The sequence below is a fragment of the Coregonus lavaretus genome, assembly GCF_964263955.1.
Source record: "Coregonus lavaretus genome assembly, chromosome: 21".
NCBI classification, from domain to species: domain Eukaryota; kingdom Metazoa; phylum Chordata; class Actinopteri; order Salmoniformes; family Salmonidae; genus Coregonus; species Coregonus lavaretus.
Window position 1 is genome coordinate 10,407,749 of NC_140008.1, and position 67,577 is coordinate 10,475,325.

Below are 67,577 nucleotides of genomic sequence, written 5' to 3' on the forward strand. Positions count from 1 at the left end.
AAGGACTGGGGTTCGATTTGGGACTGAGTGACAGTGATTGACCTACTAAGATGATTGACAGCAGCCATTTTGAGCCGGTTTCTGCCTGGAGACATACAGGATGTATGGCTGAGATCTGAGGCACGGCGGGAGTGATCTGTGGGGAGAAGATGAAAGAGGATGAAGGGGAAAGGTGTTACGGCTGCAGGGAGGAGACCCAGGGTCAAACAGCATGGAGGGGAGCTGGAAGAGGGGGTTTAATAGCACAGGTCTCTACTGTCGGACAGCGTCAACGAAATGCACCAGGGAACATAGCATTGAATTGGACAAATCATTCCATCCCAGCATCGCCTATACCATGTGGAATCCCCCTGCACACAAGTAACAAACTTGGCTTGATTCTGCAATCTTTATCTGGACTTCAGATGATGGAGGTTACAGTGTCTCTCACGTAGACTTAGATAGACATGGCATCATTGTATCTGTCCCATTATGGCGTCTGTGAGAGCACGGGCACTGCCATTAAGGCCATCTCCATTTTGAAGTAGTCCATTTTCTTCTTCTACTACTTCTATGAGTTGGCAAACAAACTGAAAGGGTGCATACTGCCACCTGGAGTGTGTTGTTTAAACAGGTATAAAGCCAAGGTTGGCGATTTACTGCCATTTTCTTTTCTTTTTTCTTTTTTATATTTACTGCCATCTGCAGTTATGGAATGTTTGCTCACAAGTATAATTAATTGGCTGATCCCTCCAGGTGACCTGGATGGAATTATGTGATCCTTCCTAAACCCATAGGAAGCCCCACCCAGTTGACTACTTCAAAAAGGTGAAAGTCCGATCAATGGTGCTGGCCATGCTAAAACAGGATTTGGAGCACTAGAGTCCTCTATCTATCTCTATGGTCTCTCATGCTAAAAAGCAAAGGAGAACCATTTCAGTAATTCCCCATTAGGCCAGAATATGTGGCTATGTCACATGGTGCTGGAGTCCCTAAAGTGTGTATGTGTGTGTGGTGTGTGCGTGCACATGCGTACCCAGGCTTGTGAGTATGCATTCACATGTAACAATCAGTTTGAACACACAAACATTGAGTCATGAAGGGCTCTCACACTTGCATGCTCTCCTGTGTAATTGTATTTTATGGGGAGAAAGAGCTTGAGTGAAAAAATTTTCATTGGGGCACTATTCCACAGAGCCTTTAGCTTTCACAGAAGCCAGAGCTGTTGGGCCATAGATGCCAGAAGGTGGTCTCACAATGCCCCAGCGGCAGCACTACTTTTCACTAGCACTAATGGGGTACTCTACAGGGCCCTTCACTCTCCTCAATAGCATTGGTGACCACTGAAAGCTATGGTCAATGAAACATCTGTGCGAGTAATACTACTTTTTGTTCACTGTCCTTCTAAATTAGATTTGTGCTGAAGTTCAGAGAGAAATCAACTGGCTGTATTGAATACAGCACTTTAGGGGCACTGTGTGGTGAGCAGGTTTGGATTTTATGGCAATGTTCCAATTCTCTGAAACAGCTTCTTACCTGAAAGGTCTGGGACTGGGTTCCAATACTCTGGTTTTTCCCAACACATATCCTTATTAGGCTGCCTTACAACACTTTTTGCTTAGGTGGGAATATATTGAAGTTTTATAGAGACCCCAGCTGATGTATAGAACAATCTTAAAATTATCTACTTGGCTTAGATACAAGCATCATGAAACCTCTTACACAATAAATTCATTTGACTTGGTGAAGATCAGTTCTTTGGACCTAACTTGCTTTCCACTTCCATGTGGTTTCTTCCCTCACAGACTCAATGACATGGTGAAATGATTAATTTTGTGTATGGTTTCCTAGAAAAAAGGGAGGCTCAACTTACCCCTTTGGTTCAACTTACCCAATCTCCCTTACAAACTGTCATTTTGAAGAGCTTTGGAGAGCTGTCAAAACATTGGAAAAGTGAACAGAAACATCTAGACACAGAAGGGTAATGATAAAGGAAAACCTTCAAACACTGTGTAATCAAACGTAAGCAATGCTCTTTGTGATGTCAGTCTGGGCTCGTCTCTGGGGCAGCAGAACGGAGATTGGCTGGTGGGTTGAGACCCACACAGCACAGGAAGAAGAAGTGTCAGGGAATACATTACCTGCATGTTTGGCATGACACCCTCTGCATCTTGGCAGATTGATGTTTCCTGAAAACAGAGACAGGCATGAGGGTTCCACTGATGAGGGGATGTGTGTGATGTATCTGAGGGTGTTACTTTCTGGGGAGTTTTGTTTTATTGCATTTGGAGATTTGAGGTGAAACTGTCACTGCTACAAATTTCAAATACATTTTCTACTTTGTTACTGCAGCTTGTAAGGAAGGGTATGTTGTCTTCTACAGCATTTTCCACCCAATTTGGTGAGAGTCAGAGGGCATAATACATCCATTCTTCATTGGCTGAGTGGCGAGAGGGTGAGCTTTTGATTGGCCTGGGGGTGAGAGGAGATGGAGAAAACTGATCTTTGATTGGTTGAGAGGAGAGGGCCGACAAGGTCAGTTCTCCCTGCCACAAAGGCAGCCAACCCCTTGATCAATATGGTCATTTTCGCTGTTCACTGAACTCTTTATCCCTTTCTCTCTCCCGCACACACACACACACACACACACACACACTAAATGAATTGACAGTAAATGGACCATAGGGTGAGATCCAATGATAATCTGTTGGGTGAACTGTGAAGAGGGGACATAGTTTATTCCCATTCCTATTACTGGGAGTTAGTAACTTCTGTCGTCTCTACCTATACCTGATCTTTATGTTCTTGCTGTATGTGGTTGGAGTAGAGCAGGCAACCCTGTTCCTTGATGATTTTGTCCCAACTAGGCACCACACTGAGCTAATTACTTAATTGATCAGTACAGTGATTACCTAAATTCAACACACCTGGTGTTCCAGGTCGGTTAAAGGTAGACTCAGAGAAATGCCGTTGCCGCGAGCAGCACCGCAGATATTGAGATGAGCGGGATGCAAGACTTCGCTCTCACACGGTCACACACTGTATCTGCACATGTGCACTGGTTCGCTTCACGCGGTTCACAGCGTGGTAGCCACGGGACCAAAACAGCAGTTGAGCCTCACGCTTCAACGCTCTTCGTTATTGCGGAAATTGACCCACTATGCTGTTTACTTTCTGCATCTACGTTATGAGTCTACTTTTAAAACCATGAAGTGACTGCGGCACTCTAGGACCAGGGTTGCCTACCCCTGGAGTAGAGGATATTAGTATTTATTTTCAATTCATTATTCTCAAATATGAGTTCATAGTTTCAGACACAATATCAATGATTTATCTACTCACTAAGATTGCGTTGTTTTTCACTTTCATTAGAGATGAGAAGAAATGCTGGCTTAGCAGTATGCAATTTGCAGGCACTCACATGGGTGCCAACATTGCGCCAATTGAAATTGTAAAACTCAAACCTAGTTCGCCAAATTCAGTGTATTTATGGCTTTAACACCACGGTGTCATATAGCTTCTTCACTAGCATGTCTTCAGCAGGAGCAGACCCTTTAGCGGTACAGCGAAAAGGAGCTGTAAGCCAGCAAATGGCAGCACAAGCTGTTTATGAACACTGTTCCCGGTGGATGATCTCCAAATAAATCTATCCAGTCAATTAGACCCGCAGTGGGACACGAACCATTACAGTTGCGTATGAGTACGTATGCTTAATAGCATCATTTACAGGAAAGGGTCTGTGTGTGTGTGTAACAGCAAGCATTACTGTAATATCTTACAGCATCATTAGTTGTGCAAAAGCACCTGCATGTATCAGTGAAACAGTCCAGTTGCTCACTTCTCAGCCATAGCAACAGGCAGAGATAGGCAACAGATACACAAATGGATCTTTATATATAAGTAATTCAAAAGTAATTAAATACGTATTTAAAATACAAGTAATAGAAATACTACCTTTCTCTGCCAGCAGGATGCTCAATTTGCGTACCCTGAAAATAGTTTAACTGATAAATACATGGAAATGTACTGAATAGTCACCTACCAGGAAACATGGAGTCAGACGTCATAAGAGCGTTCAACAACGAGCTAGAAAATTGTGATAAAATCATTTAGATTTACCGCCCCCTAGATAAAAGTAAATGGCAAACAAAACTGTACACGCTTATGTTCCTCTTAGTGTACATCTTGAGGTGGATTTCTAGATAAACTCTGCATTGCGGTGCGGTGGCTCAGTGGGTTGACTGATAGTATGGCAGGATAGGGATAGCAGGAGGAGGATGGAGATAGATGGAGTGAGAGAGAGAGAGAGAGAGAGAGAGAGAGAGAGAGAGAGAGAGAGAGAGAGAGAGAGAGAGAGAGGTTTCTGACTGAGTTGAAAGACAGAATTCTGCCAGTTTCTCCATGTGACCCCCATCAAGGCTGGCGGAGAAGTGAACTGCTGCCTAAACAGCACTGAACACTACCTGCAGCCTGGCTGGGATCTCTTGCTCTCTCACCAGAAACACTCTGACTCTCGCCATGGTTGTTATATTGACTTAGTGTGGGGGGGGTTGTAGAGAGGTTAATGCACACAAACACACACAGGGTGGAAACAGCTGTTAATTTGTTGCATGATGGTTATTTGTCTTTCTAATGTCCTCGAGGAAACAACTCAGAATGAGTCTGGATGGTCATTAATGTGACTTTACCTGTGAAGTAAATAAATATAGAAAATGGAGAGAGAGAGACAGAGAACGAGACAGACAGAGGGGGTGGGAGAGACAGAGAGGGAGAGAGGGTGAGACAGAGAGAGACAGAGAGAGAGACAGACAGAGGGTGAGGGAGAGACAGAGAGGGTGAGACAGAGAGAGACAGAGAAAGAGACAGACAGAGGGGGAGGGAGAGACAGAGAGGGAGAGAGGGTGAGACAGAGAGCGAGAGTGTGTCTGCGTACGTGTCTTGGTTGTCTGTATGTGAGATTGTCATATCTTTGTAGATGTGACAGCGAGTGGAAAATGACCCTGCTTCATTGCCATGCTGGCCCAGACAGCACTGTAATATATGACCGGCATCATAACAGTGAGCAAAGACAGCGGTTGGGAGAGAAAGGGAGCAGAAATATCTTCTCATCATGCCAGGGGCAGTGGCATAAAAGCGCTGGTGTAGCTTTATTTTTCTCCCCGCTGTCATTTTATGTAACGAGCCCATTAAACCAGGTGGCGTCTCATTTGTCAACTCCCTCGCAAATGTGTGTTCGTCAACAAAATGGGACTTGCGCCAGTGTTTGGTGTCATTGAAGGTCCTTTAAGATAACAAAAGAGCACACGCTGGCTTTGTGTCGCAAATCTGTATTGATAATAGAGTTGTGAGCCTTGGAGACAGGCTGCTAGCTTTCATCGACTTGGTAAAGCCCTCAATCGAGATCATTTCCCTCCCTACGTTTATTGACCTGCCTTTCCAAACAGATTTTACACTAACAAATTGCTTTCATTTGTGTCACAAAATAATTGTATTTGATCCGATACATCCGATTCTCCCCTTCTTGTGTAAGCTTATGCCTAATCAATTTACTTCTAGCCTCTTTCAACCGCTAATCTCTTTCACCCCCTGACAACAAATTCTGACTTATTGAATAGACAATGCATTATCATAGTGTTGGAAATGAATGTCTGGCAAACCGTCCTTACATTGGCCGATTGGTGCAGGCATAGCACAGTCCACACACTTATTCAGAAGTTTAACTACTATTTATTCAGTACTTTACTAAGAATCTTACACTTTCTTTTTACAGATCTGTAACATCTTGAAACCTGCAAGATCAGTAAGGGGGCTTTCTGTTGTACACTTGTTTTGGGTTTTATTGGTGAAAACGTATTATTATCAGGGTCTCAGTTGTAACATCATGATGATTTGTTTTATTTATTAGCCGACGCCAATGGCAACAGCCGACACATAACGAAAAAGACATTACAGATAGAAGACTTAGCAATTTACATATATTTAAAAACATTAACATGTAGTGTGTGTGTGTGTGTGTATCTATCATGTATACATACATGTCAGTACATACACAGAACAAGTAGGTCACATGGGGGAGAGGCGTTGTTGTGCCATGAGGTGTTGCTTTATTTGTTTTTTGAAACAAGGTTTGCTAATCACTTGCGCTATATAAGATGGAAGGGAGTTCCATGCACTCATGGCTCTGTATAATACTGTACGTTTCCTTGAATTTGTTCTGGATCTGGGGACTATGAAAAGACCCCTGGTAGCATGTCTGGTGGGGTACGTGTGTGTGTCAGTGCTGTGTGTAAGTTGACTATGCAAACAATTTGAAATTTCCAACACATTAATGTTTCTAATAAAAACAAGATGTGACGCTGTCAGTCTTTCCTCAACTCGTAGCCAAGAGAGACTGGCATGCATATTATTAATATCAGCCCTCTGATAAAAATGAAGAGAAAGACGTGCAGCTCTGTTCTAGGCCAGCTGCAGCTTAACTAGGTCTTTCTTTGCAGCACTTGACCATATGACTGGACAATAATCAAGATAAGATAAAACTAGAGCCTGCAGGTCTTGCTTTGTGGAGTGTTGTGTCAAAAAAGCAGAGCATCTCTTTATTACAGACAGACCTCTCCCCATCTTTACAACCATTGACTCTACACTATATAGACCAAAGTATGCGGACAACCCTTCAAATTAGTGGATCCGCCATTTCAGCCACACCCGTTGCTGACAGGTGTATAAAATTGAGCACACAGCCATGCAATCTCCAAAGACAAACATTTGCAGTAGAATGTCCTTACTGAAGAGCTCAGTGACTTTTAATGTAGCACCGACATAGGATGCCACCTTTCCAACAATTCAGTTCATCAAATTTCTGCCCTGCTAGAGCTGCCTCCGTCAACTGTAAGTGCTGTTATTGTGAAGTGGAAACTTCTAGGAGCAACAACGTCTCAGCCGCGAAGTGGTAGGCCACACAAGTGGTTGCAACACTCAATACCGAGTTCCAAACTGCCTCTGGAAGCCATGTCAGCACAAGAACGGTTCGTCAGGAGCTTCATGAAATGGGTTTCCATGGCCTGAGCAGCCGCACACAAGCCTAAGATCACTATGCGCAATGCCTAGCATTAGCTGGATTGGTGTAAAGCTCACCGCCATTGGACTCTGGAGCAGTGGAAATACGCTCTCTGGAGTGATGAATCACGCTTCACCATCTGGCAGTCCGACGGATGCCAGGAGAATGCTATCTGCCCCAATTCATAGTGCCAACCGTAAAGTTTGATGGAGGAGGAATAATGGTCTGGGGCAGTTTTTTATGGTTCGGGCTAGGCCCCGTTGTTCCAGTGAAGGGAAATCTTAACGCTACAGCATACAATGACATTCTAGACGATTCTGTGCTTACAACTTTGTGGCAACAGTTTGGGGAAGGCCCTTTCCTGTTTCCGCATGACAATGCCCCCGTGCACAAAGCGAGGTCCATACAGAAATAGTTTGTCGAGATCGGTGTGGAAGAACTTGACTGGCCTGCACAGAGCCCTGACCTCAACCACATCGAACACCTTTTGGATGAATCGCAGACTGCGAGCCAGGTCTAATCGCCCAACATCAGTGCCCGACCTCACTAATGCTCTTGTGGCTGAATGGAAGCAAGTCCCCTCAGCAATGTTCCAACATCTAGTGGAAAGCCTTCCCAGAAGAGTTGAGGCTGTTGTAGCAGCAAAGGGGGACCGACTCCATATTAATGACCATCATTTTGGAATGAGATGTTCGACGACCAGGTGTCCACATACTTTTGTTCATCTAGTGTATATATTTTGACCATGACAGTTTACAATCTAAGGTAACACCAAGTAATTTAGTCTTCTTAACTTGTTCAACAGCCACACCATTCATTGCCAGATTCAGCTGAGGTCTAGAACTTAGGGAATGATTTGTACCAAATACAATGCTCTTAGTTTTAGGACCAGTTTATTACTGGCCACCCATTCCAAAATTGACTGCAACTCTTTGTTAAGGGTTTCAGTGACTTCATTAGCTGTGGTTGCTGATGCGTATATGGTTGAATCATCAGCATACATGGACACACATGCTTTGTTTAATGCCAGTGGCAGGTCATTGGTAAAAATTGAAAAGAGTAGAGGGCCTAGAGAGCTGCCTTGCGGTACACCACACTTTACATGTTTGACATTAGAGAAGCTTCCATTAAAGAAAACACACTGTGTTCTATTAGATAGATAGCTCTGAATCCACAATATGGCAGAGGTTGAAAAGCCATTACACATAAGTTTTCTCAACAACAGGTAATGGTCAATAATATCAAAGGCTGCACTGAAATTTAACAGTACAGCTCCCACAATCTTCTTATATCAATTTATTTCAACCAATCATCAGTCATTTGTGTCAGTCTAGTACATGTTGAGTGCCCTTCTCTAAAAACATACTGAAAGTCTGTTTTTAATTTGTTTACAGAGATATAGCATTGTATTTGGTCAAACACAATTTTTTCCAACAGTTTGCTAAGCGCTGGCAGCAAGCTGATAGGTATGCTGTTAGAACCAGTAAAGGCTGCTTTACCACTCTTGGGTAGCGGAATGACTTTGGCTTCCCTCCAGGCCTGAGGACAAAGACTTTCCTCTAGGCTCAGATTAAAGACACTGTATGACAGATAAGAGTGGCTATAGAGTCAGCTGACATCCTCAGTAGCTTTCCATCTAAGTTGTCAATGCCAGGAGGTTTGTCATTATTGATAGATAACAATTATTTTTCCACCTCTCCCACACTAACTTTTCAAAATTCAAACTTACAATGCTTTGCTTTCATTATTCGTTTGTTATGCATGAGTACGATGGCTCACTGTTCGTTGTTGGCATTTCCTGCCTAAGTTTGTCCACTTTGCCAATGAAGTAATCATTAAAATAATTGGCAACATCAAATGGTTTTGTGATGAATAAGCCATCTGATTCGATGAAAGTTGGAGTTGAATTTGTCTTTCTGCCCATAATTTCATTTAAAGTACTCCAAAGCTTTATACAGCATCATTGATCTTTACTTCATAATACAGTTTCTTCTTCTTTTTGATGAGTTTAATCACATAATTTCTCAATTTGCAGTAAGTCAGCCAGTCAGATGTGCAGCCAGACTTATTAGCCACTCCTTTTGCCCCATTTCTTTCAACCATACAGTTTTTCAATTCCTCATCAATCCATGGAGCCTTAACAGTTCTAACTGTCAGTTTCTTAACAGGTGCATGTTTATCAATAATTGGAAGAAGCAATTTCATAAATCCCTCAAGTGCAGCGCCCTCCAGCTTTAAGAATGCAGCATTGAAGTGATGCTCTAGAGCGTTTGTATAATTTCAGCCAGTGCTTTTGAAAGTAGTGCTCACTAGCCAAAATGGGTCCCCGAAAAGTGTGCACAATTGTGTACTACATGTTCCATTTTGTATGATATGTTATGTCCTTTTTTTGGTTTGTCAACAAAATGGGGCACACGCCAGCATTTGGAGTCATTGAATGTCCTTTAAGATAACAAAAACGCACGCACAAGCTTTGTGTCGAAATCTGTATTGATAATAGAGTTGTGAGCCTTGGAGACAAGCTGCTAGCTTTTATCGACTTGTTAAAGCCCTGAATCGAGGTCATTCCCGCTCCTAAGTTAATAGACTTGCTTTTTACACTAACAAATTGCTTTCACTTGTGGCCCAAAATACTTGTATATTTGTGGTGATTTAAACCGATACATCCTTTCCAATAGTAAGGTCTTACTGATTCCCCCATTTTTGTGTAAGCTTCAGCGAGTAACCTAGCGGTTAAAGAGGTGAGCCAGCAACCGGAGGTTTGCCAGTTCGAATCCCAGGTCAGATGGAAAAATGTTGCTAGTAACTGGAGGGTTTCTGGTATCAAATCATAGATGCCATTGCCTGCCGTTGTGCCCTTGAGCAAGGCACTTAATCCCTCACGACTGCAGCGCCCAGTGTGGCAGCCTCCGGTACCTCTCCAAAACCTGTGTATGTACACTGAGTATACCAAACATTAAGAACACCATCCTAATATTGAGTTGCACCCCCTCTTTTGCCCTCAGAACAGCCTCAATTCGTTGGGGCATGGACTCTACAAGGTGTCCAAAGCGTTCCACAGGGATGCTGGCCAATGTTGACTCCAATGCTTCCCACAGTTGTGTCAAGTTGGCTGGATGTCCTTTGGGTGGTGGACTATCCTTGATACACATGGGAAACTGTTGAACGTGAAAAACCCAGCGGCGTTGCAGTTCTTGACACAAACTGGTGCGCCTGGCACCTACTACCATACCCCGTTCAAAGACACTTTGGTGTTGTCCATTCACCCTCTGAATGGCACACATACACAATCCATGTCTCAAATGTCTCAAGGCTTAAAGATCCTTCTTTAACCTGTCTCCTCCCCTTCATCTAGACTGATTTGAAGTGGATTTAACAAGTGACATCAATAAGGGACCATAGCTTTCACCTGGATTCACCTGGTCAGTCTATGTCATGGAAAGAGCTTAATGTTTTGTATACTCAGTGTTTGTGTGTATTTCGGAGGGCTTGGGTTGAAAGCGGAAGTCAAATTTCGGTTGGACCTTGTGTGCAATTGGCCAATAAAGTGATCTTAATCTTAATTGCACTTGGTACTGATTCTAAATGAGCGAGAATCAGGCTCCCGAGTGGCGCAGCGGTCTAAGGCACTGCATCTCAGTGCTTGAGGTGTCACTACAGACTCCCTGGTTTGATTCCAGGTTGTATCACAACCGGCCGTGATTGGGAGTCCCATAGGGTGGCACACAATTGGCCCACCGTCGTCCGGGTTTGGCCGGTGTAGGCCGTCTTTGTCAAATAAGAATTTGTTCTTAACTGACTTGCCTAGTTAAATAAAGGTTAAAAAACAAAAGTCAATCCCAAATGGATTTGGCACATAGCCAACATTTATCAGATATGGCCCAAATATAGCTTGTGTTTTTCAGAACACTGCTGGTGATTCTGCACATGGAGCACTTCTTTAGCTGAGGCTCAATTCAATTTCCAATCCCTGAGAACATCTGACCACAGAACCCTGCCACCAGCAGGGCCTGGGGTCCTGAATTCTCTGATGGAATTACCCTACATTGACTGACTCCACAGTCTTGCTTTTTCCAGAGGCAGCTCGGTGAAAAAAGCAGCTCATTCTATTACCTAAAGGTCCATGTCACAACCTTTCGACTGCCCTGGTCCCTCCACTTTATTAGGTTAGGCACCATTATTTTAATGCAGTTGTCCATTTTCTCTCAGGTGTATTAAAGTTCCCTAACCTTCGTTTCCTTCTGACCTTCTCAATAAGCTGGAAGTGAATCAAGTCCAGTCGCAATGACACAGGTAAGACAAATCTCTTCCGACCCAACAGCATTTCATACAGATGGACATTGTGAATGATCACCTGCATTTCCAATGTATTTAACTGAAATGGATAATCATAGGTTTGATAATGTGGGATTTATGCCCAATCAAGTTACTTCTAGTCTCTTTCAACCACTGCCTAAATGAGAGCCTATAAGTATTGTATGCAAAACTACCTCACCCCCTGACAACAAATTCAGACTTGAATAGACAATGCATTATTGCGTCATAGTGTTCGAAATGAATGTCTGGCAAACCATCCTTACATTGGCTGATTGCACCAGGCATAGCTGTATTATACAGGGTGCATTTAAAAAAGAGACCTAGGTCTCAATATGTCTTCCCTGTTAAACTAAAGGTTAAAAAAAAAAGTGCACTGTCAATAAGAAATCCACACATTTATTCTGAAGTTGAAATACTATTTATACAATCATGTACTCAGAATATAACAATTTCAACCAAAACAGAGAAATCTCCACATCATTCTTCATACCGATCTGTAACATCTTGAAACCTGCAAGATCACTAATAATAATAATATGCCATTTAGCAGACGCTTTTATCCAAAGCGACTTACAGTCATGCGTGCATACATTTTTGTGTATGGGTGGTCCCGGGGATCGAACCCACTACCTTGGCGTTTCAAGCGCCGTGCTCTACCAGCTGAGCTACAGAGGACCACTAAGGGAGCTAGCTTTCTGTTGTACGCTTGTTTGAGGTTTTATTGGTGTAAATGAACTGATATCAGGGTCTCAGTTGTAATCTCATGATGAGAGAATGCTGTGTGTGTGGTGTTGAGGGGGAATTGGGGTGTTTGTGCTGGAGAATGCAAGTTCATTACACTTGTATTGAGAAAGCTTACTAGACAGAGTTGATCTGTGTCTGTGCCATGCAGTGTCGGGCTTCATTAAGCCTCCTCTGCCATGCTGTGGCTGCGTTCACACTGCACTTCCCACAGCGCTGTATTGGCACCTCACACATCACAGTCCGTACGGGTGACGGCTAGGGCCCCACAGCTCCTAGTGGAGTAATGGCCTCTCAAACACACATACACATACTGCTCTCCCCTCCATAAGGGAAACCACACTCTGCTACAGTCAGCAACTCTCAGCGCTCCTGTACTGTAGAATGGGTAGGCATAAATGAAGGAGGCACCTCCAGCTTTAAGAATGCAGCATTAAGAGTGCCCCTGCTGATATGTTGAGCTTCTAATGGGCCTGGAGGTGAACCAAACTGCCCACATAGGAGTTCAGGTGTTGAAGGGGTGCCTAGTGCTGGTGGAGGGGGAGGGTGTCACAGTGGCTGATGAATCGGCATAATTCTGTTCTGTCGAGCTAAAGCCAAAGGATCTTGGATAGATGGAGGATCATCTGTCTTAATGGCTGCCTGGTGGACAATTCAGAGAGGATGGTCAGAGAGGAATTGTGAATGCAGGCAAGATTCCTCGCAAAACGAGGATGCCTAAGTAGATGTTGTAACTTGAAAAGGAGAGGAGAAGGGATTGGTCAATGTGCCCCCCTGGGTAAAATACTCTTGTACTTCAGCCCCGTTTGTTTGTCTCTTTCCAGGTCCTCATCTAGGAGGCCAGACGGCATGTATCATATTAAAGAGCTCTTCTCTCTTCCCCCAAGTAGGGGACGTATGAGTGCATCTCAATCTGCAGCAATAACCTATTTATGAACATCCAGCAAATATACAGTGAGCGGAAAAGGAGTACCACTCAAACATTACACACAGCTAACTCAGGCCAAATCATTTCACATCCCCTTGACTAATGCATAAGGACATGTATCCTTAAAAATATATACTTACTCAAACAGCATATACCATACTACTCCTTTTTAATTCAGGAAATGAATGATATGAATTGAGAAACTAGCATGTTAAGAATGATTCTTGCACAATTGTTCTACTGTACCTCTCCTCATTGAACATCTATTTCAAGAGGCTGACAATGTACTCTACACGTTGTAACCCCATCCTCAAGGGGCTCATGAAAATCTCTAACTACAGTTAGACAAACTGAATGTTTAAGGAGCATCCTTCATCTCAGCTGCGCGCATAAAACCATTCTGAGACTGGATTTGAGGGAAAACTAGAGTAGAAAATGAACAAAGCTGAGTATTTTGCGGAATACACAGAGGGAGACAGTGGATTGGGGATTAGAGTGATGATGTTGTTTGCTTTTGAAATGACATGAGTCAGGATGTCTCTTAGTCCCTTGACAAATAAGCCCAATCTGACAGAATGCACACTGAGAATTTGCTGAGCTTTTAAGCGGATACCATGTCAGTTCAAACAATGTTATTTCACACACCAAGTCATATTGAGAAATGGCTCTAACCTCACTTCAAGGAAATTTTCTAAAAGAGTATTCTACAATGTACTCAGTCTTTGATTGTTCCGTTTTTACAGCAGCTACATTGTTACATACAGTACCAGTCAAAAGTTTGGACACACCTACTCATTCAAGGGTTTTTCTTTATTTTTACACCCTTTGCCTTGATGACAGCTTTGCACACTCTTGGCATTCTCCCAACCAGCTTCATGAGGTAGTCAACTGGAATGCATTTCAATTAACAGGTGTGCCTTCTTAAAAGTTAATTTGTGGAATTTCTTTCCTTCTTAATGCGTTTGAGCCAATCAGTTGTGTTGTGACAAGGTAGGGGTGGTATACAGAAGATAGCCCTATTTGGTAAAAGACCAAGTCCATATTATGGCAAAAACAGCTCAAATAAGCAAAGAGAAACGACAGTCCATCATTACTTTAAGACATGAAGGTCAGTCAATACAGAAACATTTCAAGAACTTTGAACGTTTCTTCAAATGCAGTCGCAAAAACCATCAAGCGCTTTGATGAAACTGGCTCTCATGAGGACCGGCACAGGAATGGAAGACCTAGAGTTACCTCTACTGCAGAGGATAAGTTCATTAGCGTTATCAGCCTCAGAAATTGCAGCCCAAATAAATGCTTCACAGAGTTCAGGTAACAGACACATCTCAACATCAACTGTTCAGAGGAGACTGTGTGAATCAGGCCATCATGGTCGAATTGCTGCAAAGAAACCACTAATAAAGGACACCAATAATAATAAGAGACTTACTTGGGCCAAGAAACACGAGCAATGGACATTAGACTGTGGAAATCTGTCCTTTGGTTTGGAGTCTAAATTTGAGATTTTTGGTTCCAACCGCTGTGTCTTTGTGAGACGCAGTGTAGGTGACCGGATGATCTCTGCATGTGTAGTTCCCACAGTAAAGCATGGAGGAGGTGTTATGGTGTGGGGGTGCTTTGCTGGTGACACTGTCTGTGATTTATTTAGAATTCAAGGCACACTTAACCAGCATGGCTACCACAGCATTCTGCAGCGATACGCCATCCCATCTGGTTTGGGCTTAGTGGGACTATCATTTGTTTTTCAACAGGATAATGACCCAACACACCTCCAGGCTGTGTAAGGGCTATTTTACCAAGAAGGAGAGTGATGGAGTGCTGCATCAGATGACCTGGCCTCCACAATCACCCGACCTCTAACCAATTGAGATGGTTTGGGATGAGTTGGACCTCAGAGTGAAGGAAAAGCAGCCAACAAGGGCTCAGCATATGTGGGAACTCCTTCAAGACTGTTGGAAAAGCATTCCAGGTGAAGCTGGTTGAGAGAATGCCAAGAGTGTGCAAAGCTGTCATCAAGGCAAAGGGTGGCTACTTTGAAGAATCTAAAATCTAAAATATATTTTGATTTCTTTTGACACTTTTTTTGTTACTACCGTATTTTCCGCACTATAAGGCACACCGGAGTATAAGCCGCAGCAGCTAAATTGAATGATATTGAATGATGTGTACATATATAAGCCGCACTGGACTATAAGCCGCAGGTGTTTTAATGTTTAATTACCATATGTAAGGGTTCGTGCACAGAGGGGATTGTCGGGAAAGAGACAAACTGTCTCGCTCTCGTAATGTCTGTCTGTCTTGCTCTCGTTCTGTCTCTCGTTCTGTCTCTCGTACCACTCTCGGTTCCACTTTTACTTTTGCGCGCTACCTGTCTCACTCTTTTCCGGCCTCCAGCTTTTCCTGCTGGAGCCCGCCGCTTAAAGGTGGGGGGCGCGGACCGGTCATAGAGCCCATAGAGTTAAAGTTGGTGGACTGTAACCTGTAAAATCCATAGATTTAGGAGGTCTTCTAGTGGCCGTTAGCTGTAAAAATCCATAGATTAGCCGCACCGTTATAAAAGCCGCAGGGTCGAAAAACTGGAAAAAAGGCGCGGCTTATAGTCCGAAAATTACAGTACATGTTTCCACATGTGTTATTTCATAGTTTTGATGTCTTCACTATTATTCTACAAGGTAGAAAATAGTAAAAATAAAGAAAAACCTTTGAATGAATAGGTGTGTCCAAACTTTTGACTGGTACTGTATATGTGTACTTAAATACAGTGCCCTCTGTAATTATTGGGACAGTGATGCTTTTTTTCTTAGTTTGGCTCTATATCTGATTTGAAATGATACAATGACTATGAGGTTAAAGTGCAGACTGTCATCTTTAATTAGAGAGTATTTTCATCCATATTGGATGAACCGTTTAAATTACATCACTTTTTGTACAGAGTCCCCCCATTTAAGGATACCAAAAGTATTGGGAGAAATTCACTTATAAGCGCATTAAAGTAATAAAACATTAAGTATGTGGTACTATATTCCTAGCATGCAATGATTACATCAAGCTTATGACTCCACAGATTTATTGGATGCATTTGCTGTTTGTTTTGGTTGTGTTTCAGATTATTTTGTGCCCAATAGAAATTAATGGTAAATAATGTATTGTGCCATTTTGGAGTTGCTTTTATTGTAAATAACAATATGATATGTTTCTAAACACTTCTACATTAATGTGGGTGCTACCATGATTACAGATAATCCTGAATGAATCGTGAATAATGATAAGTGAGAAACGTACATACGCACAAATATCATACCTCCAAGACCTCTTACCATTACAATAACGGGAGGTTAGCATCCACATTCATGTGGAGGTTTCTGTGGCATAGCGGCAGTATCAAGTCCTTAGATTAGAATAAAGAATACTCCACAAGCTGGTCGAGAGTTTCAAGTTCCTCAGTGTCCAGATCACTAAGGATCTATCATGGTCCACACACAAACACAGTAGTGAAGAGGGCACGACAACGCCTCTTCCCCCTCAGGACTTTGAACATATTTGGCAAGGGCCCTCAGATCCTCTAGACTCCAGCCACCCAAGTCATTGAATGAATGTTCTCTCTGCTACTACACGGCAAGCGGTACCGACGCACCAAGTCTGGAACCAACAGGACCCTGAACAGCTTCTAACCCCAAGCTATAAGACTGCCCAAGTAGTTAGTCTGGGTAGCTACAGTGGTTTGCGAAAGTATTCACCACCCTTGGCATTTCCCGATTTTGTTGCCTTACAACCTGGAATTAAATGTGATTTTTTGGGGGGTTTATATCATTTGATTTACACAACGTGCCTACCACTTTGAAGATGCAAAATATTTATTTTTCTGAAACCTACAAGAAATAAGACAAAAAAACAAAACTTGAGCGTGCATAACTATTCACACCCCCAAAGTCCATACCTTGTAGAGCCACCTTTTGCAGCAATTACAGCTGCAAGTCTCTTGGGGTATGTCCCTATAAGCTTGGCACATCTAGCAATTGTTTTTTTTCCCATTCTTCAAGGCAAAACTGCTCTAGCTCCTTCAAGTTGGATGGGTTCCACTGGTGTACAGCAATCTTTAAGTCATACCACAGATTCTCAATTGGACTGAGGTCTGGGCTTTGACTAGGCCATTCCAAGACATTAAAATGTTTCCCCTTAAACCACTCGAGTGCTGCTTTAGCAGTATGCTTAGGGTCATTGTCCTGCTGGAAGGTGAACCTCCATCCCAGTCTCAAATCTCTGGAAGACTGAAGCAGGTTTCCCTCAAGAATGTCCCTGTATTTAGCGCCATCCATCATTCCTTTGATTCTGACCAGTTTCCCAGTCCCTGCCGATGGAAAAACATCCCCACAGCATGATGCTGCCACCACCATGCTTCGCTGTGGGGATGGTGTTCTCAGGGTGATGAGAGGTGTTGGGTTTGCGCCAGACATAGCGTTTTCCTTGATGGCCAAAAAGCTAAATTTTTGTCTCATCTGACCAGAGTACCTTCTTCCATATGTTTGGGGCGTCTCCCACATGCCTTTTGGCGAACACCAAACGTGTTTACTTATTAACTTCTTTAAGCAATGGCTTTTTTTCTGGCCACTCTTCTGTAAAGCCCAGCTCTGTGGAGTGTACGGCTTAAAGTGGTCCTATGGACAGATACTCCAATCTCCGCTGTGGAGCTTTGCAGCTCCTTCAGGGTTATCTTTGGTCTCTTTGTTGCCTCTCTGATTAATGCCCTTCTTGCCTGGTCCGTGAGTTTTGGTAGGCGGCCCTCTCTTGGCAGGTTTTGTTGTGGTGCCATATTCTTTCCATTTTTTAATAATGGATTTAATGGTGCGCCGTGGGATGTTCAAAGTTTCTGATATTTTTTTACAACCCAACCCTGATCTGTACTTCTCCACAACTTTGTCCCTGACCTGTTTGGAGAGCTCCTTGGTCTTCATGGTGCCGCTTGCTTGGTGGTGCTCCTTGCTTAGTGGTGTTGCAGACTCTGGAGCCTTTCAGAACAGGTGTACATATACTGAGATCATGTGACAGCTCATGTGACAGCTCATGTGACACTCAGATTGCACACAGGTGGACTTTATTTAACAAATTATGTGACTTCTGAAGGTAACTGGTTGCACCAGATCTTATTTAGGGGCTTCATAGCAAATTGGGTGAATACATATGCACGCACCACTTTTCCGTTATTTATTTTTAGAATTTTATGAAACAGGTTATTTTTCAATTTCACTTCACCAATTTGGACTATTTTGTGTATTCCCATTACATGAAATCCAAATAAAAATCCATTTAAATTACAGGTTGACATGCAAAAAAATAGGAAAAACGTCAAGGGGGAAGAATACTTTTGCAAGGCACTGTATTTGGTTAACTATTTGCAATGACCATTTCTGCACTAACTTTGTCTCTTCACATACACTGCTGCTACTGTTTATTATCTACCCTGTTGCCTAGTCACTTTATTTCTAGTTATACACTCAGTGGCCAGTTTATTATGTACACCCATCTATACTGAACAAAAATATGAACGCAACATGTAAAGTGTTGTTCCCATGTTTCATGAGCTGAAATTAAAGATCCCAGAAATGTTCCATACGCACAAAAAGCTTACGAAGACAATCCATCCACCTGACATATCAAGTTTTGATGTCTTCACTATTATTCTACAATGTAGAAAATAGTAAAAATAAAGAAAAACCCTTGAATGAGTAGGTGTTCTAAAACTTTTGACTGGTAGTGTATCTACCTCAATTACCTCATGCCCTTGCACATCAACTCGGTACTGGTACCCTGTGTATATAGCCAAGTTATCGTTACTCATTGTGGATTTATTCCTTGTGTTATTATCTTTCTATTATTTCTCTTGTTCTCCTCTCTGCATTAAGGGCCTGTAAGTAAGGATTTCACTGTTAGTCTACACCTGTTGTTTACGAAGCACGTGACAAATACACATTTGATAACATTTGATTTGAGATTGTTTGCAATTCTATCCTTCCAAAATCAAGGCAGACTGGAGGTCTTCATCAAGCGCATCTTTTTATTGTTCAAGACACACATCTCAGATCAATCTTTTACTTTCAGGCAGAGACTGGGGATGCTATGTGACCTCTACTACTAGCTGCAGTGTTAAGTCAAATGGTACGAGGGAGTATACCAGACGTTTTAGGCAAAATCACTGCACAATAACATTAAACCATCACCACAGCATACAGTTGAGACTAGTATTTTGGTCAGATGGGTAAAACTTCTTTTTTTATGCTATGAACAACCATTAATTGCTACTATTTTCCTCGTCCGCAGCAGCAAGACCAGATTGCCAGTGCAGGGGAAACGACACCCAGAACAGTGTGTGCAGAAGGCAATATGATACGCAGGACACCAAGCACTGCGAGTGCAACAAATACACAACACTTTTCTGACAGCAACCTCAGACACCACAGCATATTAACATGGAATGACATCGCAGCAATGTCAGAAATTGCCTGGTAAAAAATTAGACTGCTGCGTCTATTTTAATGCTACCAAGTCACATGTTTCAGTGCATAAACTGTGTTGATACTCTACATTGAGTTTTCAGTGTGACTCTAGCCAGTCTGGTGGTATACTGTAGCTATATAGGACATGTGTTTGTGCCATCAGATTTAGTGATGGTTTGTTTCAATGTTACATTACCACATTAAGGTGACAGGCTAGCTGACATCTGGTACCCATAGAAAGTGCTCTGGTTCATCCAATATCCTATCATCCACACAAATGTATTCAAATTCATGCTTTTAATGTGCAGGGAAATAATTCCAACAAGGCAAGCAGCTAGCAACATCCTTTAATATTGGTTTTCTCCAAATGGATAAATAAACAAACAAAGCTTTGTAACTGTTCATCATTTGGAGCAGAATACATTCAAACACATGCAAAAGGGAGTTGTACAACTGTTGAACAGCACTTTAAGTGCTAGGTTAACATCTCTCTATTGCAAAAGGATAGCAGAAAGGGGGGAAAAGGTTTTCATGATTTCTTCTTCACTATTAGTAAATAGCTGAACCTCTCTGTAAATGTGCCAGCACCAGCACTCCTTGACCTGTGAACTTGTGACCTCCAAAATGGCCCCAGAAAACAAAAAATGTCTGAAAAACCTACAAGTACATCAGATAAATGTAGTGCACAGGGCTAAGGAAGCGACAGCAGTGGGAGCATTTGAAACGCAGTAGGACTGTTCCAGTGACTTCGATAGGGTAGGGCAGCGGAGGGAGGAGGGGATCTATAGTGCACACGGGTGGGCGAGGTCCTCAAACAAAGACTGCTCTTCGATCCCTCGCGCAAACAGCTTGATCAACTGGCAGTGGACTCTGGAAGGGCAGAAGACAAAGAAAACATTGTCAGGGAAAAACAAAGGCATGAATTAAATTCAAATGTTGAAAATAGCACAGTGCAGACAAACTTTCAGAAGTGGGTTATATTTCTACATATAGGGGGGTGCGTACCCGACTTCGATGGCAGCGTGGGGGAGGATCTCGCCGTCACAGTTCCAGCTGCTATAGGCAGGGTGGCAGATCTGGCTGAAGAGCTGCTTGCCGTTCTCCCTCAGGTCTAGCTCTGAGTCGTTCTGGCATGGCGTGAAGCGGAAGCGCCGCACACGGTGCACCTCTACAAAGGTCATGTCAAACTGAAGGGGAGAGGGACAGAAGGTCATGTCAAACTGAAGGGGAGAGGGACAGAAGGTCGTGTCAAACTGAAGGGGAGAGGGACAGAAGGTCATGTCAAACTGAAGGGGAGAGGGACAGAAGGTCATGTCAAACTGAAGGGGAGAGGGACAGAAGGTCATGTCAAACTGAAGGGGAGAGGGACAGAAGGTCATGTCAAACTGAAGGGGAGAGGGACAGAAGGTCGTGTCAAACTGAAGGGGAGAGGGACAGAAGGTCGTGTCAAACTGAAGGGGAGAGGGACAGAAGGTCATGTCAAACTGAAGGGGAGAGGGACAGAAGGTCGTGTCAAACTGAAGGGGAGAGGGACAGAAGGTCGTGTCAAACTGAAGGGGAGAGGGACAGAAGGTCGTGTCAAACTGAAGGGGAGAGGGACAGAAGGTCATGTCAAACTGAAGGGGAGAGGGACAGAAGGTCATGTCAAACTGAAGGGGAGAGGGACAGAAGGTCGTGTCATACTGAAGGGGAGAGGAACAGAAGGTCATGTCAAACTGAAGGGGAGAGGGACAGAAGGTCATGTCAAACTGAAGGGGAGAGGGACAGAAGGTCGTGTCAAACTGAAGGGGAGAGGAACAGAAGGTCATGTCAAACTGAAGGGGAGAGGAACAGAAGGTCGTGTCAAACTGAAGGGGAGAGGAACAGAAGTGAGAAAGTGAAATCCCTGATACAGGGAATTAGCGAGTTAACCATCTCATGCAACCACTCCTATGGACCTGGGTTGGAGTACCCACAGAAATCAAGACACCATTGCAGACGACCAGTGTGGTTACCTGGTCGTCTTTGCTGGTGTGGCGTAGCAGGTGGCGCAGGAAGTTGAATCGGGAGCACTTGCGTACAAGGATGAGGTCGGTGGTGCCGTCAGCGAGGTGGGCGGCGGGGGACAGGCCCTTGGGGCTACGGGGACAGGCACAGCTCATACTGGCCGCGTTGATGGCCAGGAACTTCCCTCTGATCACCCCCCACCCCCCTTCATTTTCTGGGATAGAGCAGAAACAGGTTGGTGCTTTGTGGTAAATACATTGTGTAGGTTTCAGTAGAGACCCATGGCGTGTGGAGTTGAGGTCATTTGGGTGTTCAGGCAGAGATACTGTGCTTACCACTGTCTGAGACATCTGGAGCAGTCTTGCATTTCTCTGGGGAATCCTCTGTATACAGCTGCCCGTCGTGCTGGCATATGAAGCACCTGGAACGCAGGAATGGAGTGAGGATGGGACAATGGAGTTTGCTAGCAAAGTGAACAATCTCTCCTTTGCACCATCTAGACAAACATGTAATACTAAAGTACATAACAGGTTGTGTGTATCATTGGACAGGTTGTAAGAGTACAGTCTGACATACCCAGCTCTACACCTGGTCTGGTCTCCTGGTGTTCCCAGTGTGTCAGTTGCTGGTAGAAAAGACACAACCCCTTCATAGTGGTGATGTGTCAGAAAAGTCTTAAAACCTGCACAAACAACGGCATGGCCTTTATTATTAGCAATGGCAACAGTCTACCGCAACTGTACCCAGTGGTGGTATTTCCTAAAAAAGCTAAAGCTAACTCTTCTGACCTACCGGAAAAGTCATATCTGGCTGGTCCCATCCATCGTTTCCTCACGCTGTCTGCCAGCACGTCGCCGTAGAAACCGTATCCAAGCAGGGAGACTGAGTACCTCAGGAATGTGTTGTTGTGATGGACCGAGCACACGTCCATTGGCTGGGAGTCTCCTGTGAAGACACGCACCCAAAGTCTAGTATGAGTGATCCTCCACAGATACTGTGGGGTACAGTGTCCTACAGAGGCAGAGGTGTGATGGCACACAATACGTGCTTTTACTATGAAACACACACCAATGCCTGAACACACCCGCACACACACACACCCACCTACTCACACACTCACACACACCCGCGCACCTCCAGCAGTTTCCTCTTATCTCTAAACCTTTGAATCAGTAGGTCACGGCTGTCACTTGTTGGTCAGCTGAGTGTACCATAGCGATAACATGGAAGTGAAAAACATGACACACATTTCTACTCACAATAAAGCTCCAGGAATGACCTGGAACAGTGATAAAGAATGCTTATGCTGTATAAAAAGGTCAGTTACACTCCATTTTTTTTTTTAAAGGCAATTTAATTAGAAGTGCTGCCAATATTTCAATGTGGATAAATGCACTGACCCACTATGATGTGTAAGGCTGAGGTCACAGGGTCGTTGATGCCGACAGTTGCATAGCAGATGCAGTCCGTCGAACCTGGATACCACACAAAACAAGACATTGATACGTTCTGTTTCTGACTACAAAAACTCTGAATCACGGCCATGGTGCGTGTGTATACACGTGTGTGTAAGATGGAAAAATGGAATGTGAAATCAACACAGTTATATATTGTCAAGACACCGAGAAAAAAAAAGTATGTATGCTTGCAGATGGCGTGTATAGAATGTGTCCATGCATGTGCTTGTGAATGTGTGTGTTGGGTGTTGACTAACCTGCGGGTATAATGCCGATGCGGAGAGTACAGGGTACTAGCTTCTCCTCCGGGCTGTTCTGGTCCACTCCGTTATCCTTCTGTGCTCGAAAGACCAGGCCATGAACTATCTCGCTGAACATGCCGTCCCCGCCCACACACACCACTCTGCATAGAGGTCAAAGGTCATGTAACACACAGAGGTCAGAACAACAACAAAACTGATCTTTTTGTTTGAGAGGAATATACTTGACCCGGGGTGTTTTTAGTTCAACTATGATTGGTTGAATATGATTTAGTGACGGTTGGGCTGAAAACCAGACTACAAAGAGGTCTTTAAAACAGACCTTTGATTATTGTAGCGACAATGACATTGAGAACATCTCCACCCTCGACTCACCCATCATATTGCTTTAACTCCGCCTCTGTCCTCAAGTGGTCCCTGGCATGATTGGCATGCTCTGTAACTATGACAACAAATGACCAGGAAAGAGTTAGAAGTCTCAACATGCTTCACATTTGACTTTCAAGTGCTTCCTGTAGATGGGATACACTTGAAAAGTCAACTTGAACAGGTTTACAATTGACTAATTTATATTGCTTGATGTTTTCCTAATATGTAGCATAAATCGATATTTTGGACTTTGGGAGTAATCATTCACTCGCTTGGAGCAATATATCGACTAAGCATTTTCCATAAAGAAGTCCCAAAGTAGCCCTAAAGTAGCATTTAATCTTCTCTAATCGTTAGACATTGTAATAATTTGTAGCCAAAGGAATAGTTTGATTTCATGTGCAAACATTTTCACATCCACCTTAGATTCTTCTTTTCTTTTTTACACAATTGCTCAAATACTGTATCAATATCTTTGATATCAACCCAAGCAGCTGTATAGTTAAATACAATTAGTCAAAATTTGGACTTTGAAATTCCACAGTTACAAATGTAAACAGTCTTTCTGTAGTCTGAGAAGTAAACCGGATGGAAGGGGAATCCAGCATTCATCGACATCATCCGTTCCATTAAGGAACTGGGATGATGGATGGCGGCCGTAAATGATGTCATATTCCTGTGCGGCCTGAGAGAGCTTGTGTCCATTTGCCTACAGTGAACAATTTTTACTTGGCCCATAAAGACTCATCTTTTATTAAAGCAAGTTTAATGTCTTTGGCAGGAACTCACCAATCACGTCCGTGGAGATGGAGGCACAGGCGAAGAGAGGCGCGACTTTCTGCTCATAAATACGCTTGCCTTGCTGCTTGCCCCCATAAGGGTTGATGTACACCAGCAAATGCTTGGGTCTGCTGGCTGCAAAAAGTCAAGTGAAAGATGTTATTGTATTTTCCAGATCAATTGTAGGCTGTAGGCTGAGTAAGTGTTGAACAATTAGTGCTTTTTGAGGTCGGTTCGGTTTCGGTTCAATTATTGAAAACATTATCACGGTTTTCGATTTCAATCATTTAAAAAAATATGAAATACATTAATAGTGAGCATTCAATTGCAAAAACATTGAAAATATTCCATTGTCTCTGCCAGGTCTACATTGGGTAGACATCAATAGAAAAATAGGAAATTACTATGAAACAATACAATATTTCAGTTGTGTATATTACAGTGGGGAAAAAAAGTATTTAGTCAGCCACCAATTGTGCAAGTTCTCCCACTTAAAGATGAGAGAGGCCTGTAATTTTCATCATAGGTACATGTCGACTATGACAGACAAATTGAGAAAAAGAAATCCAGAAAATCACATTGTAGGATTTTTAATGAATTTATTTGCAAATTATGGTGGAAAATAAGTATATGGTCACTTACAAACAAGCAAGATTTCTGGCTCTCACAGACCTGTAACAACTTCTTTAAGAGGCTCCTCTGTCCTCCACTCTTTACCTGTATTAATGGCACCTGTTTGAACTTGTTATCAGTATAAAAGACACCTGTCCACAACCTCAAACAGTCACACTCCAAACTCCACTATGGCCAAGACCAAAGAGCTGTCAAAGGACACCAGAAACAAAATTGTAGACCTGCACCAGGCTGGGAAGACTGAATCTGCAATAGGTAAGCAGCTTGGTTTGAAGAAATCAACTGTGGGAGCAATTATTAGGAAATGGAAGACATACAAGACCACTGATAATCTCCCTCGATCTGGGGCTCCACGCAAGATCTCAACGTAGGAGTGGCTTCGTAAGAAGCATTTCAAGGTCCTGGAGTGGCCTAGCCAGTCTCCAGATCTCAACCCCATAGAAAATCTTTGGAGGGAGTTGAAAGTCCGTGTTGCCCAGCGACAGCCCCAAAACATCACTGCTCTAGAGGAGATCTGCATAGAGGAATGGGCCAAAATACCAGCAACAGTGTGTGAAAACCTTGTGAAGACTTACAGAAAACGTTTGACCTGTGTCATTGCCAACAAAGGGTATATAACAAAGTATTGAGAAACATTTGTTATTGACCAAATACTTATTTTCCACCTTAACTTGCAAATAAATTCATAAAATATCCTACAATGTGATTTTCTGGATTTTTTTTCTCAGTTTGTCTGTCATAGTTGACGTGTACCTATGGTGAAAATTACAGGCCTCTCTCATCTTTTTAAGTGGGAGAACTTGCACAATTGGTGGCTGACTAAATCCTTTTTTTCCCCCACTGTACTTAGTTTTTATTTGATGACTTTATTATTTATTTTTCATTCCTTAAAGTCATCATCTCATCTCAAGCAGTAGCAGTCAGCCAAACCTAACGTTATCTCTGTGCTCTCCATACTGTACTGTCTTTGAGTCATCCTATTTAGGTAGCCTATGCTGCAGACCGGTCTGATGAAATCATTTTACTAGTTCTTCAAAGTAGATAAGGCATACTTTCACGAACGGTCTCTGTCCCTCTCAGCGTTGTGTACATTCCTCTCTCATGCGGTCTGTGTGTATCTAACCTAACGTAGCAGACGTAAAAATTTATCCGTCCATAGATCTGTATATAATTATGTTTCTGCCCTAACAATGGGAGTCATTGTCACAAAGGCAGGAAGGCAGGCGACAATTTTAGGTCCAAAATAAGCCCATAGAAACACATTGGGCTTATTTTGGACATATTTTGGTGACCTCTCTGGTCTCCGTCCGAAACTGAAAAAAACTGGCGCAATGGATTATGGGATTGTAGTTAATTACCACATTTCTGAGCTGAACTAGGTTGAATATTTGCTTAATGAAAACGACAACTCCCTTCAGCCCAGCATCCCACATAGTTGACTTGATTTCTGTTGTGAATTATTTGATTTCTCTCTAGAAAAATGGCACGCTGGGCTCACATAAAAATTTAATTAAAAAAATAGATGGAATTCAAGTAATTGAACAGACGGTCAATTAGTTGTTTAATGACCGGAAAAAATATGAAATGACGGTTAATCGCTCAGCACTACTGAGTATCTGCACAGAATGACGGCCATACTCATTTCTGAGTTAGCCTTGCAACCAGACTTCACAAAGCATAGTCAGTGTCAGTAATACTCAGCCATACTCAGTGCTGCGAGCTGCTCTCTGATGGTCTGGACCCACTGCTGACACAGCGCCCCCTCTGGACAGTGGAAGGTGACGTCACTACACCGCCAGCGGTGCTGCCGCACTCTCTCCACATAAGACACTGTGGAAGAGGGACACAAAGGGATGACAGGGTACAGAGGCTTAACAAAACAGATTTACCTTGCAGTATCATCTACCATATTGTAGGGCATTCACTCACTGCTCTAGAATATAGAGAAAAACAGGGCAATTCAAGAGGGTGCTACGAAAGTAAAGTTCAAACGTTGTTTTCTTTGCCCCATGTCATTATAAATCACAAAGAATGAATCATTAGATTGTTCGCTACGATATTATAACCTTAATATACTTGACCACGCCACTTTTGGTAGTATCTCTTCAATATTTGGGGTTGGGAGGTGGTACCATTTGGAGGTGTTTGCATGGGTTGGACCAATCAAAATCAACTTGATACCCTCATAATTTTCACCTACAGATCCTTGGCTTTCATTGGCTATATTGGCGATCAATCTACGTTAAAAAGGGCTGTTTCTATGGTGATTTAAAGAGAGAATCAGAAATAGAGAATGAAAACAGGAACAGATTGTCTTCGGAGGGTGGATATTGAAATTCAGTCAGCATTGTAAATTAATATATACTTAGTCCCTATTTTGTTTTGTATTCTGCGGATTTCATTTAGAAAAAGCATGTTTTCACTAACGAACTTGCTTGTCAGTTGATGTTAGCGCCGTTCTGCCGCGGAGCCGGGCTACTGAGTTCTACTTTTTGATCGTGCCTGTGTAGATTTTTTTTGTCCCTGGCCTACACACAATACCCTATAATGTCAAAGTGGAACTATGGTTTTTTTTATGTTAAAAAATTAATACAAAATGAAAAGCTGAAATGTATTGAGTCAATATGTATTCAACCTCTTTGTTATTGCAAGCCTAAATAAGTTCAGGAGGAAACATTTGCTTAACAAGTCACATAATAAGTTACGTGGACTCACTGTGTGCAATAATAGTGTTTAACATTATTTTTTTAAATGACTACCTCATCTCTGTACCCCACACATACAATTATCTGTAAGGTCCCTAAGTCGAGCAGTGAATTTCAAACAAACAGATACAACCACAAACCACAAAGACCATGAAAGGTTTTCCAATGCTTTGCAAAGAAGGGCAACTATTGATAGATGGGTAAAAAAAAAAAAAGCTGACATTGGATTAGATTTTGAGCATGGTGAAGTTAATTACACTTTGGATGGTATATCAATACACCCAGACACTACAAAGATACAGGCGTCCTTCCTAACTCAGTTGCCGGAGAGGAAGGAAACCACTCAGGGATTTCACCATAAGGCCAATGGTGACTTTAAAACAGTTGGCAGAGTTTAATGGCTGTGATAGGAGAAAACTGAGGATGGGGTCAACAACATTGTAGTTACTCCACAATACTAACCTAATTAACAGAGTGAAAAGAAGGAAGCCTGTACAGAATACAAACATTCCAAAACAAGCATCCTGTTCGCAACAAGGCACTAAAGTAATACTGCAAAAAAAGTAGCAAAGCAATTAACTTCTTGTCCTGAATACAAAGTGTTATGTTTTGGACAAATCCAATACAACCCATTACGGAGTAGCACTCTCCGTATTTTCAAGCATAGCATGTTATGGGTATGCTTGTATCGTCAAGGACTGGGGAGTTTTTCAGGATAAAATAAGAAACGGAGCTAAGCACAGGCAAAATCCTAGAGGAAAACCTGGTTCAGTCTCCTTTCCACCAGACACTGGGAGATGAATTCACCTTTTAGCAGGACAATAACCTAAAACACAATGCCAAATGTATAATGGAGTTGCTTACCAATAAGACAGTTAATGTTCCTGAGTGGCCGAGTTACGGATTTGACATAAAGCTACTTGAAAATCTATGGCAAGACCTGAAAATGGTTCTCTAGCAATGTTCAACAATCAATTTGACAGAGCTTGAAGATTTAAAAAAAAATGAATAAATGGGCAAATGTTGCACAATCCAGGTGTGGAAAGCGCTTAAGAGACTTACCCAGAAAGGCTCATAGCTGTAATTGCTGCCAAAGGTGCTTCTACAAAGTACTGACTGAGGGGTGTGAATACTTATGTAAATGAGATCTATGCATTTCATTTTTATTTATTTTGCAACAATTTCTAAAAACATGTTTTCATTTTGCCATTATGGGGAATTGTGTGTAGATGGGTGAGATTTGTTTTTATTTTAATCTATTTTGAATTCAGGCTGTAAAAACAAAATGTGGAATAAGTCAAGGGTTATGAATACTTTCTGAAGGCTCTGTATATGGTAGAGACATGGGGCTTGGACTATCGTTTTTCTGATGCAATTCTCTATTGAATGGACATACTTGTATAAACCTTGAATTAATTCAACATTTTATGGGTGAACACCCTATATATTGAATCCAATATCTGTAGATTGCTCTAGATTACCAACAACTCCTACCTGTGAATGCATATGGATAGGCCTCAGTCAGTTTCTGGGGCATTTTCTGCCACCTGCCATCATCTTTCGTCCCGCCGTCCACATCGAGCTCCCGGACTGCTAGGATCTCAGACACGGACACGCTGTGGCTGGTACCTGTTAAACACACCAAATCAATCTGTCACAATGTGGTAGGAACCAGAGGTTTATCCTTTATACATTCATTTCTTGGAGAAAGGGAAAGCAAACACACACACACACACACACACACACACACACACACAGAGAGAGAGAACTATGGTGCCAGGATCTCAAGCCCTTTTTGACCTACCCAACCAAACTTGGCTGGCTGTATCAATTACAGCTTGGATAGCTTCATGCTAATAAAGTTAATGTGATGAGATTGGAGCTTTAATGGACTATTAACGGTTTGATTTCAGCATTAGGGTGGAGCTAGTATTGGGCTGAGAGAAGGCAGGGAGGGGGAGAACCATTAGTGTTGTATAGCTGTTGACCACTCCTGCCATAGAAAGCACTACTGATGGATAATGGAAGGGGAGCTCATTTGGAGAAAGATTAAATCTATCACTATAGACCAATACCATATTGTTAGGGCAACTCCTACACTAATGGTGCCTGTTATTACCACCCTTTTCCTGAAGTCATTATCATGATCCGAGTCTGAATTCATTTAGATTTTGTGCCAGTGCAGTTCTATAAAAGCTCTATAGGAAATCAGGGAAGAATGAATTACTTCTGTGCTGATCAATCATTAATGCATATACAATGGCCTGGTGTGGCACCATACAGAGGCCATAAGAGTGACATTATAATAAAATACTGTTTTATTTCTGCCTGCTATCTAACTGCATACCCCAACCCATCAAGCTGACCTCGAATGCAGTTTGTGTGTCGACTGAGAAGTCACTTTTCAGCTACCAAGACCTGTCTACGACCCGTCTATGATCCATTTGTATTTGTATTTATTATGGATCCCCATTAGCTGCTGCCTTGGCAGCAGCTACTCTTCTTGGGGTCCAGCAAAATTAAGGCAGTTATACATTTTAAAAACATTACAATACATTCATAAAAGATTTCACAACATATTAAGTGTGTGCCCTCAGGCCTCTACTATACTACCACATATCTATAACACAAAATCCATGTGTACATGTGTGTATAGTGCGTATGTAATCGTGTGTTTGTTTGCATGTGTCTATGTTTGCGTTGCTTCACAGTCCCCACTGTTCCATGATCTGTTTTTTAAATCTAATTTTACTGCTGGCATGAGTTACTTGATGTGGAATAGAGTTCCATGTAGTCATGACTCTATGTAGTACTGTGCACCTCCCATAGTCTGTTCTGGACTTGGGTATTGTGAAGAGACCTCTAGTGGCATGTCTTGTGGGGTATGCATCGGTGTCCGAGCTGTGTGCCAGTAGTTCAAACAAACAGCTCAGTAGAAATACAAGTAGTGATGAAGTCAATCTCTCCTCCACTTTGTCCCTCTTTGTGGCACCTGACCACACGACTGAACAGTAGTCCAGGTGCGACAAAACTAGGGCCTGTAGGACCTGCCTTGTTGATAGTGCTGTTAAGAATGCAGAGCAGCGCTTTATTATACAGACTTCTACCCATCCTAGCTAATGTTGTATCAATATGTTTTGACCATGACAGTTTACAATCCAGGGTTACTCCAAGCAGTTTAGTCTCCTCAACTTGCTCAATTTCCACATTTTCCATTACAAGATTTAGTTGAGGTTTAGGGTTTAGTGAATGATTTGTCCCAAATACAATGCTTTTGAAATATTTAGGACGAACTTATTCCATGCCACCCATTCTGAAACTAACTGCAGCTCTTTGTTAAGTGTTGCTGTCATTTCAGTCACTGTGGTAGCTGACATGTATAGTGTTGAGTCATCCGCATACATAGACACACTGGCTTTACTCAAAGCCAGTGGCCTGTCGTTAGTAAAGATTGAAAAAAGTAAGGGGCCTAGACAGCTGCCCTGGGGAATTCCTGATTCTACCTGGATTTTGTTGGAGGCGCTTCCATTAAAGAACACCCTCTGTTCTTTTAGACAGGTAACTCTTTATCCACAATATAGCAGGGGGTGTAAAGCCATAACACACACATTTTTCCAGCAGCAGACTATGATTGATAATGTCAAAAGTCTAACAAAACAGCCCCCCCAATCTTTTTATCACCAATTTCTCTCAGCCAATCATCAGTCATTTGTGTAAGTGCTGTGCTTGTTGAATGTCCTTGCCAATATGCGTGCTGAAATTCTGTTGTCAATTTGTTTACTGTAAAATAGCATTGTATCTGGTCAAACACCATTTTTACCAAAAGTGTACTAAGGGTTGGTAACAGGCTGATTGGTTGGCTATTTGAGCCAGTTAACCTCTACGGGATCAGTGTTCTGTATATGGGACGGTTGAGCTAACGTGTGCTAATGTGATTAGCATGACTGTTGTAAGAAACAGCAAACTTTCCAGGACATAGATATGTCTTATATGGGCAGAACACTTAAATTATTGTTAATCTAACGGCACTGTCCAATTTACAGTAGCTATTAGAGTGAAAAAATACCATGCTATTGTTTGAGGAGAGTACACAACAACAACAAAATTATCATGGCAACTGGTTTGATACATTCACCTCTGAAGGTAAATAATGTACTTACATTCAGTAATCTTGCTCTGATTTGTCATCCTGCGGGTCCCAGAGATAAAATGTAACATAGTTTTGTTTGATAAAATCCATTTTTATATTCAAATGTAGGAACTGGGTTCCACAGTTTGAACCCTTGCTGTCTCTGATTTCACACCCACCCCGCCCGGCCATCTAGATGTGTGAAAATTAGTGTATAGGCTAATGATCCATCATGTATGACATTCCTGAGAGTGTGTAAACTTACATTATGTATTACCATATCCTTTTTGTATGTTCTCTATAGTTATGTACTTGAAAATGTATCAATTGACCAATTCGGCACATTTGGGAAGACTTGATACAAAATAGTCCAGTATTGCAATGCTTCACTGGATCAATCTGAAACTTTGCACACACACATTGCGGCCATCTAGTGGCCAAAATCTAAATTGTGCCTAAACTGCAATATTATATTGTGGCCTTTCTCTTGCATTGATGAAAAAAGATACAAATAGAAAACGCATGTTTTTTGTTTGTATTATCTTTTACCAGATCTAATATGTTATATGCTCCTACATTAATTTCACATTTCCACAAACTTCAAAGTGTTTCCTTTCAAATGGTATCAAGAATATGCATATCCTTGAGGTCCTGAGCTACAGGCAGTTAGATTTGGGTATGTCATTTTAAGCAACAATTGAAAAAAAGGGTCAGATCCTTAAGATGTTAAGGGGGCTTTACTATTCTTAGGTAGGTGAATAACTTTTGCTTCCCTCCAGGCCTGAGGGCAAACACTTTTTAGTAGGCTTAAATTGAAGATATGGCAAATAGGAGTGGCAATATCGTCCGCTATTATCCTCAGTAAATTTCCATCCAAGTTGTCAGACCACAGTGGCTTGTCATTGTTGATAGACAGACAAAAACATTCACCTCTTCCACACTTACTTTACGTAATTCAAAATTACAATGCTCGTCTTTCATAATTTGGTCAGATATACTTGGATGTGTAGTGTCAGCGTTTGTTGCTGGCTTGTCATGCCTAAGTTTTCTAATCATGCCAATGAAAAAAATCATTAAAGTAGTTGTCAATATCAGTGGGTTTTGTGATGAATGAGCCATCTGATTCAATTAATGAAGGAGCAGAGTTTGCCTTTTTGCCCAAAATTCCATTTAAGGTGCTCCAAAGCTTTTTACTATAATTCTTTGTCATTCATCTTTGTTTCAGAGTATTCAGTTTAGTCAAATTATATCTCAATTTGCAGTACATTTGCCAATTGGTTGTACAGCCAGACCTATTTGCCATCTCTTTTGCCTCATCCCTCTCAACCATACACATGTTCATGTTAATGACATGTCCCTACTGTGACATTGTCATATAGTCTTTGATAAAAGACCACCATTTCTGGAGGTGCCAACAACCCCATTGGCTAAGGAGGGTAAATAAAGGCCACTACAGAGGAGAGGTATGGTGCAGTGACTTGGAGGAGAGGTATGGTGCAGTGTCTTGGAGGAGAGGTATGGTGCAGTGTCTTGGAGGAGAGGTATGGTGCAGTGTCTTGGAGGAGAGGTATGCTGCAGTGTCTTGGAGGAGAGGTATGCTGCAGTGTATTGGAGGAGAGGTATGCTGCATTGACTTGGAGGAGAGGTATTGTGCAGTGACTTGGCTCAACAAGTTGAGGTAGAGGTCTTCACGGATCCACCTGTACCCGAATACCCGAGAGGGTCCGGATCCAGAATTCTAACTAATGTCACGGTCTGGGTCGGATCTGATGATGATGGGTCTTACTCTTGGGTATGTGTAATTTTAACTGACATGTACAGAAGGACCCATACGAGACTGCTGCAGGGAGAGAGAGAGAGCGTGAGAGCGAGCGCTTGTATAATTTATGCTGCTGCTGTTGCTTTTCAGGAGAGTGGCACGTGTAGTTTGTTGTTGGCCAATCATAAGGCATGAAAGCGCCAACAGGCTACAGTCATAGAGCCTCAGTGTGGCAAAAGTTAAGAGATATCTAAATCAATGGAAGATGGAATTAAAAGTTAAAGGCAAGGAAAGGCTACAGCGACTAAGAGCCAACAGGTAGGCTGTTACTTAAGATCATCAAGGACATCAACCACCCGAGCCACTGCCTGTTCACCCCGCTATCATCCAGAAGGTGAGGTCAGTACAGGTGCATCAAAGCTGGGACCGAGAGAATGAAAAACAGCTTCTATCTCATGGCCATCAGACTGTTAAATAGCAATCACTAGCACATTAGAGGCTGCTGCTGCCTATTGAAATCACTGGCCACTTTAAGAAATTGAACACTATGTAAACATTATTATCGTTTACATATCTTGCACTACTCCTCTCATACAGTTGAAGTCAGAAGTTTACATACACCTTAGCCAAATACGTGGTCCTCTGTAGCTCAATTGGTAGAGCATGGCGCTTGTAACGCCAGGGTAGTGGGTTCGATCCCCGGGACCACCCATACGTAAAAATGTATGCACGCATGACTGTAAGTCGCTTTGGATAAAAGCGTCTGCTAAATGGCATATTATTATTATTATTTACATTTAAAAACTCTGTTTTTCACAATTCCTGACATTTAATCCTAGTAAAAATTCCCTGTCTTAGGTCAGTTAGGATCACCACTTTATTTTAAGAATGTGAAATGTCAGAATAATAGTAGAGAGAATTATTTATTTCAGCTTTTATTTCTTTCATCACATTCCCAGTGGGTCAAAAGTTTACATACACTCAATTAGTATTTGGTAGCATTGCCTTTAAATTGTTTAACTTGGGTCAAACGTTTCAGGTAGCCTTCCACAAGTTTCCCACAATAAGTTGGGTGAATTTAGGCCCATTCCTCCTGACAGAGCTGGTGTAACAGTCAGGTTTGTATGTCTCCTTGCTCGCACACGCTTTTTCAGTTCTGCCCACAAATGTTCTCTAGAGGACAGGGCTTTGTGATGGCCACTCCAATACCTTGAATTTGTTGTCCTTAAGCCATTTTGCCACAACTTTGGAAGTATGCTTGGGGTCATTGTCCATTTGGAAGACCCATTTGCGACCAAGCTTTAACTTCCTGTCTGATGTCTTGAGATGTTGCTTCAATATATCCACATCATTTTCCTTCCTCATGATGCCATCTATTTTGTGAAGTGCACCAGTCCCTCCTGCAGCAAAGCACCCCCACAGCATGATGTGGTCCTCTGTAGCTCAGCTGGTAGAGCACGGCGCTTGTAACGCCAAGGTAGTGGGTTCGATCCCCGGGACCACCCATACACAAAAAAAAATGTATGCACGCATGACTGTAAGTCGCTTTGGATAAAAGCGTCTGCTAAATGGCATATTATGATGCTGCCACCCCCGTGCTTCACGGTTGGGATGATGTTCTTCGGCTTGCAAGGCACCCCCTTTTTCCTCCAAACATAACGATGGTCATTATGGCCAAACAGTTCTTTATTTGTTTCATCAGACCAGAGGACATTTCTCCAAAAAGTATGATCTTTGTCCCCATGTGCAGTTGCAAACCGTAGTCTGGCTTTTTTATGGCGGTTTTGGAGAAGTGGCTTCTTCCTTGCTGAGTGGCCTTTCAGTTTATGTCGATGTAGGACTAGTTTTACTGTGGATATAGATACTTTTGTACCTGTTTCCTCCAGCATCTTCACAAGGTCCTTTGCTGTTGTTCTGGGATTGATTTGCACTTTTCGCACCAAAGTACGTTCATCTCTAGGAGACAGAACACGTCTCCTTCCTGAGCGGTATGACGGCTGCGTGGTCCCATGGTGTTTATACTTGCGTACTATTGTTTGTACAGATGAACGTGGTACCTTCAGGCGTTTGGAAATTGCTCCCAAGGATGAACCAGACTTGTGGAGGTCTGCAATTTATTTTCTAAGGTCTTGGCTGATTTCTTTTGATTTGCCCATGATGTCAAGCAAAGAGGCACTGAGTTTGAAGGTAGGCCTTGAAATACATCCACAGGTACACCTCCAATTGACTCAAATGATGTCAATTAGCCTATCAGAAACTTATAAAGCCATGACATCATTTTCTGGAATTTTCCAAGCTGTTTAAAGGCACAGTCAACTTAGTGTATTTAAACTTCTGACCCACCGGAATTGTGATACAGTGAATTATAAGTGAAATAATCTGTCTGTAAACAATTGTTGGAAATATTACTTGTGTCATACTCAAAGTAGATGTCCTAACCGACTTGCCAAAACTATAGTTTGTTAACAAGAAATTTGTGGAGTGGTTGAAAAACAAGTTTTAATGACTCCAACCTAAGTGTATGTAAACTTCCGACTTCAACTGTATGTGAGAATGCTGTTCATTGACGACAGCTCAGCGTTCAACATGATTGTCCCCTCCAAGCTCGTCACCAAGCTTAGGACCCTGGGACTGAACAACTCCCTCTGCAACTGGATCCTGGACTTCCTGACGGGCCGACCCCAGGTGGTGAGGATGGAAACATCACCTACGCCACTCTGACCCTCAACATGGGGTCCCCACAGGGGTGTGTGCTTCGTCCCATCCTGTACTCCCTGTTCACTCACGACTGCATGGCCACGCATGACTCCAACACCATTGTCAATTTTGCTGACGACACCTCAGTGGTAGGCCTGATCACCGGCGACGATGAGACAGGGAGAAGGTGACCTGGCAGTGTGGTGCCGGGACAACAACCTCTCCCTCAATGTCAGTAAGACCAAGGAGCTGATGGTGGACAACAGGAAATGGGTGGGGGGCGAGCACGCCCCATCCTCTTCAACAGGGCTGCAGTAGAGCGGGTTGAGAGATGGAACACCTTCCTAATATTGAGTTGCACCCCATTTTGCCCTCAGAAAAGCCTCAATTCATTCCACATGGATGCTGGCCCACATTGACTACAATACTTCCCACAGTTGTGTCAAGTTGGCTGGATGTCCTTTGGGTGATGGACCATTGTCGATACACACGGGAAACTGTTGAGCGTGAAAAACCCAGCAGCATTGCAATTCTTGACACACTCAAACCAGCGCATCTGGCACCTACTACCATACCCCATTCAAAAGCACTTAAATATTTTGTCTTGCACATTCACTCTCTGAATGGCATACATACACAATCTATGTCTCAATTGTCAAGGCTTACAAATTATTCTTTAACCTGTCTCCTACCCGTCATCTACACTGATTAAAGTGGATTTAACAATTGACATCAATAAGGGATCATAGCTTTCACCTGGTCAGTCTGTCATGAAAAGAGCAGGTGTTCCTAATGTTTTGTACACACGCACACATATATACATATATATACACACACACACACACACACATATATATACAGTGGGGGAAAAAAAGTTAGTCAACCACCAATTGTGCAAGTTCTCCCACTTAAAAAGATGAGAGAGGCCTGTAATTTTCATCATAGGTACACGTCAACTATGACAGACAAAATGAGAAAAAAATATGGGGCGAATTTGCACAATTGGTGGCTGACTAAATACTTTTTTCCCCCACTGTGTGTGTGTGTGTTGTGTGTGTGTGTGTGTGTGTATATATATATATATATATACACACACACACACACACACACACACACACATACATAAACACACTGCTCATTCTGATATTTCTTAATTTCTTTCTTTTTTGGATTTGTGTGTATCGATTTGTATTGTTAGATATACTGCACTGTTGGAGCTGGAAACACAAGCATTTCGCTGCACGTGCGATAACATCTGCAAACTAAGTGTACACAACCAATAAAAATGTGATATGAAGCAAATTGGCAACAGGAAACATGAGTTTCATTGTTCTGTTTGCTACCGGTTGTTAACAACAGATGGCATTGCTACCTCGGTGGAGGTACGGAGAGGCCAAATGAAAACCATACATCAAATGTGATGACTCAGCAAATTGTAGCTGTTAAACATACACTGCATTAGTGTTCCACGGTATACCGAAACTTCAGTACTTTTTCAATGCTAGAACATGAAAAACACTACAGTAATAAAAAAAAAAGTTTTACTTTCGGTACTAGCCTAGCACTTTGTTTATGATAATATGCAAACCATAACGTAAAATATGCCGATTTCAAAGCTGACTGCCACCACAAACTTTATTCATTCACTTATTCGTTCTCTCTCACATCTCTACCAAAGATTATCAGCGAACTGACTGCCTTGCAAATGACGTCGTTACTGGTTAAAGAGACAGCGCACATTTTTATAAAAGAAGCTACTTCAATGCAAATGTTGTTGATCAGTACCCTAAAATAAGTCCTAAATGGAAGGGAAACAAATTGTTTGTCATCTGTAGCCCCTTAAAAATCAGCCAAAACAAGCTCAATAACTCAATGCATGCACACACCTATTTACCCAATTTATCAATAGAGATTTACCATTCAAATAAATTATTACCGTTATATATGTAGTTGGTAAAAACAAAGTCAAATTGATTGCATGATTGTATAATTGATTCAGTAATGTATACATGGCTGTCTCTGAAAAATTTTGATGTAAAGAAATTCAAAATGTCATGATATTGAACTCAAAAGATGCACAACGATTGCTGTGGTATCATGATGGTATTGAGTATTGTGATACTAAACCTGGTATCGAAGTCAAAATTCTGGTATTGTGAAAACACTGCACTGCAAAGCATCAGCTCATTTTTAAGTCATGAGCATTCAACCTCAATGTCCACCCCCAGATCCAATGATTCCAAGTTAGAAGACATAGCAAAAAATACACTGCTCAAAAAAATAAAGGGAACACTAAAATAACACATCCTAGATCTGAATGAATTAAATAATCTTATTAAATACTTTTTTCTTTACATAGTTGAATGTGCTGACAACAAAATCACACAAAAATGATCAATGGAAATCAAATTTATCAACCCATGGAGGTCTGGATTTGGAGTCACCCTCAACATTAAAGTGGAAAACCAGACTACAGGCTGATCCAACTTTGATGTAATGTCCTTAAAACAAGTCAAAATGAGGCTCAGTGGTGTGTGTGGCCTCCACGTGCCTGTATGACCCCCCTACAACGCCTGGGCATGCTCCTGGTGAGGTGGCGGATGGTCTCCTGAGGGATCTCCTCCCAGACCTGGAGTAAAGCATCCGCCAACTCCTGGACAGTCTGTGGTGCAACGTGGCATGGTGGATGGAGCGAGACATGATGTCCCAGATGTGCTCAATTGGATTCAGGTCTGGGGAACGGGCGGGCCAGTCCATAGCATCAATGCCTTCCTCTTGCAGGAACTGCTGACACACTCCAGCCACATGAGGTCTAGCATTGTCTTGCATTAGAAGGAACACAGGGCCAACCGCACCAGCATATGGTCTCACAAGGGGTCTGAGGATCTCATCTCGGTACCTAATGGCAGTCAGGCTACCTCTGGCGAGCACATGGAGGGCTGTGCGGCCCCCAAAGAAATGCCACCCCACACCATGACTGACCCACCGGTCATGCTGGAGGATGTTGCAGGCAGCAGAACGTTCTCCACGGCATCTCCAGACTCTGTCATGTCTGTCACATGTGCTCAGTGTGAACCTGCTTTCATCTGTGAAGAGCACAGGGCGCCAGTAGCAAATTTGTCAATCTTGGTGTTCTCTGGCAAATGCCAAACATCCTGCACGGTGTTGGGCTGTAAGCACAACCCCCACCTGTGGATGTCGGGCCCTCATACCACCCTCATGGAGTCTGTTTCTGACCGTTTGAGCAGACACATGCACATGTGGCCTGCTGGAGGTCATTTTGCAGGGCTCTGGCAGTGCTCCTCCTGCACCTCCTTGTACAAAGGCGGAGGTAGCAGTCCTGCTGCTGGGTTGTTGCCCTCCTCCACGTCTCCTGATGTACTGGCCTGTCTCCTGGTAGCGCCTCCATGCTCTGGACACTACGCTGACAGACACAGCAAACCTTCTTGCCACAGCTCGCATTGATGTGCCATCCTGGATGAGCTGCACTACCTGAGCCACTTGTGTGGGTTGTAGACTCCGTCTCATGCTACCACTAGAGTGAAAGCACCGCCAGCATTCAAAAGTGACCAAAACATCAGCCAGGAAGCATAGGAACTGAGAAGTGGTCTGTGGTCACCACCTGCAAAACCAGTCCTTTATTGGGGGTGTCTTGCTAATTGCCTATAATTTCCACCTGTTGTATATTCCATTTGCACAACAGCATGTGACATTTATTGTCAATCAGTGTTGCTTCCTAAGTGGACAGTTTGATTTCACAGAAGTGTGATTGACTTAGAGTTACATTGTGTTGTTTAAGTGTTCCCTTTATTTTTTTGAGCAGTGTATATTACACTACACAGAACACACATTTACAATGCATCTCCTCTAGGGCTGGGCGATATGGCCTAAAACTCATGTCTCGATTTTTTCGAACTTATTGGCGATTCACAATATATATCTCGATTTAAAAAAAATGTTCTCTAAATAAGCTTTGTTGTACAATTAAATGGCCAAATATACTGCATTTAAAACAGTCAGCAATAATCGAATGAGCTTGTGAAATTATACTTAGGCTGAATATATGCCTTCCATAACCATAAGACCCACTAATCATTTAATTATTTGATCAAAATAGTTGTACCTGCTTTTTTGCAATAATCACTTATCTGGCTTTCAGGTCTGTATTTAAAAATGCCCTTTTTGTTACAAATTTCAACAGAACCATGCATAATGCATATTCACTAATAATTAACATCGGTCTCATAAACAATCTCTCAAGCACAAGCCCACGTGCTAGTGAGTAGCCAGCTAATATATAGATTTCAAGTTTAGCCAACCTCATAGCAAATGGGTTTCATTTAATCTCTCCAACTTTTCTGTCTTCTAAATCTGATCAGAGATAGAGGAACATTGATTGACAAAGGGAACCCCATCAAATACAGCTGGCAAAATCATTTCAAACTAGTCACTCTAGTGGACGTACAGTGAGCTCCAAAAGTATTGGGACAGTGACAAATTTTTTGTTGTTTTGGCTCTGTACTCCAGCACTTTGGATTTCAAAATTATACAAATGATGCAGACTGTCAGCTTTAATTTGAGGGTATTTTCATCCATATCGGGTAAATCATCTAGACATTACAATACTTTTTGTACATTGTCCCCCTATTTTAGGAGACCAAAGGTATTGGGATGAATTCACTTATATGGCCCCATATTCCTAGAACAAATGATGACATCAAGCTTGTCATGCTACAAACTTGTTGGTTGTATTTGCTGTTTGTTTTGGTTGTGTTTCAGATTATGTTGTGCCCAATAGAAATGAATAGTAAATAATGTATTGTGTTATTTTGGAGACACTTTTGTTGTAAATAAGAATAGAATATGTTTCTAAACACTACATTAATGTTGATGCTAACATGACTATGGATAATCCTGAATGAATCGTGAATATTGATGAGAAAGTTAGAGGCATAAATATCAACCTCCTCAAAAAATGCTAACCTTGTTATTGTAATGTGTCCAACTTTCTCACTCATCTTTATTCACGACTCATTCAGGACTATCTATAACCATGGTAGCATCCACATGAATGTAGAAGTGTTTAGAAACATTATATTCTTATTTACAATAATAGTGACTCTCGATGTAATTATTGTGTGCTAGGAATATGGAAAAAAATACTAAACTTTTGACTACTTTAATACACATAAGTGAATTTGTCCAAATACTTTTGGTCCCATACAATGGGGGGACTATGTACATAAAGTTCACCCGATATGGATGAAAATACCCTCAAATTAAAGCAGACAGTCTGCACTTTAACCTCAGTCATTGTATAATTTCAAATCCAAAGTGCTGGAGTACAGAGCCAAAACAAAAACTAATGTGTCACTGTCCCAACACTTTTGGAGCTCACTGTATGTAGCCCAACTCTTTGACCACATTGTGGTAAGAGTGCTCCTCCTACCTGACTCTCCTTTGCCTCGGTGCAGGAACTTAGGAAAACAGAAACCTGGAATGGGAACAGTGGAGTTATTGTGGTTTGCATCAAGATGAGCAAACACTTTTTTCACACAGCAATATTGACATACTGTATCTCTTCAGCAGAATGAAACCTTTAAAAGGTCCTACATTGGCTTGCTTCACAATTTAGCCAGGGGAGTTCAAAGTTCAACAAGTGTTTCTCTTAGAGCGTTTCTCTTCTCTTAGTCAAAGGTTATGGATATACTGACAAAATACGTGTCTCTACGCCCTAACAATGTGAGTCGTTGTCCACAAAGTGTCACAGCGGGCTGTCTAGCTCCCGCCTATCCTTTCTTTGAATTGGTGGATAAATTAATTATTTAAATACTTTTTTTCAATATTCGATGAGGGTTGTTGACGTCAACCGACTGTATTCAATGGAGAGATGCTATGCTACTAGACTCATACCATGAATATGCATATCCATCTTGAGACAACTCCGATAAGTGTTTTTCCTCAAAGTTGCAGGGATGTTATGTGTCCTACTTATTATGAAACGTCTATTCAATCAAATAAACCTCACGTAGCAAATAAGCCATTCATTTCTTTGTTGCCCAAATTCGACACTCATTGACCTCCATACAAAAACTCCTTGCTTGGTGGGCCAAAAATATATATATATAAAAAATATTCAGCAGAGTTGGGCATCTCTCTTTACCTCTTCCTCTGTCTTAGTTCAACGTACGTTTCTCTCAGATGCAGCAGATTTTGGCACTGAAGACAGTAGTGGAGCCAGCGTTCGATCAAGCAATTTCTACTCCGAGATAAGGTCTTGCGTCATTTGATCCCTTTCAGCTAGAGAATGGAAAATAATAATCTTATAAGAAATGCGTAGAAATTATTTTACCCTTTAAGTCTAAGAAAAAATAAATAATGTTATTTTATCAAAGACTCTATTACCCTTTCATCTGGAGAGATGATTATTTTAACAACGCTGCTTGTGATTGCTCATTTTCAGGACTTTTGTCCTTCAGATATCTCAGAATTTAATGGTATTTTTTCAGCTCCTGAAATGAATAGGCTCGACTCCAAAGCCCATCCATTCTGAAATAAATGAAGAGACCTTTGACAGCCTCAAGATGAAAGATGGCAGATAGCAGGCATCCAAATGAACTAACACGATACAGGGAGGTCACTAATCTGTTTTATCTCTAGGCAGATATACTGTCCACATGGGAAGCCATTACATAAGTATGACAGGATAATTTCATTTTGGTATGACAACTTACAGCTATAACAATGTCACTGTAAGATATATAGATCTTAACATTGGCCTGCTGAATGTACACTATTGGTCATTTGTAGCCGAGGACATTATAATGGTTATTTTAGGTTAGTCATACCATATTTGATCCCAGGCCTAAATGCTACATAACACACTTGATTCTCAGATACTTAGTTGGCCCATGTTGTTATCAACTCCTTGGGTCATGGTTTATTAATATGCAAAACCATTTTTCTGGTGATAAACACGGAGTATACAAAACATTAAGAACACCTGTTCTTTCCATGACAGACTGACCAGGTGAAAGCTATGATCCCTTATTGATGTCACCTGTTAAAACTACTTCAATCAGTGTAGATGAAGGGGAGGAGACAAGTTAAAGAATGATTTTTAAGCCTTGAGACATGGATTGTGTATGTGTGCCATTCGGGGGGGGGATGCAACGCAATATTAGGAAGGTGTTCCTAATGTTTGGTATACTCAGAGTACATCATACAAGTCTGACAATGGACAACTGCATAGTCACAGAATAAGCCGAGCTATGAATAAAAAGGTCTGTAAATACCGATGTTTACCGACTTCCGTTAGCGCGAGACATACAATAAAAAGGTTTACAAGCTGCTTTAGCTGAATACCAGCCTGAGTCATCACAGACAAACTGTACTCATCAAGGCCTTCCTACCTAGTTTGAACCTAAACCATATGTTCTCATTTGACAGTTTCTCAATTGAATGAGAAGATCAATACGATTGATATTTGGAATGTTTGAAGATACTCTTGATAATCTATATACTGACACACCACACACATTCAGCCATTCTTCATGACTTTCCTCCTTATACCCCTGTTGTTCAAACTGAACCCCAAGGTTGACCCCAATGACTTATTGAACATAACTCGACTGCATTAGCTCCTCGCAACAAGGGTAGGTCAACACAACATACTGTACAAGCCATATTGTATGGAGCTGCTCTGGAAAATACAAGTCACTGTTTTCCTATGCCACTCAAAACACTAGCCGGATCTTTCCTAGTTGTGCAACTAGTGTACTGGTTTGGCTAATAACAGCCACAGAAAGAGAGGTGGGTTGGGTGATGAGGAGTGGGAGAAATTCAAACCCTTGGTAGGTCATGGGCCTGCCATGCAGGACACCAAATCAGACTAGCTAGCATTAGCCCTCCATGGAAATGTCAAAGTGCCAAGCAAGCAGTGGGAAAATGTCAACAGAACAGCAGGCCCTTATCCATCATAGTGTAGTGAGTGACATCATGAGTGAATGCCCTTCTGCGCTCTGATTCAGTGTTCACTGTTCATCATTATACGAATATAGATGGGCTCCCATGTTTGCATTGGACTGTTTGAAACATTACAAAAACATCTGATGGAAACATTTGCCAGGAACTACATTGTGGAAGACCCGTGCTAGGCCTTCCTCCATCTCTTGACAGTGAAAGTGATGGGCATGTTTGCTTTTGATGAGGGTGTCCTGTCCATTGTTAGAATGAGAGAATCTGAATGGCACATGGTCTACTTCAGAATTAGGCCGCAGAAAAGAGTGCAACTCAAACTGTGAAAACGATCGGCTAAACTGAAAAGGTGATACTGTTCGAGCTACTTCAAGGGTATTAATAAATAATAAACGAGGCTGCTATCAGACTATGGGATAAACTCATACAATTCCTTCAACATTTTCTATATATGTTATTAAATATCCAAATTAGCATCAAACATGTTATATTGTTGATTTCTTGACTCGGAAAGCTAAATTGTTTGACGACATAATTGTCTGTGGGTTCCTATAGATTCAACGAGGCCTATCATTGACCATAAGGAGCGTGGACCCGCTTTCTTCCCTCATATCTCTAATGTAGGCTATGCTTTTGAATTCACCACAACAAGACGCTTTGAATATCCAAAAGGCATTTAGTAGAGTCAATTTCCATTTAGGCCTGCTTTCATGGGAGGTAGGCCTAAAGCCACATTCAATTCAACAGACCATACTGAGTTGAACAGTGCTGGCAGGTAGCCTAGCGGTTAAGAGCATTGAGCCAGTAACCGAAAGGTCGCTGGTTAAAATCCTTGAGCCGACTAGGTGAAACCTTTGTCGATGTACCCTTGAGCAAGGCATTTAACCCTAATTGCTTCTGTAAGTCACTCTGGATAAGAGCGTCTGCTAAATGACTCAAATGTCAAACATAAACACATTCCATACGTCACCATGTGGATATGTTATGCTCCCATAGAGAATGATAGAGACTAAAAGGCCATATTAGCATGGGCAGCGCCATTGAGGGCTTCCACCATGTAGTCAACTGGGTGGGTCTTCCACTTCATGATCTCTCCTGGTGACCCTGTTGGAGTCATGTCCAATCAGGTCATCTGGACGGATCAGCCAATCATGAAGAAGAAAAATGACTACTTTAAAATGGAGATAGCCTTAATGGCACTGGCCATGTTGTTAGACACTATAATGTCACAGACACAAAGAGGAGTCTTCTGTCTCTATGTTTGCTCCTCATCTGAATCTTGGGTGACAAGGGATGTGGTACTATGGCTGCGTTTACACAGGCAGCCCAATTCTGATCTCTTTTCACTAATTGGTCTTTTGACCTGAAAAATATCTAAGTGAAAATATCTGATGTTTAGGGTCAAAAGACCAATTAGTGGAAACAAAGCTCCGAATTGGGCTGCCTGTGTAAGTAAACGCAGCCTATGTGGCATCTACCATTCAGACATGTTGGCTCATGTAACCTAGTAGGCTATAATTACAATTTCATCAATAAATAACGTTTAATCTAATTAGCCTATAATAAAGACTAACACATAATGAACAGCCTATAAGTATGATGCTTTGTGCGTTTAAATGCAGTGGGAATAGACTGACAACATGAAGGCTACCGTGCAAGCGCTATAGCGGTTATTAGGCCTACCGTATGAGGTGATTGCAAACTCCAAGAACAAAACGCGTAACATCCAATTGACCCGACATAGTGAATCTACCCAAGCCAGGGCCGCCGCCGCATTCCGCGGCCCAGCTGTCAAACATTCAACAACTCAGAATTGGCTTGCTTTCAAAACTAAGTTCTGGGCAATGGATAGTCTCGCTGCTATGATACAAATGCATCTATAAAATAAAAACAAAAGACTGCACTAAACTGTCCTTGTTGTCTGTTTCAGATAGGCCTATAGAGTGCCCTTTACATCTACGCCTAATTTAGGCTTTAACATACCATGTCATTCGTTGACAATAACAATAATGTATTGTCTTTCATCAGCAAAAAGGTTAGGGGCAGGCAACAAAACATTTATATATTTTGAGACTAAGATCCAGAGAATTGTGAATGCGCACGTTACGTGTTTACGCGAATGTGGATAGCGAATATATCCAACAAAGAGAACATACTATAGGCTATAAATCACCTATCTGTCCCTAGATGTCTCAGTCGGAATATATTAGTAGCATATATCTTTGCACTTAATACCCAGTTTATCTTTTGACACTTACCGACTTTGAACGGGTGATGTATACTGCCTGAAACGCGTTTTTTATTGGCCGGAATCTCTTTCCATGTCAGAATCACACGGTTTAACAATACTTCGAAGACTCTGTTTTTCAGGAGGAGTTGGGATGCCAATAACCTCGGTTGTTTTTCCATGTCTTCACCAATAAGTCACCGCACTAGGTGACTTAGAGAGCGTATCAATGTTATCTTAATCTAAGCATTTCTTTAGTAATTTATCGGGTTACTGAGACCCATTCTCTACACAAGGAAACAATGTTGCTGTTTTCGACTGCCACAATTGGATAGCGGATTCTCCATTCACCAAAAGGGGACGGGCTGAAATTACGCTTGACGTCACGACGTATTCCAATTTTGGTGCTAGAGAAAGAGGCTTTGAGATGAGCTTGTTCAGAGAGCAAATATTTCAATAAAATAAAATACAATTAATATGATTGTAGGCCTATGTGTATATTTGTAAAATAAATACAATTAAATAAGTGTTATGTATTTTAAAAACGTCAGAATGACACTCAAACGGACCATTATTATTTCACTTTCATGTTAGGCCTACTACTTCTATCCAATAGAGATAGATCGAGGACTCTAGTGGCCAAAAGCCTGATCGTTTTAGCATGGACAGCACCATTGAGGACTTTCACCATTTTTAAGTAGTGAACTGGATGGGACTTCCTAGGGGTTAAGGAAGGATCACAGAATTCCATCCAGGTCACCAAGAGGGATCAGACAATGAATTCTACTTGTGAGCAAACATTCCATAACTACAGGTGGCAGTAAATCGCCAACCTTGGCATTATATCTGTTCAAACAACACACTCCAGGTGGCAGTATGCACCCTTTCAGTTTGTTTACCAACTCATAAAAGTAGTAGTAGAAGAAAATTGACTACTTCAAAATGGAGATGGCCTTAATGGCAGTGCCCGTGCTCTCACAGACGCCATAATGGGACAGATACAATGATGTCATGTCTATCTAAGTCTATGTTCTATCCAGCACTTATAGTCCTTGATTTTGTGCCATAGGTGCACTTTAATCCCAAACAGTTGTACTAGCTCATAAGTAATAAGGTCATAACAGTCAAATGTCGTTATGCAGTTGACCAAACTATAAAGTGTTGAGCTCTGTTGAGATTTATGCCACTTTAATTGAAGAGGGCTCAATATTTTATAGGTAATTTGTGTGGAACGCTCAAAAAAGTTTAGGTAGTGTCATGACGTTCTGGTTGGTGGGTCATCTCTCCCTCAGGAAAGCTGAGTCAGCCATCTTGAATTTGCTTTGATGCGGGGATGTTTGGGCCGCCCGTGTGGATCACAGTTTAATTTGTTTTAATTTGTTTGCAATGCGCAGTTTTATGCTGCTCGCTTGAAACCACCACCACCTCCGTTTTTATCATTAGTCTTATTGCCTTCGTTTTCTTAAGCGCCATCTTATCATCACCTCTGATTTGGTAAGTAACTCTAATGTTGTTTTTGTTGTTTTTTTAAAAATTGAATTTCGATAGTCTTAAATGTGGAACTGGGAATACATTTGTACAATGTGCACAGTGAATATTTGTTGTAAATAGTTTAAAAAATCTAAGTAATTGTAACTTTAGAAGTTGTTAAATATGTGACAAATACGTTACGTTACTTCATCTTACAACGGTGTAACGTTATCAGCAGGTTTCCTGGATGAACTACATTTCCCATAATGCATGTTTGCCCGGGACATTGACGGTGGAGGAAGGTCCATGAGTTTTCGCTGTTCGCCGGTAATGCAAGTGCGTACTGTGAGGATACTTATTTCAATAAGTGTCTGCCTTACACAGTAAATATTTTACGTTATCGAGCTGTGTGTACGTGTGTGCTAGCGTGAAACGAACAATGCTAAACAACATAATGTGAGTGTGTTATCATGATGCTAACCAGGCCTGTGTTTGTATTTCTTCCTAGGCTCAAGTGTGTGGTTGTGAGATCATCTCGAAATCCTTTTAACAGTTCAGGTAGGATGTATTATGAAATAGTGTTACTAATGTAATACATTGCTAAAACCAAGTATAGAGTGTATTTGTTATAATTCATTGGTATTATATTTAAAAGGTGATCGAATAGCTCCTGATTTGTAATGTCATTAATGCATTTCTTTTGAAGCAATGTTTTAAAAAAATGTACAAGTGAATAGGTTGGTTTACTTTTAAGTTTAAATTTCCCACGTATCTCGTTAAAGTTTTGACCAATGAGTTAACTTGTTAAGTTGTGGCCAATGGGAGAGTGGACTGGTTGCCGGGAAAGAAAAGGGAGGGAAAAGTTGAAAGAAGAGAGAGGAGAGACGTTAGTGGGGTTGGTGAAGGAAAAACGACCAAAGGAAACGATAAAGAGAGAACAAAACCATACCTACAGAGTTTTTTTTAAGGGAAATCCTGATTTTATTTCTATAAGAGAGTGTTTATTATTTAGTTAAGAAAGACCAAGTGGAGACTGAAGCTGCCGTCGCATTGTGGAGACATTCGACATCCTAGAGGTTAGCCTAGCATCGTGCAAGACTTGGAGAGAATTGCTTGTGATGATCAGTTCGGGTTTCCAACGGATGTCTGTTGCTGCTACCGAGTACTGGCTGCATTGATAGCTGTGTTCGCGGTGGATCTTGTGAGGACACCTGCACGGAACTACTATATTTTGCTGAGGCATTATCTACAAGTAGTGAGTAACTACAAATGTGGGGTGGACTTCGGGACTTTATGTATGTCCTCATTTTTTTTATGAGCTCCAACGCGCGCCCAGGGTTTAAGCAAGCTTGCAAATAATTTGGACATGGGGTTGTGGAAAAATCATTGGGGTTTATAATTTGTATTTCTTTTGATGTGATACATTGAACATTTGATTAATATAGATCTTGAACCTTATGTCTGTTGTATTGGTGGAGTCATTTACTGTTTCAGTTTCATTTAATGCATGGGAAAGCATATCCTTATAACAATAACCAAGTCTATAATCATTCTATCTGAAGTTAATACCCTATTTGTCATTCACCCTAGCAAGTTTACAATAGGGATTCTTATTGGAGATGTCCTTCTCACCTAATATCCCATGCTGTTCAGATATTCTAAATAAGGTAATATCGTGAGAGTCAAATTCGAGCCTGGTGAGAGGGTTACACTAATAATTGGTTTTATTTTATGTGTTTCCACAGTCATTCTTTTGCTATTTCTCTAAATGTTTTTATCTCAACTGTGGGGTCAACAGTTGATCACTTGAACCCTTTATTAATACTTTGTTAAATACAAAGAACAACAACAGAAATAGCAGATCTATAAGCACACAACTTTGATGCTTTGCTTGTTAATAACTAACTTGCTTATCTTTTAACATTTTCATTTTTACTATAATTAGTGTACAATGAATGTTTTTGATATTTGTGTAATTATTATTGTAATGGATATTTTTTGTCCATGTAGGAACAACGTGATGTAAATATGAGACGGGCCCTCGTCCTTCGTGCACTTCCTGTGTACCTGCTTGAAATGCCTCCAAGTTTTTCAGGACCTGTAATGTAAGTGTACTGGCCTCACTATCAATCCCTTTGCTTAGCTATTCAGTCAGCTTAAACATGACATCACTCAAAGAACTCTAGGAGAACCAGAGGGGCATTCCAGAAAGCAGGTTATGTGAAAACCATCAGTATAGCCAATTGTATTTTTTCCAACAACGTAATTTCAAAGTCTGTGTTTCTAGTTTGTCGCCGCATTGAGTATAAGATAAAATGTTTTTATATTTCAGTTTCAGCCGATTTTAAATAAAACAAAATAGCCTAAAATAAAACATTGAACAACATTCAACCACTTCCTTAAAGGCTAATATAAAATAAAGCGATGTTAAATTCAAAATGAAAAGACGACTGCATCTGAAACTCTGTCAGTGATTTATATAACAGCCGCAGCCAGAAAATGTCTGCTTCCTGTTTTCTCCCGTTGCCATGGTGAATAACCGTATCGGAGCTCCATTGATGATGGCTTTTTACTAGTCGTCAGGCACAAGCTCAACTCCGAGTTAACGTACTCTGAGTCAACTTACCTAACTCAGATCAGCTGTTCTGTAACTGAAAACTCAGTTTCACTTCACAGGGTAAGTCAACTCTGAGTTCAGGGTTAGGCTCAGTTTGTTGAACCTCCTTTCTGGAATAGCCCCCAGAACCTGTTTATGAAGTTTCCTTGAGTTGTTATTCTGCAAACTGACATGTAGAAATTACATAAATGAAAAGGTAAGTATAAAGAATTCCACTAAACAAAAAGTATGCTTACAGGTAGGTGTGAAACTAACATAAAATAATAAGCATGTGTAAAGAAAATAGTTTAAACATGTAGCTTAGTTGCAGTCTAAGTGCAAAGTGACCGTAATGTCTAGACATCATTAGCATGATTTGTATCCTTGAGGGGCTGAACTCATTTTTGTATTATTTGTGTTTTATAGTCAGCAGATGGTCCAGACCTCACTGACACTCCGGTGGCTCTCCTGACAGTTGTCACTGATGATACTACTGATGCGGCCCTCTTCAGCCCTGAGAGCATCTGTATTGTCGTGGAAGATGAAATACTTGTGAGTGGTCCCACAAACCTGGCTGACTCATTTCTCCTGCTCTTTGGGTATGTCTATGCACTAGACCTACAGTACCCAAAGAATCTTGAGCTTACATTCACATTTATCCAAAAAGTTGTGATGTGTCTTGAGGACAACAAACCACTGAAAGGCCGTCTACTGACACTGAAGAATGATTTGTTCAATGAGTGAATCACTCAGAATGGACTATTTGTTGAGCTGAGTATTGAGGATGTTTTTAGTTTTTTTCCCCTCTTTACAAATGTAATAATTTGCCTCTTCTACCTCATGTTTAATATGTTACACTGTTTGCCTCTTCTACCTCAGATGTAATACATTGATTGTTAATAGATAAATATCACAACATTGACGTATTGCCAAGCCCAAGTTTTTGTACTGTACTTGTGGGAAACGACTGTTGAATTCATGCACTATACATGTTTAATGTTGTGTGACCTAATGCTTACCTTGATGTTGCCAGTTGAAGTACGGCACAGTAGAAACCAGTACTTTTATTTGAATGTTTTATTTTAAAAAAGTGAGTTGCAGCCTTCAAGGTACAGTAAGTGCCAAAACGTTTTAAATGGCTCCACATTCTAATAGTTGTCATTGCTGTTGAGGATGGATTATAATTAGAATCTTATTGAATTTTATCATGAAGCCTTTGTGAGTTTTTATCATAATGTTTACTGAATAGTGTGATATGGAGACCCAAAATACTGAATCTACCCTCTGTAGCAATGACCACTATCAGAATATGGAACTATTAACACTTAATGTACTTTAAAACACATTTTGTTTTTATGGAGTCATTTCCTTTTCCTTTTTTGTTTTAATTTATGACAAGCACTTTGTTTTGACTGAGCTCCTTTTGATTCGTGCCTTTTTAAAAGCACATTGTGTTGAATAAAAAAAAAAGTTAAATTGTCACTGTGGTGTCACTTTCATGTTTTCTAACATTATTCGCTGATTATAATTGTGTAATGGACCAACATCAGTATTTCAGTTTAGAATTAATTTTGATTGCATGTCCCACATTATGAGTTGAAGAATATTGAAAATTTTGAGTGTATTTCACACATTATATGAGTTGAAGAATATTGAAAATGTTGAGTGTATTTCCCACATTATATGAGTTGAAAAATATTGAAAATTGAGTGTATTTCCCACATTATATGAGTTGAAAAATATTGAAAATTTTGAGTGAATTACTCCCTAATTATAAGTTGAGGAATATCAATATTTATAAGATAACATTGAGATAATTTAAGGCAACTGTAAATGTAATTTTTATTTTATGTAAACTTAAAACATTTAAAAACATCACTAAAATATTTTTGTGTAATCTGTTACAAAATAATTTGAGTTATGTGAACTTATTAGGGTTTACAGTGTGGACAAAAAATGAGTTTTATTTTGACATGAGGTAAGCCGAGAGGAAGTGGGTCTACAACAGACCCACGTTTGTAAAGTCTGTTCAATAATATTATCCTTTAGATATTTTGTCTCAAATTACCCCTCTCATAATGACCAACCGCCCTGCCCACCGGCACATTAAGTTTAAATGGAATTGTATTTAACTTCTGGCTTCCCACGGACTGTTGTTGTGCAACCGAGTACATTTGAAAGCAACGCTAGTGTGTGTACTGTAAATACAGCTGCGTTGCTAAAAGTAACTAGTACATTGGGTGCAGTAGGTCTTTAGACTCTCCTGGAGGTGGTTTGTAAATCTTCCCTAGCGTGAGGAATTTTTTTTCTTATTTCTCGGGACTCTCGTTTGAGGTCAAGCAGGTCATAAACAGTTTCTCTGTATTGTAAAATTATGCTTTTGTTAATTCCATGAAGTTTGGACGTTGAAAGGGATTGAATGCATTTCTCACAAAATGTATTGCTGCAAAGCAGATCAATCTATGTGCTAGTTAGTCACTGCAGTAGATCATTCAAGAAAACAACGTCTTCAATGGCCAGTACTGTATAATCAATGATCTCACTAACAAATCATCATTGGTTTAATTGGAACACAACACATCTCTGTTATGTAGTGGCTGTGTGAGCAATGACAGCTTTGTCAGAGTCCCATTACAATGAACTGGGAGTCTGTAGTTAGTACATAGTGAAGCATTGAGGATGAGTAGAATGCCATCTTGGAGTGATGTCATAATGGATCATGGGGTCATAAAAAGATATAATCCTCTTGCCATTAGGCTAGAATCTTAGGTGGGAGAACATTCAGAGAGAAGGTTAGTTGGAGAAAGTCATCATATTGGTAAGTAATGTTTCTAAATTGTTCCTAAAGTTATGGTGAATCTACTATCAAAATCTATAGTATAAAGAGAAGTTTGCATAATTGGTTGGTCACAGCTTGTTTAGTTTGGATACAGGGCTGTTTTATGGTGAGATGCAAAATAATGTGTTAGAGGCACTAAAAATGTAGGCATTGATGAAAGGCACCGCATAGGGCATAGGTCACTAACAGGCGGACCGCGGTCCGGATCCGGACCCAGAAGCCGTCCCATACGGACCCGGACCAAAACAAAAGATTATGAATTAAAACCTGACGGGGCGCTTCTATTTTAATATGCACAGCTTTTGTAGTCTTTACGGTACTCGTTTTGTGAATGAGGAAACTCACCGACCAATTGCATGTGAGTTAAGCGATCCCACGTGATACCACTCAGCCAATGAAGTCTTTGCATTCCTGGCGGTAAACATTGGGACTCTACAGTGCAGACAGATGAGAGTTTTAGAGGCAAGTTACCAAGGAAAAGAAAGTCGGATTAAAAAGATAGCGATATATGTAGAAAACAAAGGGAGCGAAAACAGACGAATGAGACGGAGAAAGGGAACGAAACAGACGAGTGAGAAACAGACGAATGAGACGGAGAAAGGGAACGAAACAGACGAGTGAGAAACACGAATGAGACGGAGAAAGGGAGAGATACAGACGAGTGTGCCGGAGAAAGCTGAGGAAAATACGAGTGAGACGGAGAAAGTTGACGAAAATATGAGTGAGACGGAGAAAGGGAGCGAAACAGACGAGTGAGGCAGAAAAAGGGTAACAGTTAGAGAAAATAAGGAACAAATGGCACTCTCCAAAAAAAAGAAAAGTGGACAATGAAAACAGAGCATTTAATCCAGAATGGACAGACTCATTTCAGTCCACCAGGATCCTGAGCAACACATTCACTGCCCAACAACGTGCTCTTGAGTGTTCCCTCAGAGTTTCTTGGATTTTGGGTAAACACAAAAAGCCATTTACAGATGGAGGGGTTGTCAAAGAATGCATGAGTGCAGTAGCTGAAACACTACTTGAGGGAAAACAAAAAAATGAGCTTTGTGATAAAATAAAGCAAATTCCCATGTCAGCATCATCTGCCACAAAGAAAAGTGAAATATTAACTCAGGATGTGCTAACCCAGCTAGATGAAGCCATGCATAAGGCACCATGTGTAGGCTTAGCTGTGGATGAGTCCACTGACATATGTGACAATGCTCAGCTGTTAGTGTTTGCCAGGTTTTTCAACACAGCCCAGAAAACATTCTGTGAAGACATGTTAGGTGTCACTCCCCTTCAGACCAGTACAAGAGGAGAGGATATCTACCTGGCCATTAAGGAGATGTTAACAAAAAGAGGAATAGAGCCAAAACAAGTGGTTTCAATAACCACAGATGGAGCCCCTTCTATGATAGGGAAAGAAAAAGGAGCTGTAGCAAGACTGAAAGGGGACAATCCTGAGCTTTTATCTTACCATTGCATCATTCATCAATCTGTCCTCTGTGCCTCCCTGTCAGATGAGCATGCTGAGGTGATGAATACAATGATGAAAATGATAAATTTTCTCAGGGCATCCTCTTCCTACCAGCATCGCATGCTTAGGGAATTCCTCAGAGAAGTTGATGCCAATGCTGATGATCTTTTGCTGCACAACAATGTGAGATGGCTCAGCAAAGGCAGGGTGCTAGAGCGCTTTTGGTCCATCAGGAGGGAATTAGCATCTTTTTTGGCAGAGCTAAGCAGTCAGAAGGCAACACAGTTTTCTCTCTTTTTAGAAAATGAGAAATGGATGGATAATGTGGCCTTTTTGGTTGACATCACGTCACATCTGAATGAACTGAATTTGAGGCTACAGGGCAAGGACAATTCAATTTGTGAACTGATGACAGCTGTTCGCTCCTTTCAGAGGAAACTTGAAGTGTTCAAGGAAGACCTGCAGGGAGACTGTGTACACTTCCCAGCAGTGCAGGAACAGGTTCAGGGACAGAGAGATTTGTCTTCTTTTGTTGATTTTATTGATAAGCTGATTGTAAACTTCAGCAACCGTTTTGACAGCTTCAGCTTTGGAGAGCAGCTCACCATGTTCATTCAGAACCCATTTCTGATCACAGATGTCAGGGGGTTCTCAAAGGAAGTCACACAGCACTTTAAATGGGTAAATGCTGGGTCTCTCCAGATGCAATTGGTTGATCTCCAAGCAGATGTGGCCCTGAAAGAGCAGTTTGTAAGAACTGACCCTTCCACTTTCTGGTTCCAAATGGTCCCTGAGACTGCTTTCCCGGGTCTGAGGAAAGTAGCCCTATACATCTTGACCATGTTTGGCTCCACATACAACTGCGAGGCAGCTTTCTCCACAATGAACATAATTAAAACTAAATATCGTTCCAGGCTCACCAATGAGCACCTTCACATGTGTATGAGAATGGCCCTGACTCCATTCAAGCCCAGGTTTAAAATTCTGGCAAGACAGGCTAAAGCTCAATTCTCTCACTGAGCAAAAACATGGTGGAGTAGGATATGAGGGGAAGAAAGTGATACTCTAAAACTGTTCAATTGTTAAGATCTGTTGAGATTTATTATTTGTAAAATTGGTTGAGACTGTTGAGTCAAGATGTGAAACAGAAAAGGGGAAATTCAAACTTTTCCTCCCTTTATATTATTTTTCTGAAGTTAAGCACTTTTTTTGAAAATGCACAATTTTCACATTTTATTTATTTTCTCTTATTTTGACATGCAGCCCTAGTTTTATTTAGTTAATTAATGAGAGCACATTGTACATATCTACAGTCATACATATATGTTCAGTAGGGCTGCCCCTCTTAGTCGATTAGTCGACTAATCGGTCGTTTTGGTCTTAGTCGACTAAGATTTCTTTAGTCGATAAGTCATTTTTTATGCTTATTCATGCTTAATTACTCATTTCCAAGTAACTTATGAGAACATTTCTGGTGAACACGAGATTTAAAGTGGTGCTTTTGCAGGATTAATTTCGGAGAAACTCAGTTTTACAGATGGTTAATTAACTACATTTATATTGCGCTTTTCTAGTCTTGCACAGCTCTGTCGATTAAATCAACTAATCGATTAGTCGACAAACTCATATAAGTGTTAGTCGACTAAGAATTTCTTTAGTCGAGGACAACCCTAATGTTCAGTTCTATGTTTCGTGATAATAAATATTGTCAACAAGTTTTTGAATTGTACTGAATTAATTTGATTAGACGGTCAGTTATTGATTACATTCAGAACTACTAGGCTACTTAAATATATATACCACTAAATTGTTAGACATTATGATCTTCTGGACCTTTGCTTCAAAACATTTTCTCTAACTGGACCTTTTTTAAATTTTGTTGAATACCCCTGGCATAGGGTAAAAGGCTTTAATAGTAGTTTGAATGGCTATAGGGACACTGGGAGGTCATGTTTATTGGACATACTGTCACTATAATCACAGGATGCATAGCCGCGGGAAGTAGAGGAGGACCAAGGCGCAGCGTGGAATGCGAACATATTTATTAATTGATGATCACACGAACAAAAACAAAACGAAAACGTGACGTCCCTGGTTACATTCACAAACCAACACGGAACAAGAAACCACACCAAATGAATGCCTAACGGCTACCTAAGTATGACTCCCAATCAGAGACAACGAGCTACAGCCGTCTCTGATTGGGAGCCACCCTGGCCAACATAGATATACAAAACCAGAACAAACACAAATGAAAACTCACACCCTGGCTCAACATACTAGTGTCCCCAGAGCCAGGGCGTGACAGTACCCCCCCCCCCCCCAAAGGCGCGGACTCCGACCGCGCCAACCAAACACCACAGGGGAGGGACCGGGTGGGCACTCCGCCTTGGAGGCGGATCCGGCTCCGGGCATGATCCCCACTCCCTCTCTAACCCCCCAAAGTACCCCTGGTCCGGTCTGACCCTGCTGACCGGAGCTGGACTGCACACTGGTGGAGCGGATTGCTCTAGCTCCGGCGTGACGCAGCTGACCCGTGCCGAACCAGGCACCGGTGGAACAGGCACGGGCCGTGCTGTACTGACGACGCACACTACTGGCTTGGTGCGGGGGACAGGAACGGGCCGAGCCGGGCTGACGAAACGCACCACTGACTTGGTGCGGGGAGCAGGAACGGGCCGGGCCGAACTGGCGACGCGCACCACTGACTTGGTGCGGGGAGCAGGAACGGGCCGGGCCGAGCTGGCGACGCTCACCGTAAACATGGCAATTGTGTATAACAATGTCATGCTAGCCATTTTGAGGTTAACTGTGAGAGGATGCAGTCAAATTGCCGGGGTCTGAGGGGCTATGTCCATTCTAGTCATTCTATTTCTATGAGAGTAGTTTACAGAAGGGTTTTATAAGTCTGCACAGAGACAGAGAAGTAAAATACACATTCAATTGACAATCTGCAGGGAAAATTGTCAGTACTTTTCACATACAGTGGGGAAAAAAAGTATTTAGTCAGCCACCAATTGTGCATGTTCTCCCACTTAGAAAGATGAGAGAGACCTGTAATTTTCATCATAGGTACACGTCAACTATGACAGACAAAATTAGAAAAAAAATCCAGAAAATCACATTGTAGGATTTTTAATGAATTTATTTGCAAATTATGGAGGAAAATAAGTATTTGGTCAACAACAAAAGTTTCTCAATACTTTGTTATATACCCTTTGTTGGCAATGACACAGGTCAAACGTTTTCTGTAAGTCTTCACAAGGTTTTCACACACTGTTGCTGGTATTTTGGCCCATTCCTCCATGCAGATCTCCTCTAGAGCAGTGATGTTTTGGGGCTGTTGGTGGGCAACACGGACTTTCAACTCCCTCCAAAGATTTTCTATGGGGTTGAGATCTGGAGACTGGCTAGGCCACTCCAGGACCTTGAAATGCTTCTTACGAAGCCACTCCTTCGTTGCCCGGGCGGTATGTTTGGGATCATTGTCATGCTGAAAGACCCAGCCACGTTTCATCTTCAATGCACTTGCTGATGGAAGGAGGTTTTCACTCAAAATCTCACGATACATGGCCCCATTCATTCTTTCCTTTACACGGATCAGTCGTCCTGGTCCCTTTGCAGAAAAAGAGCCCCAAAGCATGATGTTTCCACCCCCATGCTTCACAGTAGGTGTTCTTTGGATGCAACTCAAACACGACGAGTTGAGTTTTTACCAAAAAGTTATATTTTGGTTTCATCTGACCATATGACATTCTCCCAATCCTCTTCTGGATCATCCAAATGCACTCTAGCAAACTTCAGACGGGCCTGGACATGTACTGGCTTAAGCAGGGGGACATGTCTGGCACTGCAGGATTTGAGTCCCTGGCGGCGTAGTGTGTTACTGATGGTAGGCTTTGTTACTTTGGTCCCAGCTCTCTGCAGGTCATTCACTATGTCCCCCCGTGTGGTTCTGGGATTTTTGCTCACAGTTCTTGTGATCATTTTGACCCCACAGGGTGAGATCTTGCGTGGAGCCCCAGATCGAGGGAGATTATCAGTGGTCTTGTATGACTTCCATTTCCTAATAATTGCTCCCACAGTTGATTTATTCAAACCAAGCTGCTTACCTATTGCAGATTCAGTCTTCCCAGCCTGGTGCAGGTCTACAATTTTGTTTCTGGTGTCCTTTGACAGCTCTTTGGTCTTGGCCATAGTGGAGTTTGGAGTGTGACTGTTTGAGGTTGTGGACAGGTGTCTTTTATACTGATAACAAGTTCAAACAGGTGCCATTAATACAGGTAACGAGTGGAGGACAGAGGAGCCTCTTAAAGAAGAAGTTACAGGTCTGTGAGAGCCATAAATCTTGCTTGTTTGTAGGTGACCAAATACTTATTTTCCACCATAATTTGCAAATAAATTCATTAAAAATCCTACAATGTGATTTTCTAGATTTTTTTTTCTCAATTTGTCTGTCATAGTTGACGTGTACCTATGATGAAATTTACAGGCCTCTCTCATCTTTTTAAGTGGGAGAACTTGCACAATTGGTGGCTGACTAAATACTTTTTTCCCCCACTGTAAATGTAAATTCTGTCAATTTGGAATTTACGTTATGGTCAAATTAATCTTTTTCAATTGGGTAAAAAATTAATGTGGAACTGTTAAAAGTGATTTGCTTAATTTCTTTTGATGCCGATGCTGTCTTTAGGTTGTTTAAGGATTTGTTTTCCATTAGCAGCATCCTGTAGGTTGCTAACATTTAGAAACTCTCTTTTAGAGCTCTTTCGTTATGGAAGTGCACAGTATTGGTCAGGGTGACTTGCATGTTGAGGTGGGCCTGCTAAGGAAGGAGGTGGACCTGCTGAAGCAATTGGTCTGTATGGGGGAGATGAGATGGATAGAGAGACAGTCTCTGGAGATGAATAGAGAGATGGTGTTGAAGGAAGTGGAGAGGGACATACTTGAGAGGATGAAGAGGGAGGAGAAGAAGGAGCATGCAAAAATAAATCAGATGAAGGATGAAGACTTGCTGTTGATGGATATTAGAATGAGGGAAAGGGAGAGAGAGATGGAGGAGGAAAGGAGGAGGTTCATGGAGAAATCTGAGAGGCAAAAGGTAGAGAAACAGATGGCGCTCCAGAAGAAAAGACAGGAGGAGAGAGACAAGTGGGAGATATCTGAAAAGAAGAGAGTGGAGGAATGGAAAGAGTTTTACTGGAAGGAAGAAGAAGAAAACCGAAAGGAAGATGCATGGATGAAAGCAGAGAGGAAGGTGGAAGAAGCAAATAGAAAGGTGGAAGAAGCAAAGAGAAAGATGGAAGAAGCAAAGAGAAAGGTGGAAGAAGCAAAGAGAATGATAGAAGAAGCAAAGAGAACGGTGGAAGAAGCAAAGAGAAAGGTGGAAGAAGCAAAGAGAAAGATGGGAGAAGAACAACAGATGCTGAAAAAGCAAGCCAGGCTAACGGAGACCCTGAGCGATAGAAAAAGAAGAGACGGGGAAGAGAGAAAGGAAGATGAAAATAAGTGTGTGAAGGAAGCAAGGGAAGGAGACAGGAGAGAGCTCCTGAAAGAAAAGAGACTAAGTGCAGAAGAAAATATGACACACATGGAGAAACAAACTAGAGAGCTGGAGGAGGAGAGGAAGAGAGAAGTTGAGAGTCAGATTAGAGAAGAGTTGAGAGAAAGGAAAGGCGAAAGAAAGCACGAGGAGGACATGAAAATAAGGAAACTGGAAGACACGGAGAGAGGTGAGATTTTAGGAAAAATGAGAGAGTTGGAGGAGATGACAATAAAGATGGAAAGACAGCATGCAGAGAAGACAGCGATGGAGAAGGAGGAAAGAAAGAGGGTGGAAGACACAGTGGGGAAGAAAAAGGTGAAAAATATAATCTTGGAAGTGTGGGAATTTCACTTTGGAAGTGATGAAAGTTCGGAGAGTGACGATAGCGAAAGTGAGGAAACACCAGACAGTGATACTGCAATTGTCAAAACAACCGAAAAGGTTGAGAAGGAAAACAGTTCAGATGAGAAGAAAGACAACAGTGTGGGGGTATGTCAAGATAGTGACACATCTGTGATTGAGGAAATCAACATGAAGAAAGACATGGTTGACAAAGACAATACAGACAACAACGTTGGTAAAGAGAAAACAACCCAAAACAACGAAAAGAAAGAGGAGGGTGAGAGAAAAGAGGGTCAAAGCCAAGACACAGAGACATACAAAACAGATGGAGCAACAGAATCTGACGAGCTCACTTTGACTCCTGGAAAGGGGTCAGATAGCAATGACTGTGAGAGTGTCAAATCCAACCAAGTGGAAGAAGAGGATGACCAAAAGGACAAAGGAGAGTTAGAGAGTCAGGAGGAGAGGAAGGAGGACAGGATACTTCCTGGAGTAGAGGGAGAGACTCAGCATCCTCAGGAAGACCAATCGGAAACGTCAAAAGGTAAAGAAGAAAGATGTTTGACAGCATGTGCAATTTGTCATTTTTCTGTTATTAATTGTAGTGAATGCCACTGACATCGATGACACTTACCTTTTCACACCTTTATCTTCAAATGTCAGATTTCTCCATCTTTGATGTGGCAGAGGTGAAGACTCAGGACCCTGATGAGGATCAACCAGAAAAGGTCAAAGGTAAAAAGGAGAGGGAATAGACAGAGAATAAAGTGTGATATGTGAGGTTAGCTTCAACACCTTAACTTATACTGTCTGTTTCCCAACTCCCTCTCTCCCAGATTCCTCCATCTTCTCAGCTGGTGCTGAGGTCAAACAGACCCAGTGCAAAGGTCATCTTAGTTTACAGTTCTTTTGTACATTGAAAGTGTTATACAACTGCACACATGGAGTGTGGTATTAACATCCTCCATTTTCCTTTGTCTTGTCAGATGTCTCCATGGTTACTGCAACTGAGTCAAAGACTCTGAATCCTCAGAAGGACCAGCCAGCAAAGTACAAAGGTAAAGACCAGGGCCCGGTTTCCTGATAGCGATGGAACTTAAGCTTACTAGTGTTTTAACGATGCATCGTTTTTATAATGGCCGAAGATGTCACATGCGTTTCCCAAAACACCACGCAGAGAGAACGTTCACTAAGTGCGTCATTGGAGTAGGTCTCGATACTGATCGAAAGAAAGGCAGGGCTGCTCTCTGATCAGATTTCTCCATTTAAATCTTACCTTAACATTATAATTATTCCACAATACTGATGACGGATCAGCTCCTAGAGAGCCATTACCACCTTATGGCTGCAAATATTGAGGCGGCTTATTCTAATGCTTACCCTATAATAATGCACTAAATCACAGATTCATTTGGCCCATCAGTGCGCACATGTTGTTACACATCATGAAATATATTGAGGTAAAAATTACAGACAGTGTAGCCTACAAATAGAAGTAAATTGACTGAACATGAAATTGATTTCAATATGATTGAAATATAGGCCTATACAGCCAACTGGATTTTTTTTCTAATGCAGTCATCTCGGTTTTCAGTTGAAGCAAATGTTTATCCTTCGCTTGTTGAATTGCAAAGATATTGGCAACTTCGTATTTGTAGTTAACTTCCTGCCGAAGTTATCGTCAGTCACAGAGAGACAGATAAACTGCTTGATTCTATGTTTAGCGGATGTCTTCTGTGCAGAAAGTGACGCGGAAGGGCAAAAAAAATCTAACGACGCATTTAGCTGTCTGATATCAGTGGAGTTTTCTGGTTGAATCACCCTTCTTTCCACCCAATTTTGTTTTTATGTGATGACGTTGAATCAACCTCTCTCTCTCTCTCTCTCTCTCTCTCTCTCTCTCTCAGAATTCTCTGTGTATTCCACGGGCAGTCGAGGCGTGGCCAAGGTCCCCCAGGTTCTGCAGGTCAAAGTGAGTAATAAAAGTGAGAGTGTCCAAAAGAAAGATGGGAATGACAAAGTAACAGCGCCAAAGACAGATGCAGAGCTCCTTATGGACAAATTTGAGAGGATAGCAGAAGAGGAGAGAATTTGGCCTTGTCAGAAGGATAGGAGAGATAAAGACCAGGCCAAAGAGATAGAGGGAAAGAGAAAGGAGGAGGAGGTGCTGTCTAAAGAAGAGCAGCGCAGGCTGAGGAATGAGAAGGCCTTACAGGAACACCTGGACAGGGTAAAGAATCCGGAAATGACAGGCAAACAGACCAGACAACCACAATGTAAAGGTAGGACCAGGCAAAGTGACAAGGGACTCAAACACAAAACATTTCATTCTCTGTGGTTTAAAAGCAAAGAGCACCATCGCGCTCTCCCTAAAGTTAGGTTGGTGCGTAAAACCCTTAAATTCAAATAAGCAATAAAGTGTGATGGTCCGCACTCAAAAAGATGTCGCATAAAGCTGACGTCATTTTTTTTGTTTTTGTTTTTGTCTTTTTCACTGCATGAGGGATAGCGTACACAGATTATGTGTGACTACTCCTCTGCTGCATTGAAACAGCCTATAGGACTTAACTCTACTTTTACTGCTGTGTGTTATTGTCCTATCAAATCTCCATTCATATATATTCCTTTTCTGTCCTTAGATTACTCTATTTTCACTGCATCAGGGCTAAAGAGCAAGGACCCGCATGATCAACAGTCAGCAAAATGCAAAGGTAAAACATGAAGGGGGATAGAGAGGGACAGACTTTTCACAAAGTATTTGATGACACAGTGCAAAGATAAAAAGGACGAGAGAGAGAAAGAGAGAGAGACAGAGAGAAAGAGAGAGAAAGAGAGAGAGAGAGAAAGAGAGAGAGAGAGAGAGACTAAGAAGAGAGAGACTAAGAAGAAAGACCACTAGTGGATAAGGAGAAGAAGAGCTCAGTGCTTAAAGTTCAGAATGTGAAGTGAGCATGAATTCCTTCAGTATGTTTATCTATCTCTCCTCTTTCCCACCTCTCTCCGCAGATTTATCCATCTTTTCAGCTGATGCTCAGACGCAGCAGTGCAAAGGTAAGAAATAGGAGGGGTGCAGCATTATGAATTGCTGTGTCATATAAGACCCACTACCCACTGGGCACAAACTGGTTGAATCACCCTTCTTTCCACCCAATTTTGTTTTTATGTGATGACGTTGAATCAATATGGAAAACTGCTTGGATTTGCAAAACGTCATCAATGTAAAGGAATTTCAGTAATGTTTGTATTTTTTTTCACCCAACTTTTAACCTAAATCCAATGACATGGTTCACATTTAGTTGATTTCACGTTGAATTCACGTTAGTTGACAACTCAGTCAAATGTAAATCAAAACTAGATGTTGAACTGACGTCTGTGTACAGTGGGTAATATTTTAATTTTTTATTTTCATGTCATCTTAGTTTACAGTTGTTTTGTACATTGAAACCATTCAATCTATGGTAGTCACACATTCATATTTGGATTGCAGCCTATTACATGAATACAATGATCTGTTGGACCATTGATATTCACTGTCCTTGAACTTGTCTAGTAAATTATATTGTGTTTAGTTAATTTGAAAGCATGTCCAGCATGAAAGCATCGTCAATATTGTACATCTTTTAGTGTTTAGGGTATTATTTTCAAACACACTGATATTAACACCAGCCATTTTCCTTTTTCCTGTCAGATGTCTCCATGGTTACTGCAACTGCGTCAAGGACTCTGAAAGCTCAAGAGGACAACCCAGCAATGTGCAAAGGTGAAAAAGGCTAGAATGACCATATTGATGCAATGATGCGTGCTGAGCTAGCTTGAAAGCTTGTTCAAGGTGTTTCTATTACGTCTCTATGTTATATCTGTCTAGTAATGTCCCTTCTCTCTCTTCTCTTGTCTGTGTTTGCTGCAGCTGGAGGAAAGACTCAGAACTCTCAGACGGACCAGGCAGCAAAGGTCAAAGGTGAACAGGACCTGACAAGTGGGGGAATTAATCAAGAGAAGACGGAGATAGAGGTCCTTCAGAGATCTCGTCAGGAACAGCTAGCTAAGTGCAAAGGTAAGGAGGGTTGGAGGTACATGCTATGATAAGTAGAGCTGTCTGAGGTGCTTTTTTAATTTTAAATACAACTTTTAGTAATTTAGCAGACGCTCTTATCCAGAGCGACTTAACAGTAGTGAGTGCATACTTTTTATACTGGCCCCACGTGGGAATCGAACCCACAACCCTGGTGTTGCAAGCGCCATGCCATACCAACTGAGACACACTAGGCTCTAAATAACAGCGATGATGTTTATTTCCAATCTCTCGCTCTCTCTCGCTCTCTCTCGCTCTCTCTCTCTCTCTCTCTCTCTCTCTCTCTCTCTCTCTCTCTCTCTCTCTCTCTTCTCTCTCTCTCCCTCTCTCTCTCTCTCAGATTTCTCTGTGTTTTCCACGAGCAGTCAAGGCGTGGCCAAGGTCCCCCAGTTTCTGCAGGTCAAAGTGAGTAAGAAAAGTGAGAGTGTCCAAAAGAAAGATGGGAATGACAAAGTAACAGATCCAAAGACAGTTGCAGAGCTCATTATGGACAAATATGAGGGGATGGCAGAAGAGGGGAGAAGGGGGCCTTGTCAGAAGGATAGGAGAGATAAAGACCAGGCCAAAGAGATAGAGGGAAAGAGAAAGGAGGAGGAGGTGCTGTCTAAAGAAGAGCAGCGCAGGCTGAGGAATGAGAAGGCCTTACAGGAACACCTGGACAGGGTAGAGAGGACAGGCAAACAGACCAGACAGCGCAGGCTGAGGAATGAGAAGGCCTTACAGGCACACCGGAACAGGGTAGAGAATCAGGAAGGGACCGGCAAACAGACCAGACAACCACAATGTAAAGGTAGGACCAGGCAAAGTGACAAGGGACTCAAACACAAAACATTTCATTCTCTGTGGTTTAAAAGCAAAGAGCACCATCGCGCTCTCCCTAAAGTTAGGTTGGTGCGTAAAACCCTTAAATTCAAATAAGCAATAAAGTGTGATGGTCCGCACTCAAAAAGATGTCGCATAAAGCTGACGTCATTTTTTTTGTTTTTGTTTTTGTCTTTTTCACTGCATGAGGGATAGCGTACACAGATGTTTCTGCTTTGCATCCTTCAGGGTGGTTTAGCATCACGTTGTACTCAGATGATGCCATCTTAATCCCCATGGGGAGGCTAGTAAAACTGTATTACATTTAAGTAACAGCAGTGTATCTCACTAAGGTACTGAGTTATGTGTGACTACTCCTCTGGTGCATTGAAACAGCCTATAGGACTAAACTCTACTTTTACTGCTGTGTGTTATTGTCCTATCAAATCCCCATTCATATATATTCCTTTTCTGTCCTTAGATTACTCTATTTTCACTGCATCAGGGCTAAAGAGCAAGGACCCGCATGATCAACAGTCAGCAAATGCAAAGGTAAAACATGAAGGGGGATAGAGAGGGACAGACTTTTCACAATGTATTTGATGACACAGTGCAAAGATAAAAAGGACGAGAGAGAGAGAAGAGAGAGAGACAGAGAGACAGAGAGAGACAGAGAGAGACAGACAGAGACAGAGAGAGAGACAGAGAGACAGAGACAGAGAGAGAGAGAGAGAGAGAGAGAGAGAGAGAGAGAGAGAGAGAGAGAGAGAGAGAGAGAGAGAGAGAGAGAGAGAGAGAGAGAGAGAGAGGAGAGAGAGAGAGAGCTAAGAAGAAAGACCACTAGTGGATAAGGAGAATAAGAGCTCAATGCTTAAAGTTCAGAATGTGAAGTGAGCATGAATTCCTTCAGTATGTTTATCTATCTCTCCTCTTTCCACCTCTCTCCGCAGATTTATCCATCTTTTCAGCTGATGCTCAGACGCAGCAGTGCAAAGGTAAGAAATAGGAGGGGTGCAGCATTATGAATTGCTGTGTCATATAAGACCCACTACCCACTGGGCACAAACAGGTTGAATCACCCTTCTTTCCACCCAATTTGTTTTTTATGTGATGACGTTGAATCAACATGGAAAACTGCTTGGATTTGCAAAACGTCATCAATGTAAAGGAATTTCAGTAATGTTTGTATTTTTTTTCACCCAACTTTTAACCTAAATCCAATGACATGGTTCACATTTAGTTGATTTCACGTGAATTCACGTTAGTTGACAACTCAGTCAAATGTAAATCAAAACTAGATGTTGAACTGACGTCTGTGTACAGTGGGTATATTTTAATTTTTTATTTTCATGTCATCTATGTTTACAGTTGTTTTGTACATTGAAACCATTCACTCTATGGTAGTCACACATTCATATTTGGATTGCAGCCTATTACATGAATACAATGATCTGTTGGACCATTGATATTCACTGTCCTTGAACTTGTCTAGTAAATTATATTGTTTTTAGTTCATTTGAAAGCATGTCCAGCATGAAAGCATCGTCAATACTGTACATCTTTTAGTGTTTAGGTTATTATTTTCAAACACACTGATATTAACACCAGCCATTTTCCTTTTTCCTGTCAGATGTCTCCATGGTTACTGCAACTGCGTCAAGGACTCTGAAAGCTCAAGAGGACAACCCAGCAATGTGCAAAGGTGAAAAAGGCTAGAATGACCATATTGATGCAATGATGCGTGCTGAGCTAGCTTGAAAGCTTGTTCAAGGTGTTTCTATTACGTCTCTATGTTATATCTGTCTAGGAATGTCCCTTCTCTCTCTTCTCTTGTCTGTGTTTGCTGCAGCTGGAGGAAAGACTCAGAACACTCAGACGGACCAGGCAGCAAAGGTCAAAGGTGAACAGGACCTGACAAGTGGGGGAATTAATCAAGAGAAGACGGAGATAGAGGTCCT

The 67,577-nt window shown here is 41.6% G+C and overlaps 2 protein-coding genes and 1 long non-coding RNA gene across 5 annotated transcripts; 2 read left to right on the top strand and 1 right to left on the bottom strand.

Moving 5' to 3' along the window:
- Positions 1 to 19,844: 19,844 nt before the first annotated feature.
- On the bottom strand, positions 19,845 to 46,852 carry LOC311148895 (ceramide kinase-like). The gene is made up of 14 exons (XM_084185908.1): positions 46,524 to 46,852; positions 41,738 to 41,782; positions 29,198 to 29,332; positions 26,706 to 26,828; positions 24,375 to 24,500; positions 23,592 to 23,658; positions 23,214 to 23,359; positions 22,900 to 22,974; positions 22,292 to 22,444; positions 22,076 to 22,181; positions 21,835 to 21,920; positions 21,508 to 21,713; positions 20,519 to 20,700; positions 19,845 to 20,383 (listed from the first exon to the last, which is right to left on the bottom strand). The coding sequence occupies exons 1-14, from the start codon at positions 46,672 to 46,674 to the stop codon at positions 20,296 to 20,298; spliced, it is 1,689 nt and encodes a 562-aa protein (XP_084042034.1). The 5' UTR covers positions 46,675 to 46,852; the 3' UTR covers positions 19,845 to 20,295.
- Positions 46,853 to 47,881: 1,029 nt separating this feature from the next.
- On the top strand, positions 47,882 to 52,040 carry LOC311148531. 3 transcript variants are annotated; one of them, XR_014614911.1, is made up of 6 exons: positions 47,882 to 47,986; positions 48,198 to 48,307; positions 48,471 to 48,520; positions 48,975 to 49,217; positions 49,973 to 50,067; positions 50,985 to 52,040. It is a non-coding gene; the product is annotated as an uncharacterized lncRNA (long non-coding RNA). The 3 variants fall into 3 exon arrangements; XR_014614912.1 differs by lacking the exon at positions 47,882 to 47,986 and having other exon boundaries at positions 48,012 to 48,307; XR_014614913.1 differs by lacking the exon at positions 47,882 to 47,986 and having other exon boundaries at positions 48,014 to 48,298.
- A 7,593-nt stretch (positions 52,041 to 59,633) lies between these two features.
- LOC311148749 (uncharacterized protein) lies at positions 59,634 to 66,164 on the top strand (the record flags this gene model as incomplete). The annotated part of the gene is made up of 9 exons (XM_084185718.1): positions 59,634 to 61,290; positions 61,410 to 61,481; positions 62,654 to 63,028; positions 63,386 to 63,457; positions 63,753 to 63,797; positions 64,435 to 64,506; positions 64,654 to 64,800; positions 65,159 to 65,223; positions 66,101 to 66,164. The coding sequence occupies 9 exons, from the start codon at positions 59,634 to 59,636 to the stop codon at positions 66,128 to 66,130; spliced, it is 2,535 nt and encodes an 844-aa protein (XP_084041844.1). The 3' UTR covers positions 66,131 to 66,164.
- Positions 66,165 to 67,577: the final 1,413 nt, after the last annotated feature.

Coding starts and splice junctions, on each gene's coding strand:
- LOC311148895 (XM_084185908.1), bottom strand. CDS start 46,674: ATGGAAAAACAACCGAGGTTATTGGCATCCCAACTCCTCCTGAAAAAC. Junction 41,783..46,523: donor ACATCACCCGTTCAAAGTCG/GTAAGTGTCAAA, acceptor TTCCCATTCCAG/GTTTCTGTTTTCCTAAGTTC. Junction 29,333..41,737: donor CCGAGGCAAAGGAGAGTCAG/GTAGGAGGAGCA, acceptor TGTGTTTAACAG/GTACCAGCCACAGCGTGTCC.